This window comes from Homalodisca vitripennis, chromosome 6, assembly GCF_021130785.1.
Source record: "Homalodisca vitripennis isolate AUS2020 chromosome 6, UT_GWSS_2.1, whole genome shotgun sequence".
Taxonomy (NCBI): domain Eukaryota; kingdom Metazoa; phylum Arthropoda; class Insecta; order Hemiptera; family Cicadellidae; genus Homalodisca; species Homalodisca vitripennis.
This window is the reverse complement of record NC_060212.1, coordinates 28,264,294-28,336,382: the sequence shown is the minus strand read 5'-3', so window position 1 is coordinate 28,336,382 and position 72,089 is coordinate 28,264,294.

The following is a 72,089-nucleotide window of genomic DNA, read 5'->3' as shown; positions in this document are numbered from 1 at the left end:
CAATAGTAAGTGGTGGCTTAACTAACCTCATATTTTAGAGTTTGTTAAAATTATTTGATGTATTTCCAGACTAAATCATGTAGCAATCTCTCGGGTATCATTTATTTATTTTAATCTTAATTTCAATTATATTTTAGGTTAGTTATCCACCTCAGGAAGAGATCCGTTTTTAGACTTCGAAAACGTTGTATTATTGATTTCTTGCGACACTAAACTATGGCAAATGTCATCTTCAAAACAAACTTAAACAAAGACCAAGGAATATTATTTAATTATTAAAACTTTAATGAGAGTGATAATGTTCGTTTTATTGATTGATACTTTTCGGTTGAACATATGTTTGAATCTAGGTATTATTCAGGTAAATGATTTTTAAAATAAATTCCAATAAATAAGATAGTCACCTTTATAGTATTTAATGGTGTGTGTGCTTTTTACGAATACCATTTCTTTAATATACATACGCGTATGACCGAGCGAAAGCGTGTTTTCACTGGCATGTAAGTAATAGCTAGAACAGCATTACATATTCTATTCTGCGTAACCTAAAATAAAATATACATTACTAAATATTCTTGGGCCAAACTGCCTAAGAATATTATAGAGATAATGTATTATATATGTACCTTAACCATCCATACGCATATCAATAATGGCTCATTCTTACTGATGTATTTTTAGAGCTCAATACTTAAATAAATAAAATCTAACAGGGATAGCTTTTAGAACTATATTCCGTTACCTTAGAAATATGCAGTAATAAATTATATTCAAATCATAAATTTAGGGAATAAGCGTTTATCAATGGCATAATGTCAACCATGTACGATTTATCCACTGTTAATCACTCACATTGCAGTTAATCATAGTTAATGTTCTTATAGAACTGTGAACCTTAAAAAGAATAAAAAAGGGGAACATCAGGAGGTTTTTTTTGAAATTCTGTAGACGGACCTTATATTGGTTAATGTTAACTTACATTACTCGTAAACATAAAACCAATATTTAAGACTTTTATTGTTTTGTAAGGCCTTTTGATAGCGAGGCTATCTTCTTCAGACACATCACAAAAGTAAATACAAAAAGTAAATTTGATTTTTAATAATAGCTAAACATATGTGATTTAATATTAAATTGCCCTGTGTGGCGTAGTGTGTAAATACAATTAAATTATTACTGGTATTATACTATAGACATTTTGAATGTTACTTTTGTAATCTTCGTTTAAGTAATAATGAATTTTGTATTGTTCCATCTTCTTGATTTAATAAATCTTCTGTGTTTGTTTGATTAATGTAATATGACTCCCATGCTTTTAAATATCTTGGAGTGTTTACATGTTTTAATAGATGTAGAATTTTCTGTGATATAGTGTGTCCAGTATTGATACAGTGGTGAGCGACGGCCGATATTTCTTTTCTGTTGAATTTAATGTAGGAGCAATGTTCTTTATATCGTGTATGAATTTTTTTCTTGTTTTGTACAATGTATTTTTTGTTGCAGTCATCATATTTAATTTGGTATATACCTTATTTATTAATTTATTTAATTTTCTTCGTCATCTTTTGGATTTTTCAATTTATTCTTCGAGTGACTTTTTGTTTTATATGTGACGTTTTTATTTTTTACATATTTTGATATATTTGTCCATAATATAAGTTATCAGGAGGTTTCTTTGAAGTCTTCTCTGAGAAATTGTGTTACCCTTAATACAACTAGCCATGAAAATACAAATTTAGTCTATATTTACTTATGGCATAATCTATCTATCTAGAGTATGTGATATCTGCCTTTGGGAGTGTTCGATTCTAGGATGAATTACTGTTAGTCAGTTCTCAATCTACGGAATCTCATGACGAATATTCTTGGTTTTAAATCTGAAACTAGTATCTTTTGCTATGGAAAATAACATTATAGTCTCTAGGAATCCTGATATACTGGGATCACGGCTATTATGTGTTCCATTACTCTGTGAATTATACTCATTGAATTTATTGGCCACTGGCAGGTAGCATATCCTGGTTAAAACTCCGAACATCCAGAGGCCCTGGCGTTTGATAAATCCAGCTTATAAAATATCCCGGACTTCCATTTTCTGGGAGGATTCAGGTACCGGAAAACTCAAGTTATTGAAAGATTTGAACCTCTAGAAGTATTTACTCAGTTTCGATCTGTGGAATATTTGAATAAGATAAGAATTTCCTTCAAATAGAAAACTGCAAACTGTAGAAACAATCGGCTTGACGAAACTCCTCGCTCAATGCAGTTTCATTTCTCTGAATGCTTCGGTTTTTTAGTTTTTTTGGCTATATGCAGTTATTAGATTATAAAGGAATTAAGCGATGGCAAATCCAAGCTTCTGGAATACCGATGTTTATAAAGTGGTTGTTTGAATGATTTTACTTATAAATGACCTTTTAGCCTTTTCAGCAGTTATAGAAAATGTATTATACCACACTAAATCAGACACCATCACTTCGCCCTATGACAACCTTGTACTTTATCGTTGATTGATAATGTACAAATACTGTGCAATACTTCTGAATAGTCATGTTCTGTGAAATCCATACACCTTTTTTTGTTTTGTTTGTGATATAAATCAAGTAGTTCCATTTAACTTAGAGATAACACGTGTATCAAAGTCAACCAGAAAGCTACGTTAAATGTTTAAATTTAATATTAGCACAACATTAGAGTATAACAGCTATTATCATAACTTTACAGATATCTGAGATATTACATAATATAATACAAAATACAATTATAAACTAAATTGTGAATAACAGTATCTACTAAGCAAAACAATTATAAACTAAATTGTGAATAACAGTATCTACTAAGCATCAAATTAAAATCAAAGCAACTTATAAAGTACAATGTAAGATTTTAAAATTAATTTTGGTATCATACTTCATATTCAATATCTAATTTACAAAAGGCTATATTAGTGAAAATAATGAATCTCCCAATTTTTGCAATATATTACAGTTTGCTCGAGTCACTTATCTGAAATAACTTTGAAAAATGTAAACTAGTCGAATAATAAAAGACCCGCATATAACTGTGCGGACTGGTGACTATTTATAACTCCGCTTGTCACACCAGACTGCGCTGCGCACCGGAAACAACTCATAGCCATGTCCACCAATCACCGCCACTTGATAAATTACCCTGCAGTCATATAGATTTTTTGAAGGTGTGTGACAGTTTAATTAATTATATTTGCAAAATATACCTATTGTAGAATACTATGAGAATATAGATTAAATAATTTAAACAATGATTCCTTTCCTGTTACTTCACGACTGTTTTCATATATTGCCTCTATTAGGGATGTCATACCGAATCCAATTAGCTTAGTCTGGCTTCTGCTTATACCATATAAGTAATGAATAAGACCGAAAACCGTTAATTACATTTGACAACGATTAATCTTACGTCAGTCATGCTGAAATTAAAAAAAAATTCTTGAGGGCTCTCTTTCTTCTTAATAAATGTAGAACATGAATCACCTTAACGAAAGAAAACAAATTAACTATAATAACTATAAATTATTGTTTAAAAGACACAAGTCTAAATTTTGTACCACGATCAGGTTGACCCAATCATAAAAAGGTAAGTACTAGCCTTATAGTTAGGTTTAATTAAGGAATATACATTATACATGATTATGAATAATGACATTTTTAAATGAACTACTGTGGCATTTAAATAGATGACACAGTATGATATAAAGTTATAATTTTTATAATACTATATGCATGAAAGAGCTTTTAATTTTTCTTTACAAGGTTTGTGTATCCAAGACGAAACACTTACTAATAAATAAAAAATTATTTTAAAATAATAAATTCAAAAGTTTTAACTTAAGTTTAAACATTAAGAATATTTACAATTTATTTTATTTATACAATTCATAATGTTTGTTATGGATCATGCCGGGTGAAATCGTATTGCATGAAAATAACAAGGTAATGTCCGGCAATAGATAAAAAATTGGCCCCTTTCCGATCTCTACTTCCGACTATCCATTGGATTTGACACGGTTCTCCGATTATTCTAATCGTAAAACAAACGATTCAACCACAGGACCTATTTATTTTTCCACATATTATTCCGGATGTTTTGAAGAATCTTCTTTATACGATTATATAGCGAACCATACTCAACACATAAACCAAAATTCGATGGAATAATGAACATCATTCAGATACTAATAAAAAAACAATTATTCATCAGATAGTAAAAAACGTGTTTTTATATCTGCACTTTATAGATTGGCGATTCCCCTGCTCTCAAATACGTGTTTCATTTTTAAGTAAAAATTAGTAAGGTAACTTAACTGTGTAAAGAATGTTTTTTAATAATTACCTCAAGTTCAAGGTGAAGAGGCCCTAGAGAATTTGGAGGAGTAGATGGTGTTAGCACTTAGGGAGAAAGGTAAACTCAGTCAGAACGTCCAACACGTGAGCAGAGTACAAACTGCAACAAGACTAGACTCTGCTCTGACCTTCGTCTTTGGTTTTAAAAACATAGATGTTCATACTTATAACGACTTAAATTGTAGATATTAATATTCCAGAATATTATGAATAAAATTATCAATCAGACATCCAAGACGATATAAAATTTTTTTGATTGGTAAGCTCCGGGTGAATATTCAGTAAAATTTATTACTAACACTCTAATAAATAACAGGACTTCAGCCATTTACATCTTTATATGTTAAAATATGTTTGACACTACGTTTTTAAGTTTCAAACCTACTCTCTTTTTGAGGTGATAGAAATGTAATGCACAAAAAAGTTCTTAAAAGCCACAATATACTACCTATATAGAGTTACGAAACCAGCATAAACGTCAACAATTTGACGTCTAGACAGAACAAACTAAACTGCAGCGTTGTCAGTGCACAATAGTTAGGAGTACACGTACCGTAACACATAAACTAGCAAGTTTTAAAATCTGGAGCTACAGTATATAACTAATTTACATTCTTGAAGCTCTTCTCTTATTGGAAATTATCTATTAATTCAAACAAACTCTCCAATAATGTAGTTTTTATTTTTGTGAGGCCTTTCATACTCAATGAGTACATCTTCAGACTCACACAACTGAATAAAAGTAATAATAACAATAGGAACATAAACAATTTTGTACTAAATAAAAACATATGTCATTAAAAATACAAAGAGGTAATATTCTATGACAGCACAGTATGTTATATGTATATATAAAAATAAAGTTTATATTTAGTTAAATCAAATAAAGTAACGGTGAATTTTGAAAAGGTCCAGGTTCGTTGTTTACCAGATTATTTTGGTTCTTTTTTATAAAAATTGTTTCATATGCATCAAGGAATTTTTTATTTTGTACTTCTTTTAATAATTTTGCGTTTGAAAAAGAGTGTCCAGTTTGAAGTGCGTGTTTTGCCATGGCTGATCTTTCTTCCTGTTGGTATTTTAAACATGCCCTATGTTCCTTAACTCTTTGTTTTAACTTTCTTTTCGTTTGGCCAATGTATTTTAAATCACAATTGTCACAATTAATTTGATAAATTCCAGATTTTTCTTCTTCATTAATTTTATTCTTGGGATTTCCTAATATACTCTTTAATTTAATTTTAGAATTTGGAGATACATTAATATTGGCATGTTTCTTAAAACTTTTAGTAATATCTTTAGATAGATTGTTGTAGGAAACAGATATCCATTTTTCAGGTTCTTTACTTTTGATTTGGTATAAAGTTGTTCTAGAATTTCTTTCAATAATTTTCTTTTTCTTGTTTATCATATTGTCAATCATGTTAGTTTTGTAGCCATTAAATAAAGCAGTTTCCTTTATTTTCTTAACTTCTTTTTTATAATTTTCTGTTGATAATGGAGTATGTAAAAGCCGATGGATTAAATTGTGGAAAGCTGCTCTTTTTTGTGAAGGGGGATGAAATGAATCAACTGGGATGAATCTGTCATTTTGTGTTGGTTTTCTGTATATATCGAATTCAAAATGGCCAGTCGTATTTTTCATAATTATTAAATCGAGAAATGGAAGTTGATTGTCATTTTCTATTTCACAAGTGAATTTGATAGAAGGATAAAAGGAGTTGAGAGAATCAATAAAATTTTGAAGATTTTGTTTCTTGTCGAAAACAGCAAAAATATCGTCAACATATCGTTGACAATATGATAAACAAGAAAAAGAAAATTATTGAAAGAAATTCTAGAACAACTTTATACCAAATCAAAAGTAAAGAACCTGAAAAATGGATATCTGTTTCCTACAACAATCTATCTAAAGATATTACTAAAAGTTTTAAGAAACATGCCAATATTAATGTATCTCCAAATTCTAAAATTAAATGAAAGAGTATATTAGGAAATCCCAAGAATAAAATTAATGAAGAAGAAAAATCTGGAATTTATCAAATTAATTGTGACAATTGTGATTTAAAATACATTGGCCAAACGAAAAGAAAGTTAAAACAAAGAGTTAAGGAACATAGGGCATGTTTAAAATACCAACAGGAAGAAAGATCAGCCATGGCAAAACACGCACTTCAAACTGGACACTCTTTTTCAAACGCAAAATTATTAAAAGAAGTACAAAATAAAAAAATTCCTTGATGCATATGAAACAATTTTTATAAAAAAGAACCAAAATAATCTGGTAAACAACGAACCTGGACCTTTTCAAAATTCACCGTTACTTTATTTGATTTAACTAAATATAAACTTTATTTTTATATATACATATAACATACTGTGCTGTCATAGAATATTACCTCTTTGTATTTTTAATGACATATGTTTTTATTTAGTACAAAATTGTTTATGTTCCTATTGTTATTATTACTTTTATTCAGTTGTGTGAGTCTGAAGATGTACTCATTGAGTATGAAAGGCCTCACAAAAATAAAAACTACATTATTGGAGAGTTTGTTTGAATTAATATACTAATTTACATGTTACATTTCTTGTATTATGATTCTACTCAGCTGGTTTACAACTGTGAAATCAATGTAAGAGTATTAAATAACGCTCTGCTAAATCTTATTTGGTGAAATGATTGTCTGATGTCAAAACAATCTTCATTATGAGCTTCTCCATCACCGCATTTTTTATATCTTCAGACGCACATGACTCTAGATTCCAGGATTCAGTAACAGCGTCAGATCCCAGACACTGAAAATAAGTAGAAGGTGAACTGGAACTAAAAACTTTTGTATATGTAATAAAATAAAACATAATAAGTGGTGTGAATAAAAACTAGATGTAGCTAAATCTTCCTTTTTTAGAGATGTATCTCAGTTTTCTGTGAATAAAGAAACTAGATTCTAGTACGGTTAGATACATCCCAACTTTCCCGGACGACCTAGATTTAACTGTTGAATAAAGAGTTAAGTCTAACTTTTTTATGGAGATGTATCTAGGAATTTTTAAGACTTATTAGGGGCATGCTAGCTTTTTCGTAGTGTTTTAGTTGTCATCATGGCGATGTCTGTACCTGTTCGTCGCGAGAAAAATTATCGAGTTCGTAAAGATGTGTCACAATTAAGGACTTAATGCGTTTTCAAAGTGAAAATGTAGACTTTCTAGCAGCAGATTTGTTGCCGGTTACAGAGGAGACACGTGGGGGAGCTCTTTATTCCCGGAAACGAATGGAAATTCTACTGCGGTCTATGGGCGATCCTGGTTTCCAGAGTGGAGTGGCAGAGGATTTTGCAGTTGAACGAAGTGCGGTATGTAAAACCGTTAACTATGTAATGGTATTTACAAGGAAAGAGCTCTAGTCAGTACGTTTCATTAAGCGCAACGTACTGGTGTAGTACTAGGTTTCTAGCGTTAATATAATTGCAGTCGTCAAATTTAATTTGACTAAAATCATTTTTACTATCATAAGTTTCTGTCACATAATCCCCTCCAATTTCTTATTCCTCGTAATTGGCTTGTTTCCCGTATTGTCCCCAAATTGTTGTTTCATAAAATCATCCAGTTAAAAAAAAGAAATAATTACATTTATTTTCTTTACAACTGTAGGTAAAAAAACTATTAAGTGATTACAATTTTGTCAACAAGCCTCTAAAGTTAGACCTATTATTGAATATAATTTTTGTAATATTTTTCACAAATTTTTCATTATTAGAGTCTCTTCGGTTCGTGTTTAAGTAAAAATTTGTCGAGAATGGAAAATAGGTTCCTGGATTGTGATAAATTTTTAAAAAAGCTTCAAATTCTTTTAGTTTACAGACTATTTCTTAAGCTACTCGAAATGGTTTTCAATATGGCAACTGAATATTATACATGGCTAAGATAACGGATACGACTATACGCTTTCAATCTATACAATAAAGTAATTTAGTCTGATCTACCTCTTACCAACACCTTAACACGGAACTTTAGAAATCTAAGTCCATACACTACGTAGTAAAAGCACTTATAATGTAATGTGATTTAGTTCCATGGCATTTGTAACGCTATTAGACATACATAAAGTAGATATCATTTCAGGTTTCATGGTTAAGAGTGTTCGTAAAACTGTTTCGCATGTTTGTAAAATTACAAGATCGCTTTCGATGTTTGTGTATTTATGGTTGGTGTTATTTAAATGGTCAGCATATATATTTTGAATTTGACGATATCTTCAGTGATTTGAATGTGCATTAAATCTAATTTTGACGGGTCGGACAAATATACGAATTAAAATGCAATGGTTTTCAAAACCTCTATTATGGACAAACCAGCCGATATGTCCAAAGATGCAGGCAAAAAGCATAAATGACGGAAATGGCTATGGAAACTAAACAGTTAGCTTGATCTGCTAACTCAAGGGATACTATAGAAAGAGTTAAAAACCTTTGAGACTTGTAAGAGCAGAAGACTTTTACACAGAGCTTAACTTATTATCTTATGGTAGCGAGTACCTTGAATTCATCTGGTCGGGATCGTTCGTGTTGGTGCAAGAAACTAGCAATATTAAATGGTATGAAGTAAAGATAATCTACCATTTATAATTCAGATTTTGTATGTTGGGTTAACCTACAAGTGAAGGCCAGAAAGCACCTAAGGACAAAAGGATTCAAATCTTAAAGAGTTAGAATTCGAAGATACTCAATATATAGACTCAGTATTTTAGTATCTGTTGAGCTCCTAAAGATTACTTCTTAAATTCAAGGAAGCATAATTTGAAGGAAATATCTATAGCATCTAAGGACTTGGATAAAAACAGCGAGACATTCAGATATGCTATATGAGTTACCAAACTGGGAGCCTCTTAAGAGAAAAAGACTTTAATGCAGAGATTAGCTTATTACCTTGTGGTAGCAAATATCTTGAGTTAATTTGGTTGTAACTCTGTTGGTTTCCAAAGACCTCTTACCATTATGAATATAATATTTTGACAGCGGAGGTTACAGGTGAATGTGAGTTATAATTGGTGTGCCAACTAATGAGAAGGGGGAATAACTCAGAAACTGAACTGATTACGAAGAATGATGGCGCATGAGCATGAGGCCAATTATACCCAAGATGGTATGAATTCTAAAACTGAGATTTTCAATGATTGGTTTAGTCGAGAGCTTGCGTTTGTAAGGACTTTCAGGACAACAGGAATTAAAGACCTGCAAATCATGAACGGTTAGATATTTAGCAATGCCAATAATATGGAGAGTGTGTGGTTTAGTTGGTTCTAGAAACCAATAACAGGTCCTAAAGATACCTCTTATAACCAAGGGTCCTTAGAAGATTAAAATGTTTAGGAAGTCTGGCTCATTGGGAAGTCCTAATGTAACTATAGGAGTAATCAAACTGGTAGTATCAAAGATAAAAAGGTTTTAAACGGAGGTGGGATGATTATATTATGGTAGCTCGTAGGTACAATCAATCGGAACCGGACAGTGAGAGTAGGCAGTCATAAGTACTAGAAGAAGTTATAGGAGGAAGAATAAAAAGTTCTCAGTCATGTATAATTTTTATTTATAAATTTACGTATCTATATATTAAATTCGAATGAGCTCAATTAATATTCACATATGTTTGTAAAAGTGCTGATTTCCCATAGAAAAACTTTTCTCGATACAGAAGTTAGGATTATTATTTACCAACAATTGTATGCTGTGGTGAAAGAATGGCAGATTTGATAACAAAATGTGCACTTTATACGCCATACCGAATTTCTGATCCCTCATCGGGTAGTCCACTTGACTCGTACTCTGCAACATTGATGTTAACCCACCAAAAAGCATACACTCTGTTGTCTCTCAACTCATACATTTATTCACATTACCCGGTAAAACTTGCTGTCCTCATGTACAATTTTGTTAATCCACATTAGCCTTTAGAATTATAAGCTTATAATACGTTTAATTTGATGATATTAAAGATTTTAAGAATAAAAGATGATTTTAAAACCGAAATCACTAATTTTGTTTCATAATTTACTGCTTTAAAACCATTTTTTAGATTAAAACATGCCAGTAAAATTACACACAAAAACCCACAAAACACAAGGCTTGTGACAAGGTTAAATTATTTTATTAAATTTAACGGCTTTATTTCCGTTCCCGTAGTAATTTTCACTCTTTTTCGGAATAAAATTAAGCATCTTGAAACCAATATCAATGTTACAGCACGCTTGATCTCGGAAAATTTACAACTGTTTTCATACTTGACAAGATGTTTGCTAGTGTTAATGATTTTCAAATATGTGCGTTTTTGAACTGGTTAACGAATGAATTAGTGAACATACAAGTCGTATTCCTGTAGAAAAACTACGTTTAGATCTAAAAAGTACGTTTGTTGCTTCCTTTTTTGAAAGGCACGGTCAGCTTCTTTTGTTCAATTAAAATTAATTGATTTGCTTATAAATATCAAAACAGTGAAAAAGAAATCACATAAATTGATTTCACTTGCTTTTAACATTAACTATATAATAATGATTTTTCAATCTTAAGAATAAAGTATTATTCGCATATCCTTTTGCTATTTTCCAAAAAAATCTAAACATCAATAATGCCATATGAATAACTAAGCGCTACCGGTCTTTTAGTTAACCACAGTATTGAGGTCTGTATTCATATTAAGAGCACAGAACGCCATTTATACAAGCCAGTGGCTAATTTGGCATGGCACAGTCGTGGTTTCGGAGAAAAATTTACGGTTTTAATCTTGCAAGTTTACAATGGCCAGAACGTTCACCAAGATTACTCTTTAGTCGCCTTTCTTGAAACTTGCAAACTTAACACCTAACTCGGTATTTTACGCTTAGGTATGGATTTGTGTATTTTTCAGTACTTATCTTATTGTGACAATTATGTGGAAGTACTATTGTAATTAAACCATATGTATTTAAATTAAAATGAACTCCTACCACATTTTTTTCTTAAATATTCAAGTGACTTGTTTCACAGCTTATATTTTCACGTGACTAAGTATGCAAAACGATTGCTGTTGATAAATGATTACCTTACGTTATTATGAAATTGAACATTTCTTTTGATGTCTGCTTGAACTACTCAACATTATAAGAATCTTGATTCGAAATTTAAGTTACTGGATTATAAAATTATACTCTAATACTATTAGACGATCTTTAAAGTCTACAGTGACATCTAGTCTATAGAATAGTTTTGTTTGTTATCATCCTTTGTCGAAAATTATTTATTTTTAAGTTTTTAATTTTTACCCCATTTAGCCCATATTTTAAAAAGTTTTACAATTTATAAACTATTAAATTAAATTTGTAAACTGAAGACCAGTACTTATGCGTAGTCAGTTATTACCATTATTCAATCATGTCTCTTGCCATATTACTTACAGCCTATTTTGTACTCTCTAAAGGATTTTAACATGAGCAAAACTTTACAAAAAGTGACAAATAAAAGGAAGAGTTCAAGTTCATATGCACATGTAGATTGGTACCCAAGATGTGAAGGTTGATTTACAACCAATTCTGAAAAAACAGTGCCAAAATTCCATCTAATAATTGCTCATCTTGTCAAGCTAAATGACTAATTACTATTCACACTCTTTCAATTTCATACCAGGATATAACATTAGCATTCGTGCAATCTGCTTTGTTCTGACTGTTGCGTAACTAGTTAAAGTTTCCTAATTGTTGTATGGAAAACGCTTTCAATATGTAACTTCCGCTTAAAGTTGGATCTAGTAAAGATTATTGTGCAATTTGTTTTATATTTTACGATTAATTGTAATGTAACTACATCAACATTTATATAATGTAGTTATTTAACATTTTGATGCAACAGACATCTAAAGTTAGAATGAAATTTATTAATACATATGTTACTTCATTATAGTTATTTTTAAGGTAAAAAGTCAAATTGATTATTTATATTTTTTTATAAAAGTGTCTTTTTTAATCCTTGGATATTGGAATGTGGATCCACTACTGCTTACTCAGCTAATAAAAATAGCTTCATTTTATGTACACTATCCTTAAGGTTTAATTCTTAGAATGTTCAACACTATTAAATAATGAATCAGGGCGACTGGTTTATGCCATTACAGTAACTCATGGTGCATGCACTAGCATAAAAATTTAACTCGTTTTTATGTGCAATTAAATTTAAAACGTAACCACAGAATTGCCATAAAATTAAGTAATATAATTATTATTACAGCATATATATATATATATATATATATATATATATATATATATATATATATATATATATATATATGTGAGAGCTCTGTGGTGTAATGGTAGCACATTCAACCGGCAAGTGAGAGATCCGGGTTCGAATCCCGGTGGAGCAAGTACTTTTTGTGATTGAATATTTATTGAAATTAAATTCGGCTATTGCCATTTATAAAAATTTAATGTAAATAAAAAAAGTCGTTTGACACGTGTTTGGTCTTCCGATCATATGTTATTTTGGTTATTTAAACGCATATGTAACAGATATGGCCAATTACAAAATAATTCAATCGTAAAAAGTGAGGGCTCTGTGGTGTAATGGTAGCACATTCACCCGGCAAGTGAGAGATCCGGGTTCGAATCCCGGTGGAGCAAGTACTTTTTTTGATTGAATATTTATTGAAATTATATATAATATATACGTCTCTTAACTTATTGTTTGAAAGCAGAAAAAAGCTCCACGGAACGTTATCTTCTTTTAACAAATGAAACAGAAATAAATAGCATGACAGGCATGAAAACGACTAATCCTGTAGATATATTGAAATTTTACGAAATTTAAAAATTTTATCGAGAAACTATGCTTCTTTTTGAGGTTTTTTTGTATAGCAACAATAGTGATAAAGTCACGTATGCTACATAATACAGTGCCTTTAATCATACTAATCTCAAGTACACTCAATATATTCAAAAGTAAATTAAACCGAACTGAAATTTGCGTATGTAAACGTTATTTTGGGTAGTAATGGAAGTAGTTGTTCTTAAGTACGTATTCTAAAATACTTACTTACTAAGCGTTCCCTGTCTAGTATAGAAAAAAAAACTTCAATAAGCCAACTGTTAAACGCAATAAACTTCAGATAATTTAATAAAAAATGCAATATGTTATTTCTTGGATAAAACACTTCAGGATACGTGGTTTAAGATTTAGTGCTTTAAGGTCAATTTAAATATTATTATAATTAATATGAACGCAAATTACACGTTTATAGGCCAACATAACACTGTAGTCTATAGTACATAATGTGGCTAAGTATTCTAATATACGTGAGAGAAGAGCAGTTCGCCATAAAATATTTTCATTCCGAGCTTAACCGCATTATAAAATATTTAAGCAACGGCCCAAATTCACCTACTACTTACCACTTAACAACCGAAGCATAAAAATTTTTAAGTAGGAAAAACTTGGTTGTAAATGAAAAACTAAAGTTAAATTTCCGGCCACCATTTAAATTGTACGGTCGAAATACTTTTACAGGTATAGTTTAAGATGTACTTATCTCGATCTTTCTTTACCTATGTATAATCGTAGTAAATTCAAATGTTTCAAAAACAGGGCAAAATCGTAAAAGATCTCTATATGATTTGAAGTGACAGCCTAATTGTTGCAAAAGCACTATTGGGTTCAAATATATCGTAAAAGATCTCTATGTGATTTTGAAGTGACAGCCTAATTGTTGCAAAAGCACTGTTGGGTTCAAATATATCGTAAAAGATCTCTATATGATTTGAAGTGACAGCCTAATTGTTGCAAAAGCACTATTGGGTTCAAATATATCGTAAAAGATCTCTATGTGATTTTGAAGTGACAGCCTAATTGTTGCAAAAGCACTGTTGGGTTCAAATATATCGTAAAAGATCTCTATATGATTTGAAGTGACAGCCTAATTGTTGCAAAAGCACTGTTGGGTTCAAATATATCGTAAAAGATCTCTATATGATTTGAAGTGACAGCCTAATTGTTCCAAAAGCACTGTTGGGTTCAAATATATCGTAAAAGATCTCTATATGATTTGAAGTGATAGCCTAATTGTTCCAAAAGCACTGTTGGGTTGAAATATATCGTAAAAGATCTCTATATGATTTGAAGTGACACCCTAATTGTTGAAAAAGCACTATTGGGTTCAAATATATCGTAAAAGATCTCTATATGATTTGAAGTGACAGCCTAATTGTTGGAAAAGCACTATTGGGTTCAAATATATCGTTAAAGATCTCTATATGATTTGACGTGACAGCCTAATTGTTTGCAAAAGCACCATTGGATTCAAATATATCGTAAAAGATCTCTATATGATTTGAAGTGATAGCCTAATTGTTCCAAAAGCACTGTTGGGTTCAAATATATCGTAAAAGATCTCTATATGATTTTGAAGTGACAGCCTAATTGTTGCAAAAGGACTATTGGGTTCAAATATATCGTAAAAGATCTCTATATGATTTGAAGTGACAGCCTAATTGTTGCAAAAGCACTATTGGGTTCAAATATATCGTAAAAGATCTCTATATGATTTGAAGTGACAGCCTAATTGTTGCAAAAGCACTATTGGGTTCAAATATATCGTAAAAGATCTCTATATGATTTGAAGTGACAGCCTAATTGTTGCAATAGCACTATTGGGTTCAAATATATCGTAAAAGATCTCTATATGATTTGAATTGACAGCCTAATTGTTGCAAAAGCACTATTGGGTTCAAATATATCGTAAAAGATCTCTATATGATTTGAAGTGACAGCCTAATTGTTGGAAAAGCACTATTGGGTTCAAATATATCGTAAAAGATCTCTATATGATTTGAAGTGACAGCCTAATTGTTGCAAAAGCACTATTGGGTTAAAATATATCGTAAAAGATCTCTATATGATTTGAAGTGACAGCCTAATTGTTGCAAAAGCACTATTGGGTTCAAATATATCGTAAAAGATCTCTATATGATTTTGAAGTGACAGCCTAATTGTTGCAAAAGCACTATTGGGTTCAAATATATCGTAAAAGATCTCTATATGATTTGAAGTGATAGCCTAATTGTTGCAAAAGCACTATTGGGTTCAAATATAACTCTAAGTTTACAATTGTAGCAGTAAGAATCCGTTAAGCATATTATTACAAGAAATTCGTTCATCATTTCCGTGGAGGAAATGCCGTTTAGCATGTTGTCAGAATAAATGCCGTTTGGCATGTACGTAGGAAAAATACCGTTCATCGTACACATATAAAAAGCATACATAGATTATCTCTTAGAGAGTTGTGATTGGGAAAAAAATTATAAGGAATTTTCAAAAAACTCGTTTGATAATTGAAGTATCAAAACTGTCTGTTTTAATAAAGCATCGGTTTCAATCGCAAAAAAGACGTGCATAACGAAGAAACCCCAAGATATCTTATTTATGCATTCTGGATAATCTACTGACTTTTTCATTTGTAACTTGTGTGAACAAATTCATATTCTGATTCAATTTTAAAATTCACATTTCCGGAACATTGCCACTAGATACCTTGATATGTACGGCACCATCCTTTTCCTTTCGACAATTTAAATTAAATCTATTTTAAATATACCAATGTATGAAGGATTTTAAAAACGTCTGACATGTGTAAGAAAATATAAAATTTTTATCGACATATTTGTGTTTAAAGTTTGTGTTAGTAAGCACTTCAAAGGAAAAATCATTACGTGAAAGTAGAAATAATGTTCAACTTGGAAAAATATGCCACAGTTAAAAAAAAATACCAAATGGTGTTATCAAACTAAATATTAAATATTAATATATAAATTGAAGTAATTTAATATTGTAATCAACCTGTACAAATTGATTCTTATTAGTTAATAACAACAGCAAAAAATAGATTACTTAAGATTTATTTGTGTATTTTTGAAAGAGTATCATCCAATGATCAATAAATAATTTGATAAGTACATCGGCCTAAAATGTGTAGAATCATCTCATCTGTCAGTGAGTCTATAATTAATGGATATTCGTTATTGATGATGTCATGTTGTTATAAAGCTGAATATTTTAAAAGCGACTCAACAAGGAAAGGCTTTCATGCACCCAGTCAGTCTACTTGACGGATTGCGTAATAATGAGAAGATTATTACTGAACATATTGTACAGTGTAACTTGCCTAGGATCATATTGACGATAATGATCCATAATAAGCAAGTCTTTTTTGGTGGCTATGAGCAATCCCAGGGGGTTACTCAACAATAATCTTTCTTAGTTCAAATGCGTGTTTATTTTGTCCTTGAAATAAAAGTATGATTACTTGGTAGCTTAGAACAGATCATTGTATACAGATTCCTGTGCATAACCAATAGATATATAAGTGAGCTGTAATAGCTGGTGATTGTTAGTGAGCGGAGTTAAAAAAAGAGAAAATTAATTAAAGAAAGGCATTCTTTAGTCCGTCGTAATACCTGGGCGATCGGTAATAGTATATATTCTAAGTCATATGTGTATTGTGTTTAGTATCATGTTGCAGTAATATGTGACTTATGGAGAGTAATTATTGACAAAGATATAGATTTGAATATTTTCCGCTGAAAATTTTTATTGTTTGACGAAATATTCAAATTCAATTAAGATTTTCGTCCAGAGCAATGAATCTAAACTTTTGAGGAAAGCCAATGGTCTAGTGGTCTAAAGTGCTGGATTTTGTACCCGATTTAAATATTTTGCAGATTAAAATCCTGGTTATAATGTTGCACTTTTTATCAGTACAATCAACTTTGCACCGATTCTCCTTCGTATTGTGTTTCGTGGGATCAACTCATAGGCCAGTGGCGGACGGAATAAATTGAAAAGAGGACTGGTATCACCTTTATATAAATAGCTACGTTTCAAGGATTGATCACAGATTGTAATGCACAAAACCTCTAAGGCACCAGGGGAACCCTCTAAGGGCACCTCTAAGGGGGGGGGAGAGTGGTTCGGGGGAAAAACTTTCGCATTTCTTAGTTCGCAGGAGTTTCTTATCTGAATCGAAGAGAACAGGGGGGCGGTGTTAATGAAGGGAAGTGATGAAGGGCAACCCTCTCTGGCCTTATACTTTGGTCCTAGATATGAATATGGTGACGCAGATATTACTAAAATCACCAAATTTGTTCTATATTTCTAGTTTTAATTTTACCGGAAGGTGCAAATCAGTCAGCAGCGAACTCTCATTAGATAACTTACTAATTGGGTAGTTATGAGACAAAACTGTATAGGTGGAAAAATTACGATTTTAAAAATATTCTTGCAAACAGATTGAATGTTACGTTGACCTACAACCTTGACATACATTGAGTTGGTTCGAATTTACATAATAAGTTATAAAAATTCAAAGTTGTCGAATAATAAAAGACCCATACATAACTGTGCGGACTGGTGAATATTTATAACTCCGCTTGTCACACCAGACTGCGCTACGCACCGGAAACTACTCATAGCCATGTCCACCAATCACCGCCACTTGACAAATTACCCTGCAGTCATATTGCGTATAAATTCTTTGAAGGTGTGACAATTCAAGCAATGACGATAATAAAAGAAACTGGTGGTCATATAGCCTTATTATAATATATAAAGAAACGGTATATATTAAACATACTTATTTTTTAATTGTTTTGGTTATAATTTACTAGTTAGCAGTTTACTTAGTGGGAACCATAGCCGGACAAAACGCTAGTAACTCAAATTTCGTTTATAATGCAGTTATGCAAGCGTTGAGTTTTAATATAGTAAGATTTTAAGTCATTAATTAAAATATGAAAATGTTAAAATGTAGATGTATGTTAATGTTAAATGTTAATGTATGCAGCTCTTCTACGTGATGATAGCTATTATTGTGAGACAGCAAGCTCTCTAGGTCGTCTGTCACAGTCAACATGTTACAGAGAATTACAACTAACCTCTGCCATTATATAATACACCAGTTCATTCCATATATTTTAATTTTAACGCCAGGCTTTATATCTGACTGAAGTATGTGAATTTCTTTGTGTGGCATGTGGTCCGTCAATATTTAAAATTAACAAACACAGTATATCTAAACCCGCAAAGACACGATTTCCTTGATGATTTAGTCATCTTAATGAAACATTTCTTGAATGCTTCTATCTTAACTTATTTATAAGTTCACTAATTAAACATCCTGCTGTGTAATATAAAAAAAACTAAAATAATTACATATTTTACCATAATACCTACCATTTTTACAAATACAATAGGCAATAATTTACTATACTTAAATGAATTGAAAAGTTTAAAATTATTCAGAGCGAGAAGAATGCCAGTAACGGAAAATGTTAGAGTAGTAATAAATGTGGTTAGGGGATAATGACATTGAAATACTGTTACCTAAATCCAGATCTGCTCATTTATTTAGGTTTCTTAAAAGTGCTACATTACAGCCTTAGCTTTAAATGGATGGCAACAGCCTCTGACACAAGCTTCAACAGTTATTCCCCGCAATAGACTAGATCTATCGATCTACCCTTGCACACCAGGATCTCAACATTTGCGGTTGGTCATGTGCCGCTCCTGGAAATCCTTAAGGTTGCCACCTCCTGGCCGAGTGATCATGACGGTTGACTCTTTTAAAATAAACACTAAAATAGCTTTGATCCCACAATGTGAACTTGTTTTAACTTCTACATCTATAGCTGGAAAACAAGCTTTATAATCGACAATTGTCAAGATGTCTTGAGATCTTCTTTATGCAACTCATTATGCAAATAATAAAATGGGTTATGAATTTCATGAAATATTTTAGTTTCATATAAAACTCAATAATTTCTAGAATGTTTCTATCTAAGAAAATTTATGAGATCATCAATTAAACAACCTAGTATTTAATTGTTAAACACAAAAACTATAATAATTACATATTTTACCACAATACTTATTTTTTCACAAATATAGTACGCGATAATGTATTATACTTTAACGTAATAATAAGTTGTAAATTATTCAGCGTGACAAGAATGCAAGAACTGAAATTGTTACTTGCATTCTAATAATAAAATATGGTAACATTGAAATATTGTTACCTAAATCCAGATTTGCTTATTTATCACGTTTTTTATATGGCGTTATATTATCGCCTTAACTTTAAAAGAATAATCTAGACATATCATGTTTTGACGTAATGGCACCTAATTTCATTGATGTATAGCATGTGGTGAGGAAAAATATAGTTTTCTGCATGTATATATTGATGCTGTAAGAGCTCATTCATCACTCAATACGATCCTCTCTATATTTTTTATTTCGTTATCTGTGTCGTTGTCCTTAGTGTAATAGTTAGAGTTGTAATTTCAGATATTTTTATGTATTATAGCCTTATAGGCCTATATTAGCAACAAATTGCTTATAAGTTTATAGCAATATACTAGCAACATATAAAACGTTACAAATATTTCAAATTAAAGTATTCATAATATATCTGTTGGTTATTTTTAATTAATATTGATTATATAAAGCTATTTTGCTACTATGCAATCTTACAAATGTAAATACTTTTTAGTTTTACGTGTATTTTCTCCTATTTAGTTATATTTATGTGTATACATTTATAAGACTACTATAATATCAAAGCTCTTTTAATTTTTATAACTTACTACATGGTAACATATTTGGGGTACGAAATTGTATATTTATTATACCAGATTTCTATTATTTGTACAAACTTAAAAAATGCAGTAAAAACAACTGTTTTAGCTTATGTCAATATGTAAACCATACAGATCGGGCTTATTTTTAATCGGCCATAGAAATCTTAATTAGTTTGATCGATGCATATACGAAAATTTCCCTTGACAATACAGTAGTCAAATCCGTATTCCAAGTTTTGTATCTATGCATTTATTAGGAAATATATGAGATTGGGTGCGAGATAGGCTGTCAGAATACTCTTTATACATGTTCATTGTGTATTTCCACATTTTTCACTTTCACAAATAGAAGCTTGCAACAAAATGCTGCTGGGGAAATCAGCGAGAGTGGTACCAGAGTAATATGAGGTCTATAGAATTGCGTGTTGAGAGGCCCACAACCCTTTTATATAAATGTTGCCATTCTTGTTTACATTTTATATTTTCTTCGTATCATAATATTAAATTAATGTAACATAAATTAGGCCTACATAAACCAATTTATATATTGTATCTTCCAGAAATTTTTCTATTAAAAAAAAGAAAATATACATTGGAAGAAAATCGCTAGAAGAGGTGATTTTTTTTGGGCAAAACTAACGTGTATTATGCACGATTTAATTCGCTGAGATGGCATGCATGAAACTGTGGAAAGAAAAGTAGAATGAGTTATGAACAAAATATAAAATTGAAAAACAAAATGTAGACCCTAATATACTTTTATAAAAAGCCTTGTATATTGAACTACGGCATAGTTATAAAGCTACACCACGTGTCACGGAACAGGTGAGGTTGAATGGTAACATTTCAAGTATACAAATTTATATATACTTATAAGCATATATAAATATACTTATATTTATACACATGTTAAGTATAACTATATACGAGTAAATTTATTACTATGTGACATGTTAAACATATGATTTTACTTAATTAAAAAAAAACTGTTTTTATTCCGAGATTGCTACTAATTCTGCCGAAAACCATTTGAATAACATATGTGTTAATTTTCAGTAGCACTTGCATCTGAGCAACTCTTCACTGTAATTTACTGTTTCATTTTTATCACGATCAACAGCAACGTCAGTAAAATTGTATTACTTGTTGACAGTTTTTAGTCTAAATACCATAACTAATGTTCCATTAATAAGATAGTTTCAATTATTCCTTGATCAGAAACGGATGGGTTAGCCTGCTAAAAGAGTTTAATGACAATAGTTGTAAGCTATACCCAAGTTTCTAAAGAACCTTTCTTTTGTTATTTATGATATAAGTGAATCATGTTATTGAATCATCAGTAACGTTGGAGTCAGTGACCAAAAAGGCTGCGCCCAGGATAATAAAAATGCAAATACCAGGGTAATGAATGTGGTTCGTGTACGACGAACGATAGAGCTTTATTAGGATCTTCTAGCTTTGAAATCTATGGCATTCGGCAAACATTGTATTAACATCATTTCAATCATCGCCTGCCACCTGTTCTTCTTTAGCTGAGTGTCTGAAACCAAGCTTCTATAACTGATCCTGTGGTTCTTGTCTCATAACTCATATCCCCTTTTTAGACCAAAATCTACAAAACGAAATGTCAATCTCAAGCTTTCTACTTCCAAAACTCTCAAGCTACGCTTAAAACATAATGGAATATTTATATTTACTATAGAATGAGAGTTAGCGAAGCCTATCACTTCTAGTGCTGAAAAGTTTTACTTATTCCTTTCTTTAAGCTCGATATCTCGATAGAAAATTGACTTAAAACATGTAATTTTACACGACGATTCATTTATTATATACGATACCGAGGTTATCATAATCAAGGTAAACTACTCATTGGCTTTTTCATGAGCATTATTGAAAGTTATTCATTAGTATTATGGGTATCCCCGATGGCAATAAAAAAATTTCAGAAATAGTACATAAGTAAACAAACTGTCTCATATGGCATTTTAAAAAGGGACGTAGCTATAGATGTAACCTAATAAAATAAGCTATAGACTTGTCAAGCTGCAAAGACAATATAGCAGATCCTATTGAATTTTATTGAAGTTAATCTTTATTTATGCAGTTGAATATCAAATTGTTGTGTACGACAATACAAATCGGTTATTTATTGAATAATTACTAGTAATAAAAAAATTAAAACATTTTCATTTATTATTACTTATATATTAATAAGTAAGGTCCTACCGAACTCTTTAAAATTTCTCAAAACAAAGATATTCACTATTTAAAAATTTAATAAAGTAAAAATAATTCTTTTATCTAATAAATTACTTAGAGTACTTATTAACAATGAAATGAAATTAATTACCAAGAAAAGCGTTTCAAGTAAATAATGTACAGTTAGCTAAGAGTGTTTCAATACATCCATGAATTCAACCATCATTGTCTGGAAGGATTTTTTAAGTTAAAAATCAATATTTATTTAACTGTCACAATATAATTCAGAGTGTGCTCAATATTAATCTATAATCAAAGCGGGATAGTTATAATTCCATTGTATCTGTACAATCTAAAAAAATTAATGAAGCATTTATATATATATATATATATATATATATATATATATATATATATTGTAAGACATATGTATTATTAGTAAAATAAAATTCATAGAATAGATGTACAGATAGTTGCTGGAAAGGAAGTCTCGTATTGCAATTCGAGACAAACATCCTCCGGATGTAAGTAGATACGCACATCCGCCCAGACGCCGATATAAAATGTAAGTAATTTTAAGAACTTAGTATATTTTAGGGTTCATTAATCATTTTCAATTCCATATCTATTTAAATGTTCACAATTTCGAAAATATAAATTCATGTAAATGTTTAGCTATTTAAAGAAAGTTTCTCATGTTAGTCCATGAACTCATTATTATTGCAACACTACAAAATTACTAGTAAATGTTATAATGAATTAAATTCAAAATAAATTGTAATGAATAATTTAATATTAAATATGTCTTCAAAGTATTAAGACATTAAGTTTTGTGCTTAATATGTCGATTGACGCAATCAATTAATCAATTTAATGAAATGTTGTCACAAATAAATGTGTTGGTTCATTTGAGGGTATTTGTACTGCCAATCTAACCTATTATTAAATCCTCTCACAGCAACCCTTGCTCAAAATATGTCACAAACCTTAATCTTAAACTAAACCAACCCTACAAAAACCTTACAATATATATATATATATATATATATATATATATATATATATATATATATATATATATATATATATATATATATATATATATGTAAGGTTTTATAGGGTTGGTTTATAGCGTCATATTGTATTTATATGACGCTATATAAGTTTCACTAGTATGACGTAGATTTATTACTCCTTTACAGCCATCACTGAAGCTTCGTAGTAAATATATTACGTTCGTTTCCGGAATAACCGAACCAAGAGCTTATCACTTTACATGGAATAACCCAAATATTGTTGGGTTGAAACTTTTATTCACATTGAAAAAAAAAGTTCTAATAATTCAAATTTCTTCAGGAAAAGAACCAGAATCGAGAACAAGTTTATGAATAATGACTGATTTGGATCTTTAAAGTACATTGTAATGTTTGTAGATATATAAATATTACCTTTTTTTATTTTAAATAGTTTTTATTCATTATAGCATTATTACATTTTAAATTGAATTTATGTAACTACCGGGTTATAATCATGTATCTGTAACAAATACATTGAAGTATCGTAAAAGTACGATTTACCCATAGTTTTCTGCAAAGTTGGGCTTTTTTCAATACCGCATGACAGGATGAAATGTAATTGATAATCAAGAATAGCGATTAAATCAAATAATGTCCAATAAAAGAGTGTTTAAAAATATTTTTCAACACATCCATGAATAGAATCTTAATTACCTGAATGATATTATTAACTTACCAATTAACATTTATTGAAATATTAAAACGGAGTACTAATTCAATTCAGAGTACATAATATCAATCTTCTGTATAACAAATCGGCCTTGACATAAATGCATGTATCTGTACATTACATAAATCTCTGAAGCCTTTTTATGAAACTAAAATGTTTAATAAGCTAAAAAGTACAATCCTAGAGAATTTATTTAGTTTAGTTTGCATTATTTATTTTTTGGCTCAGTCAAGTGATGGCTGCCCAAGTTCGGTTAGAGCAGAGAATGTACAATCCATCACATTTCCAATCCATTGACTTCAAATCTGTAATGTTTGGAATTTTATGTATTTCTCTGATCTGAGAAGCAATTTAAATTGAAATAAATTTTCACCATCACAGTATTTCATGTCACATACTTATTTTAAAGAAACGTTGTTTATCGCACGTTGTTCTAGCTAGCTCCTTGCTCACCCCTACGTTATTTATTTTCACTCAACAATTCTCAACATTTCATGTTGCTTATTGTAATCTTAGTACTACATATTATATAAGTAAGTGATATTAATCTTGTAATGTGGTAAAAACAAAGTAGTCTTAAAATAAATTTTAAAGATTATATAATAATAGTGGGAATCCTGATATTCTACTAAGTAACTCATTTACCAACAGGAGCCTTTCTAGTATAAAACACCATTTTCTCAAAAAATTGTGTGCGTAAAATATTTAAAAAATAGTTTTTTATAATTTATATAAAAGTATGTTAATTTTTCTATACAAAACAAACCATTTACATCTTGAATTTTGTCCTAGTACCACACAGCCACCCCGTAATGGAAACTACGTATTTATGTATGCAGTATCTTACCTATATTAGTTAATACAATGAAACTTAGGGGCTAATGTTTATCCAATATCGGTACAACAGTAGGCTTGACGATGTTATTGAGCTACTCAACGTACCATATGGTAATCTAAGATCCGAATGCCAGGTTTTTATATAAATTAACTACCAACGCCATGTTCGAGTTTTCGTGTAAAGTAAAATGAAATCTTTATATTCTCATGAAACACGCTAGATTAATTATATTGCTTCCGTAGATGTAATTCTCCAATACTACTCTAACACAGGAGCTTACATAATTTCATATTTATAAGAAGTCAGTGTTTTATATGAAGACTAGACTACATATACACTAGACTTCATGTCCAATAAAACTATCTTAAAAAGATAATAAATAATAATAATATAAATTATATATATAAAACTTATAATATATGTAATATATATATATATATATATATATATATATATATATATATATATATATATATATATGTATATACCAGATGTCATATTTATTATATATACATATATATTATTTTTAATAAATTAATGTACAAATAAAATGTTTTTTTTTAATTGGCACTATATTTTGGGGAAACCGTCTTCAGGTGCATAAATTGTGTATAAGATAAAAATATAAAAGAAAGCAGTACAAACAAAAGTCTATAAACAGTGAATATATTATATATTTATATATTTTTCTATAATATTATATTTTTTGTTTTTTATTATATATATATATATATATATATATATATATATATATATATATATATATATAATAAATAGGACATCTAGTATGTACCGAAAGACGCAACACACAGTTGGACAGAAAGGCAATATATTGTGTGTTTACTGTTTTGCCATTTACTGTAAAATCAATAGGGTTTTTACTTTAGGGGCCAAATATCTAGTAGTTAACCCTACATCGGGCGCTAAACAGAGTTTTCCTCCGTGTATTTTTTATTATTAAAAATAGTAATACTTTTTCTGATGTTGGCAGTCGTTTCCCGCAGTGTACTTCACGAGCACCTTTCGGGGAAGCGAAACAATAGCCTCCCGCTTATCTTTGTCAAAATCTGTCAGTACGAGGGTCTACTTCCGTGCGAGGCTGGACGATTCCTCTGTGAGCGCCCGATGTTATGTTTTGTAGTGCTTGGACGAAATCTCCGTGAGCGCCTTATAGTGTTTAGTTTTTATGGAGTAATAATCCGTATGCGCCCTAAATGTGTGACCTGTGATATAAGTTTTACAATATATTTTATTTGAATTTTGTGAAATGGAGAATGAAGACGAGAGACTTGTCAGTACAGTACCCGTGTGCTAGGGAACATTTCAGTACTGTTTATGGAGTGAACGTTGTCGTTGTAAGAACCAGAAGGAAAATGTTTTGAAACTTCGTGTAGTGTTTAAAAAAATTTTTTAGTAAAGAATAAATTTTGATTTTAGAGTAATAATTTACATTACAATTGTATAATATGTCAAGAATTGAAGTAAGTTGTTTTTTGTAAAAAGTTAAAAAACTAAATTAATTTCCATATATTATTATAGTAGGTTAAACATTTTTACAATTAATTGTATTATTCCTTAAAATAAATCATGTTGTTATTATACAGTAACATTTTTTAAGATTTTGAATTTCGTATTTGGAAAATTCATTACATAAGAGAGTAATTTTTATTTAATTTCTAAAAATGAATATATTATATTGTAATATATTCATTTTTAGAATATGTTTCATGTTTAAATCAGTATGCATATTTAAACAAATAAAAAACAGTTTAAACGACTATGATATCCATTATTCGCTAACCTGGAGGAAACCTCCGTGAGCGCCTGATGGTGTTTATAATTTTAAGCGCCTGATGGAAGGTTAAGAGTTACCGCTATTACACAAAAAGCTAATATTAAAATTACGACATAGTCAGTCAATGAGCTGTAAAGCTATGATATTTGCCAACACTTGTACTTATGTGAGACCTACTGGAGAAACAGAAATTGACACGTCAGAACATTGTTTTCAACAAATCTCGTTACGAAGTTGATCTTGAGTAGAGAGAAAATAAGCGTGACTTCTCACTTTGAAATCTGTATTGTCCGTCATTTTGTAAAGCTTGATGTTGATACTTCTGAACATGTGTAGAAACGATTGTGTGCTAATACAATATTTATTCTTTTTAAATTTGTATTAAAAAATAAAGCACACAGAAATATTTTTTATTATTTTATTCTCTTCGATATTTGCCTAGCAAAATATGTTATATTTTGTAATAAAACTTTAAAACCATACAGTAATTGTAGGTTTATTAAAGGTTTCAATTCAAAACCAATTAACATCATAAGTCTAAGCCAAAGAAATAATATTCAGTCAACCTAAATTCCTCCATAAAAGGCATTAATATATGAGACGGAACCACTATGATTCCAACTTTTATATTTAGAAAATTCCTATTGAATTGATTTACTGAAACATACCAGTATGGGAGTGTTATATACGTGTTTTATAATTTATAAACGATATACAAAATTATTCTATTGTAAAACAACTTTTAGGAAGCAGCAACACGTTAGTTAGCTATAAAAATATAATATACAGTACTGAATTAGAACATCAGACCTAATTCACCTTGTTGTAGTTAAGGAGAATAGTTTGAAGAATTAATTTTTTTTTTCATTTATGTGTAATTCAATTGTATTAAAGTTCCCGCTGTTATAAAGTGAATTTAAATTCCCGCAAACCTTCCTGTTTATACAAATTATTCGTTCATAAAAATGCATCTTTGGGTAGATATAACCTAAGACTAATAGGTGTTCTAGATTCAATCACAAAAATGAAATTTCAATAAAAATAAACCCTTAATTACCATAAACAGTTTTTTGTAAAAAAAATAAGTTGTACGTATAGAACAATTACTTAATTAACAAGACGTATAGGAAATTATATTTACATTATAATATAAAACTGTCTAAAATGTTCTTTTGAATTCGTAAGTCCAATAAAACTAATTTCCTATAGTCAATTTTAATTCCACGCTTTAAATATCAATAATTTTAATATATTGAAAGTATTAAATGATAATAAAATTAATATATTCTGAATATAAAACAAAGCTAAAAGATCTTTTAAAAATAAGCCTAATTAAAAATATTAGTCCGTAACATATTAAAATAATGTACGTGTATTTCAGACTTAATAGTAATTGTCAATTGAATTAAATCTTAAGTACATTCTTCTTTCACTCATTGGAGCATAAAACTACTGAACATGCAATTTTGAACACATAAAATTAGCTTATTTTAAGTACTAAAATCTTAATATCAAAGGTTTTTAATTAATACTAAGTGCCAACATCCATATTTTATTAAGGAAGTAAAACATTTTGTGGTTTTAATCAATTTGTAATTAAAGCAACTTAATTCCAAAGCAGCTAGAACATTATTCTATTATGGAGTTAGTGAAGAAAACAGATTTTCCACTAACACTATCGCAACTCATAAGTAATAATTGTATCAACGAAGCACGATAAAAGAAATGGTATCGTGATTTTGTAGTTGGAAATAACCTGTATATAATAATACTGCTCATAATACTTAATCTTTGAAGCAAAGATCGTTACAGCAACTACTTGTAAAAGAAAAGTGCTAATTTTACATAGCAGCGGTACTCGGGAACTCCATAAATAACTTACTGTTTTAACTCCCTAGCATCTTTCAGAGTTTACCAATACCACAACGGTGTATATATTTATCACTTTCGAGGATATTGTTGTATTGATTTTAACTCTTTTCTTTGATAAAATTTCCTCTTGGTCCTTTTACCTTTTCTGATCAGTGAGCAATTGGGAAATACTTAAAGGTAATTCGAGTGTCTGAACTATAACTAATATAACACTCTAAAATTGATTACTATAACACAATTAACATCACTTTTGACAAAAAAAAATGCGTTTGTTTTGTAGGATAGAAGCCATAGTATGAGTTTTACCTACTGCTACGTTATATTCGTCTTTTATTTTTCTATAATTCTCACCATATATTTTGTGAACCCTTATACATTGATGGTTCTTTCAAATCTTTTAGTAAATGCATACTTTTGTATACACTTTATCTTACTTGTTTTGCTAGTGTCTAGTATTTTTTTGATTTTTATAGATACAGTTACGAATAACGTAACTGAAAAAAAAATCTATTAATATTCTTTTCTGATAGTTTTTATTGCAATTAATCCATTCAGGAATTTTGCGAGGCTTTCGCAATGTAGGTTCAGCCTAGATTCCATGTGACATCGATCATGAGGAGGTATAGCGGGCACTTCATCTGCCATGTGACCTTAGAAGGGGGAGGCTATCTCTATTCCAGCATTTCTTAGTTAAAACAGGCAGAGTACAGTACTCAATTACAGCATGTTTGGACTTGCCAAATCTTTAATTTATGGGAGCGCTACCTACGCCGGTAGTTGTACTGAATGAAAATAACACATGGGGGTGGTGACTTCTGAGGTCGTAGTAATAAATACTTGAATTGCAAAGTTTACTTATAAGTTCAGTTTAATTATGAAAACTTACAAGCACCACTTTTAGATGGTAAAGGAAAAGTATGTAATGCCACGTTGCTGTAATTTAGAATATAAGAACTAAAAATGTAAATCTGATAGGTGGGCCTAAACCATCCAATGTTCTATGAAATTATGCCTACGATATTTACTTTATAAAACTTTAAGATTTTACTTACCTTCGCAATATGTAGACTCACAACCCGTGCGTCGGCGTCTTGGCACGAGACATTGAAGCTGTTGTCTAAGAAGGGTTATTTCTAGTCGGTAATTACTAGAAGAGGAGTAAAAAGTGGTAGCCATCTACTCACATAATACGTGAGCTCGCCTAAAACCAATTCGCGACGGTATTAGCCATTTAATGAGATAAAAAACTTATCACAACGTGCTCGTCAGAAGGACGACGCCCCAACTTGTATCCATTTCAATCAAGCAAATAAAAGATCATCAAGGGTAAGTTACTTTACTATTTACAACTTGACTTTACGTTACATTCATTTTTATATGTTTGGCATCAAAGGGCTAATTTAATAATACGAAAATATCAATTTTACTTACGGACATAGCGCGCGAGGTGAAATCGGTCACGTAGTTGGGCTGCTACCAAGGGTTACAATAAAATATTCATACGCGTGCCAGTTAGGTAGTTAGTCTGCCGATAATTTAGTTCCGGAACATTGGATAAAAAATAATATTAAGTTGTACTGGCTAACTAGGTTGTGAAATGTTGCATTATATAAAATGGTAATAACTAACGGTAAATAGTCATCCTCCTCAGTAAACTAGATTTAGTCATGAAAAGTTTTACCCCAGTATCTCGAAATTTGGTTATAGTTATGTCCACTCTTGGATAAGTACTGATTGTTCCACATGTGACACACCGGTTTGTGTACTCAATGCACGTGTAACTGGAACGTATAAACCAGCAGAAATAAACTCTTCTGTGATTGTTTTTTCTATTAGCTTGACTCATATCTTGCTTACTATTAGTACGTATAACTTGCCTACAATAATAAAGCAACCACATTTGTAACAACGTGAAGGGGATGAATGTACACATAAATAAAGAAAAATTGTTTCCAGTATTCTCACATACACAGAGTTTATTGGGTAGGCTTTAGAAAAACCTATCTTTCGTTTGGCTATAACAAACTTCATTGAGTTTCCTTGTTTCTTCTTTACTTTGTGAAGATTTATTACATTACTACTTAAATAAAAATTAAACTAATCAATCTAAATATTATTAAACAACATTTGTGAGTGAGGTGATGGCTGCCCATGTTCGGTTACAGCCGAGAATGTACAATCCATCACATTTCCAATCCATTGACTACAACTCTGTAATGTTTGGAATGCCAGGCGTTTCTCTGATCTAGGCAGGAATGTAAATTGTACCAATTTTTATATGGTGGCATTAGCAACACTATATTTGATAAATATTCGAAAGACACAAATTCAGTTTTTTTATTTACTATCAGATTACTTCTATGTCTCGTATATTTTCATCATACCAGTTTTTTACTACAAAATATTTCACTTCTTAAAGTAAGAATGGTAGATACATTTTTAAGCATGTCCTCAGTTTCGTAATAAGCGGATACAGCAAGTCTATATAAGGGTTGCAATACAAAAATGTCTGCCTTAAAGGTATGGACAAAGAATGAAACAGTAGATAAAAACAATAAAAACCACAGGCTTATAGCTGAAAACACAATATCATCAGTGGTAATATTCAATATATATATATATATATATATATATATATATATATATATATATATATATATTAATTTTTCAGTTTTTCATTTTCTTATGATCCAGACGAAGAAAGAAAATATTCTACATGTAGCACCAATATATCCCATTTAGTATGCAATAGTTGTATTAATACAACGTGACGCGTAACTTTGATGAATTTCAATACGGAATTTAAAATGTACAGCTCATTTCATTATTGACAGATGGAAAAACAGGGAGTCATATGGAAAATTAATTTTTACATCCTCCCAAATACGAAAATATATTTTGTCAGCTCACTAAGCGACATGCTTTAACGACTCATCCAAATGCCATGGATATACTTGCACCATCGTAGAATTTACTCTTTTCTGTGTAAAAGTGAGATATAAAATAAATTTCAAGTCTGTGGGTAAAATCTCTCTCAAAATTCATTCCCACATGGCAAATTCACATTTTTGTTCATAAAACTGGGTTTCAAACGAGTGTTTCAATAATAAAATGCTACACATCAAGTCACTCCATAATAAATCTCAGAAACAGAAGAACAACAAGAAAGACCACCAGGTTATGACAAACAGATATCAGAACCTACATTAGAAGAAGTAAAGGATGTGCTAAAAAGCTTAAAACAGGGAAAAGCACCAGGAGATGATGCAATACCAATAGAGTATTGCGGGGTTGGTAGGCCTGGTCCTACACTACAAACAGTGGGTTATATCGTTCCGTGATAAAATTTAATTTTAAACGATTTTTATCCAATTCGTGATCAATGTTTTGGACGTGACAGATTTAGTTGACCTGGCCGTACGTTTAGTAAATAGAAACAGCCAATTTTATACTGTAAGTAGACACGAACTACAAAGATAACCAAACAATTAACTAACAAGGACTGACGTGTCTATTGCAATACCCTTTTTGACGTTATCACGGAGCGCCGCACTTTATCAGACACGAGTGATAAGCTTACTTATGAGCTCTGCTGGGGGTATCGGTAGCGTACAATATTCTGGAGTCGAAGATCCTAGGTTCAAATCTCGCTTCCATCAGTTATATTTTTGTTACTAATAGATCTTTTGTAAATAATTTTATTTTATATTTTAGTTAAATTATAGCTTTATTATTGAATAAGGATTGACATTAGTATTAATTTATTAAGAAATTGTTTTAGTATTTTAAACTTTTAATTGTAAAAATGGACTTTACAGTTGTAAAAACAAACGCGGGCAAACCATGCATTTTATTTAACGATTTCAAATATAGACAGCAAAGAACTTTAAAATCAGGAGATATAAACTGGCGCTGTCTGACTGGCAAGAACTGTGGTGCGTCTATAAAAACGGATGCAAATTTGACTCGACTGTCAATTGTTAATGAGAAACACACAGGAGCGCATGCCGTCACGATGCGACAGATGAAATCTCCGGGCCACGCGCAGTCAACTTCCTCGTCCACTTTATCTCCAGCGACCTGCTCCACACCTAGCAGTGTTTCCTCTTCACAGTGTTTCACTGTCGTCTGCGACTGCGAACTTCTCGCCTCACACTTCCGCGGCGTCCACACCTTCGTCTGCTGCTGCTCCTAGTAACGCTGTTGTCACGCCGACACAGCCCGCGACTCCGACTACAAGTAATGTGGAATCCTCATTACCAGACGGCCCCTCACCCTAATACGCCTAAATCAACTTGTTTGACTGAGATACAAGCGGAGAACTCCTCTCTGAGGACTCAGGTAGCCGAACTCCGCTAGCAGTTGCATGACGTATTGGACCATACGATTGAGTCGGATAGGCGCCTGCTACAGTTTACTGATGAACTGTTCGTTGTGAATCCCTCGCGGAATGAGACACCCTCAACTTCATCTTCCGAAGCTGAAACTGTACCGATTGAACCCGGCGAGCAGCGGTCATCCGAATGCAAAAACAAACAGTGCACTGAGGTTCGCGACCTTGTAAATAGCCTCAAAACCACCATCGAAGTGTTGGAAGCGGAGATCGAAGTACTGAAATCGGGAAAAAGCAGTTGCACATGTAAAGAGGCGAAAGAGGAAAATTCCACTCAATGGACTGTTTGCAGGAATAAAAAGAATCGAACAATAAAAATACAAAACAAATATGACATATTGAGTAAAACCGCGGAAGTAATTGAAACCATCACTCCTAAAATAACTACTTTAAAAAAATCTAACATGAAAAAGCATGAACAAAATAAAAATAAACAAAAACGACAAAAAAAAGCAACCCAAGCAGAAAACACGCAACACCGAGACATCTGTTACGCCAGTGGTCTTCTCAACAGTGACTGTTGAGGGGGATAGCCATGTTCGCTCTTTGGCTGGACTTGTCCAGTCCCTCGTCACCGCGAAGACGAGTGTGTTCGGGGTGTGCAAGCCTGGGGACGGCCTGTTAGGTGTGGTTGAGGGCGGGCAGTCCCCTCTTCCGGGAAGCTGCTGTGTCCTCATTGCCGGAGCGAATGACGTCGGAGCCGGCGAATCATCTCCAATCTTTCAGCACCTGGAGCAGCAGATCATCGTGCGCACCTCCACAGCGAAGGTCGTGGTGTCGACGGTGCCATATCGCCACGACCTCTCCACCGACCACCCCATAAACAAGCAGACTAACCTGGTCAACCACTACATCAGGGAGTTGTGTGCCAGATGTGAAGGATCCGTATTGCTGGACTTCAACACCATCGGGAGGCGGCACTTCACTCGCCATGGGCAGCATCTGACAATGGGAGGGAAAATTGCTACTGGCTACTGGCTCGACTTGTGGTGGATGGGTTGAGGAGGGCAAGCTCCGTCTCTGTGGGCCGGACACAGCCGCCACCGTCTTTGCCTCTGCCGTCATCTGCTGCCCCGGCTGGGTCTCCGAGCATCGCCACCACGGAGCCGCAGTCTCCGCCGACACTGTCGCCGGGGTTGACTACTGACACTGCGGTTCCCTGTGTGCCACCCAGTCCGACTACACCTTGGACACTACCCCACGACAGCTACGCAGATGCAGTAAGATCTTCATCTCCAAATGTACGTCATGCATCTGATGAAAGGATTCAATCAAACGCTGTTTTTTTAGGGACCCCACTTGGAAACAGTGGACAAAATTGACTAACAAAACTCAATTAAAACAAACAAACACTCAAAAACAAACTGAATTCAGACTGCTTCATCAAAATTCTCAATTTTCAACCAACAAACTGGACCAAATTCAACTTATGTGCGAGGATCTGAAAACTGATCTGCTTGTAGTAACCGAAAGTGGTTTCAACATGGAGAACATCGCACTGTGCAAAATCCCAAATTACAAATTGGCTTCCGAGTTTTGTCGAAACCACTCCAAAGGAGGAGTTGCTATTTTTCTTAAACAAAATTTGTTATCTACACCTTTTCCGATCCAACAATCAACCGAAAAAGATTTTGAAGCAGTCGGGATCAAACTTTTAACGACAGAATCAAAATTACTCGTGATCGGAATTTATAGGTCTCCCAGTGGTAATGAAGACATCTTTTTTTCTAAATTCGAAAAATTATTGACATGCCTGACTAAACAACGTCAAGAATTTGTCGTGATGGGGGATCTCAACATAGACGCCTTGGATAACACTCACCATTCCACAATTCGATTAGTCGATTTACTTAGGTCATTTGACCTGGAGTTGCTAGTCAAAACTCCGACGAGAGTGACGGCTACAACAAAATCGGCTATCGACAACATCATAACCAACCACCCAAGTGTCGCAGTGTCTGTGGTGGATACAGCTATTTCAGACCACTATGGCCAAGAAGCCATCATTAGTGGGGTACAATTCAAAAGGGAGCCCAAAATTAAACAAACAGTAAGAGACATAAGGCCAGAAAACATTGCTCACCCCAACATTTCCCTTTCTAACGAAAGATGGGATTTTCTAAATTCATTTAAACCTGTAGAGCAGCAATTTAAATTGTTTAACGACACTCTAAATTTCCACATTAACATCTGCTGCCCTACAAAAACGATCAATGTTTGCACACAAATTAAAAAAAACAACTGGATCACAACGGGTATTTTAGTTTCTAGAGATAAACTAAAATTCTTCTCCGAAGTTTATAAAAATAATTCAAGCGAACAATTCAAAATTTTTTTCAAAAATTATAAAAAAATATACAGGAAAGTGATCCAAGCCGCAAAAGCATATGATGTCTCAAAATCCATTCTCTCTTCCAAAAACGTTTCAAAAACAATTTGGGGCATCATTAACAATAAAACAAAAGCTCACAAAGAAATTAAAATTAAAATTGGGGATAGGCTTGTGGAGGACGAAACAGAGATTGCCAATCAGTTCAATGGATTTTTCGCATCCGTTGCTGGTGGGCAGGGTCCTCGGCCATCTGAACCCCAATTACGCCCCTCGCGAAGACAGAGCCCCACATCGTCAATGGCGTTGGCTCCTGTCGTTGAGGATGAGCTTCACCGAATTATTCAGCAGCTCCCAGCCAAAAAATCAAATGACCTCAATCTAATGTCCCCGTGGCTCATAAAAAAATGCTGCAAGCATTTAGTGAGACCTTTAACTCAATTGGTAAACTATTCATTCCAAACAGGAGTGTTCCCCTCTCTCCTGAAAATTGCTAAAGTTGTTCCAATTTTCAAGAAGGAAGACCCAACTTCAATCACTAACTACCGGCCTGTCTCAATTTTGCCAGTGCTGAGCAAAATTTTTGAAAAGCTTTTTCTTATAAGAATGCTTCGGTTTTTGGACAAATGCAATCAGCTCTCAAGTGAACAATTTGGATTCAGGAAGGGCAAATCGACAACAGACGCAGTCGTGAGTCTTGTCGATATGATTGTAGAGGGGATTGAATGTCGTAACCACTCAATGAGTGTGTTCTTAGACCTGTCCAAAGCATTCAACTGCGTTGACCACGGTACACTGCTTGACAAACTTGAGTCCCACGGTATTCGAGGCGTGCCTCTTAAATGGCTTTGTTCGTTTTTAACTCACAGATCCCAAGTTGTTCAGATATCTAGCAAGTCGTCCAAACAAATAGAACTGAGTTACGGAGTCCCACATGGATCCATCCTCAGTCCTGTGCTTTTCCTGCTTTACGTCAATGATCTTAAATCATCGCTTCTGCATGGAAAATTAGTGCAGTTTGCCGATGATACGACTCTCTTTTTCAATGCAACATCAAGTGAAGTGTTGGAACAACAGGCTTATGTTGATATCAACAACTGTATCCAATACTTTCACAGCCTCAATCTTACAACAAACTCTTCAAAAACCAACGTTTTGAATTTTGCCTTGCGCACCGCAGACAACCAGTGTGGGCCTGCCATTTTGTTAGATGACTCCACACTGGAAGAAGTCAGCTCTTCAAAATTCCTAGGAATGCACCTTGATCGAGGGCTGACTTGGAATGAGCATATTGACTATGTTTGCGCCAAAGTCTGCTCTGGAATTTTTGTTCTGAGATCTTTAGCCAAATACTGCCCGAGTCAGGTACTGATTACGGCGCATTATGGACTGATTTACCCCCATCTGGCTTACGGTGTGGTCCTTTGGGGAGCTTGCGCAAACACACAGTTTCAAAGAGTATTCAGACTTCAAAAAAAAGCAATTCGAATAATCGCCAAAATCAAATTTAGAGAGTCGTGCAGAGAAGCTTTCAAGAAATTGCAGCTGTTGACTCTGCCGTGCCTCTACATTTTGGAAACAACTTTTTTTGTATGAGTAAATGTGCCTTAACCAGAGGCCGAGACATACACATGTATGAGACACGTGGGAGTGCTAACTACCGAACTGGGAGACACAGAACGGTGGTTTATGAACGCCTGCCCTCGCAGGCGGGTGTTCATTTCCTCAACAGACTGCCCAATTCAATTAAAGATGCCCCAACGCCTAAGGCGTTAAAGACTCGCCTTAAACGCCTATTGGTGTCACAAGCATTCTATAATGCAGGTGAGTTTTTGGCATTCGACTGGGAGACCGCCCAATTAGAAGACTGACTCCGCTGTACTAAGTGGGTAGCATTGGCGATGGATGAAAGAGGCGTAACTGCAAAATTGTATGTGTGAGTGTGTATTGTTGTATGAATGTTAGAAATTTAAAAAAAACCCCATGACGTTTGCCATACAATGTAAATATTGTCTTCGCAATAAAAAAGATTTGATTTGATTTGAAGTAAACGAAGACAAGACGCACTACATGAAAATAAGCAGAAGAATGGAACAGGAAGGAGAAAAGCTAGAAGTACTCAACCATGATTTCAAGGCTACAAAGGAATTTAAGTATTTAGGAGTGACAATAACACATGACAATAGAGAAGAAGTTGAAGTCCAATGTAGATTAGCAGCAGCAGATAGAACATACTGGAGCCTTGCAAAACTTCTCAAAAGCAATCTATTAATGAGGAAAGTTAAATTAAGAATTTACAAAACCATGATCTTGCCAGTTTTGAGGTACGGGTCGGAAGTATGGGCACTCACAAAGAAATCCCCAAAAAAATTAATAACCTTTGAAAACAAAATACTAAGAAGAATTTTTGGACCAGTCCAAGAAGGAGACATATGGCGGATCAGGAAGAACAGAGAATTAAGAGAAATATATGTGATTGCACTGATCAGGAGTAAAAGAATGAGATGGATGGGCCATGTTGCCCGTAGGGGAGAAGATAAAATGATAAAGAAGGTGTGGCGAGGGGAACCAGAGGGAGTGAGGCCATTGGGCAGACCTAGGATGCGATGGAGATATCAGGTGGAGAAGGATTTAAGAACGATTGGCGCTACACTGGAAGTGGCTCAAGATAGAGGAAGTTGGAGAGACATTGTTGGCGAGGTCAAAAATCATCTGGGTTTCGAGTGGCCACAGGAGTAAGAGTAAGATAATAAATCTCTTAATGATATTCTTCTACTCTGTGAAACAAACCTTTCTCCAGATATACCGGACTCTGAAATTATTGGTGGTACTGATTTTATGGTTCATCGCTGTGATAGATTCTTGCCTGCTAGTCGTAAGCAGTCTGGCGGCGGCGCTTTGATAGCAGTTCGTAATGGTATTGTCAATAGACGTTTATATATTGGGTCTAACATCGAATGTGTATTTGTCCTTGTAACTGTCGGCCCTGATTACAGCATACTAGTAGCTTGTGTTTATATTCCCCCATCAAGTCCTCTCTATGTCTATAATGATTTTTGTGACTCTATTGGAGAAGCTGTCGAGCTTGCAAACCAGCCGAAGAAATTATTAATTGTTGGTGATTTTAACCTGCCTCATTTTGACCTTAGTTCTAAAACTACAGGCCTCTTGCGACGAGCAAGTGAACACATTAAGGACATGTCAGCTCTTCACTCCCTTTACCAGATTAACCACGTTCGTAACCACAGGGGTGTATCTCTCGACTTAGTCTTTTGCTCCGAACGGGAAATTGAGGTAACGATTTTCTGACTACACCAGATATTCATCACCCACCTCTAGCTTCAGCTATACAATTTCGGACGTCTGCTCTTTCTGCTGATTGCTACATGGGGCACAATTTGTGGAAGTGTAATCTGGATTCTGCTTTTGAAGACCTGCGAAGTACTGATATGACATTCATATATGATAAATCCTCAGTTGATGACAAGTTTAATCGGCTTATGAAGTCATTGGAGGACATCAGTCTAAAGGCAAGCCCAACAAAGAAATTTGGCATATCGCACTTCCCGAGTTGGTTTTCTGGAGAGCTAAAAAGCCTCATAGTTAAGAAAAAAGTAGCTCACAAACGCTACAAAGGAAGCCTCAATCTTGCCCATTACTATGATTTCTCTAAGCTTAGAGACACTTGTAGGACTGTGTCCCGTGAATGCTATAGACATTACTTGTCTAATGTTGAATCGAATATCTCAACTAATCCTCGGGCGTTTTGGGGTCTGGTCAAGGCTCAAAGGAAGTCACCTGACATACCGTCCATGCTACATCTTGATGGATAGGAGGCCACGGATTCCTCAAGCATATGCCAATTGTTTTCCACTTACTTTAGTTCTGTCTATTCGCCACAATCGCATTGCTCCCTCAACCATTGTTACGCCAATTCGGACTGCTTATGCTGCCTAAAACTAACCAGGGAGGAGGTCTTGCTCAAGCTTGAGCATCTGGATATCACTAAGGGCGCGGGGCTTGACAACGTTCCTCCTTCTGTCATTCATCGCTGCCGCAGCCTCCTCGTTGATCCTCTTACATCTCTCTTCAACGAGTCACTGGAAATGGGCATATTCCCCAGCGCTTTGAAGAATGGCTTTATCATCCCCTTGCACAAGTCCAAGGTCATTAACAATGTACGGAACTACCGGCCAATTACCATCCTTCCAGTGATTGGCAAGCTATTCGAAGGCCTTGTGGTTGATAGGCTTAGTCGCTTCATATCGAGATCAATCCACCCCGCACAGCATGGTTTTATGCGTGGTAAATCCGCAGTAACCAATCTTCTACTCTTCCAAGAGCATCTGCTTGGTTCCTTTCGCAAGAATAAGCAAATGGATACCGTGTACATTGACATAGCAAAGGCGTTTGATAGGGTTGACCACTCTATTCTTGCATCAAAGTTGAGGGGCTACGGAGTTGCCAACCCCTTATTGTCTTGGATCTCCAGCTATCTCCGGGATCGTTATCTTTGTGTTAAAATTGGTTCCTCTACATCTACCAGATTCTCGCCATCTTCAGGAGTGCCTCAGGGCTCGTTGTTGGGCCCCTGCCTCTTCAATGTCTTCGTTAACGATCTCATGGAGGTGGTCGACGTCAACGCCCGGCTATTTGCGGATGATATTAAGCTCTTCATGGACATTTCCTCCCCACAAGACTCTTTAAAACTACAAAGTAGCTTGATTGCAGTGGAGGAATGGTGCAAAAGCAATAATATGTCTGTGAACCCCGGCAAATGCTCTGTTGTTACCTTTCACAGAATCAAATAACCGATTCTGTACTCTTACTTTATATCCAATTCCGAAATTCCAAGACTTTTGAACGTAACAGATTTGGGCGTGTGTTTTTCTAGTGACATGGGATTTACTGAGCATTTGAATATTATTTGTAGTAAGGCTAACAAGATGTTGGGCTTTATATCTCGATTCTCTAGAGGCATCAATAATCCTTCTGCCCTACGTTCTCTCTATTGTTCGTTGGTAAGACAACTCTAGGAGTATGCCAGTCCTGTGTGGTCTCCTTATACAGCTGGTGCCAGGACTAGACTTGAGGCCCTCCAGCGACGCTTCATTCGTCTGGTCGGTGTGAGGATTGGCTACAACTATCCTGATGTTCCCGTGGAAGCATTAACTGCAGAACTTAATATTCCAACTCTGTCTTTGCGCCGTGATGTAGCAGATGTACTCATGTTGTGGAAGTTAGTTGGCGCCCATGTGCAGTGCCCAGATCTTCTCGCTGAAATTGGTATCAGGATCCCTGTAAACACCAGATTTAGTGGGCTTTTCAGCCGCAAGTACCACTCCACGAACTACGACTTCAACAGTCCACTGGCAAGATTTGTTCGCCTGGGGAATCGTGTTGCATCAGAGTGCGATTTTTTCGCTGATGGCCTACATCAAATCAGAAAGCGGACCACTTATGTTTTGTCCCAACACACTTAAAATCCCCTGTAACTTTAAGACTGTTTCATTTTTAGCTTTTGCTATTTTGTATTTTTTATTATGTTTCTGCTCTACTGCAAGGTACATTTCATTTAATTTCGACTTTTTGCATCATTGGTGTATTTATATTATTTTGGTTGTTGTTATTTACGTGTACTTGTTGTTGTTATACTATTCTATTTTATACATTGTTGTTAATTCTATTGTACATTGGTCTATTTCATAATATATTGTTGATTTTTATATGTTATTAGTGTATAGCTAAACTTTCTTGTTGTGATGGACAGTTATTGGGACTTGGAATCGATCATTGTCATATTGTGTTGTGTTCTGCCATTGCTAGCTCTGTATTATTTTATACTAGTTGTACTTTTTACTGCACTATATACACTGTACTGTAAGCTGTACTGCCATCTTATTGCATATTGTATGTAAATTGGCTGCTTGCCGTTAATAATAAATAAATAAATCTCCTATGAGTGCAATGTGTGTTTGAATATTGATTTATTTTGGAATATTCTAGCTTTCATCATGATTACCCATAAACCTATGTAAAATAACTGCTACAACAGCCATATCGCTTGTAGTGACATGAATCATTGTCCAAACCAGTGTTCCTTATACAGAAGTGAGACATCATGCACAAATAAGTCTGTAGGTAAGTTCGTGTAAATAGACACACAAATAGACTTTTATAAAAACAGAAATTTAAACTTTCTAGCTTAAGTATTAGTCTTCACTATCGCTCAGCCAACAAACTTTTGATTGGTATGTTTTTAAAATTAACACACTTAAATTTAAAAGTGCCCCAAGTATCATAAAATTCGTGTTAATTCGATATGTGTGTGTGTGTGTGTTCTCCAGTATTTAATACAAATATCCAAGAATTACTCAGAGGTTTTTATTGACCCCGCTTCAAAACATTATTAACACATTAAATTTAATTCTTGCAATATTTCAAACTAACTGTGAAAATCCTTCTTCATTTATCAGATTTCAATTGGAAATTGCAAAAAATGCAAGTTTTGTTAGAATATATATTTATTCTGCTATTAATTTCTAGTATTTATTTACTTGAATTTACGTTTAGTATGCATAAATGCAAACAGTACAACAGTTTACGAGTTCTTAAATGTAGTTTTTCATGAAATTATATATATATATATATATATATATATATATATATATATATATATATATATATATATATATATATATATATATAATTGTCGAAACTAAACTAATTATGACATCATCTCAACTTTTAATTTGCTATTATTTTTAGACAATAAAATTATAATAAAATGTTTTTGTTTATTTAATAGTATAATGTAAAACAATAATGTACGCCTTGCATTTAATTGTAAAATAGAAATATAATAAATAAATTTTAAAGTTGTATATGTATATGGGTTAACTCAAGACGTCTATAAACATATTAATCGCTTGGGATGATTGACTTTGTTCAGATTTAGCGTGGAATAATAGGGATTTATTATTTTAGTGTTTAGCTATTTTCAATGTATTTACAAATAGCCATATTAGTCGAGGTTTTAGCTTTTATTCAAAGAAAGCATTGAAATATGTAAAAAAACTCTATTAAAGTCTATTGTATGATATTACATATTCTGAGACATGATCTTGAGCGCACTCGCTAGAGGTCATAGATAATAAATGAAATACAGTGATGTAGATTTTAAAAATATCGAACAGAAGAATTTTCTAAATTCTGACAGAGTAATTAAACTAATTATTAATGTTATGTATGTGGCAATATTACCAACAACAAAGTTTAAAGTAAAGAGTTCCATTCATGAAGAAACCTTTGATTCCTTATACTACTAATTTATTTAAAATTGTTATGGTCAACTCTGTCTCTTTATAGAGATTGAGTATGGAAGGAGTCCAAAGAATGACTAGGTTCTCCCAATGGTTAGTTGAGTTACAGCATATTTTCAAAATATTTAGTATATTAAATTTATGTAAGTCACTACGAATGGACGATTTAGTGATTTTCAAATACATCTGATAATCTGTGCAAGAGCTCAGCTAGTAAATGCTTTTAGGGCTTTATACAATTTTTTACAGAATTCAGCCTAGGGGAATCCCAAATTTTTAATTATGTATGCTAGATAGTTGGATGTATTTTTATCTTAGTAACAGGTGATAAACATACACGCACCTACTTACTAATAGATATGGTGATTGTCATCGTAATTTCTAAGACGTGTAGACCTGAAATAACTTATATGCCACGGTCTGTAAACCTTCGTTTTCAGTGCTCACGGAAGAATGTCCCAAATCTCAATTTTGTGTGATACACTCTCAATATGTGGCAGGATTCAGTTTTACGAGCTCGTTTGTCATCGTAACATCTGCTATAAGTCCACTCTTCTTATACAACCCGAGTCCTTTGTTTTAGGGTAGTGTCGTATTCGTTCAGTTACCTTGTTAAACATTTTAATTATTTATATTTGCTTACCTCTGAAAAAAAAAAAAAATATCCCTAGATGTCTATGTCTTTGACGAAAAACCGTCACTGTAGATTTTTTAAATTTACTAACGCACTTAAATATTTTAAACTATATGAGAAAAAGTAACTAGTTATAAAAGTTGAATAATTAAGGTAGGTTTATATTAAAATAGTGTAATATATACGCATGTTAAAAAATGCATCAAAAGAATATTTTGCAAAAGGTACTCTTTTTTAAATTTTACCGGTCAGATAGACTTTCATTGAAAATTGTTCCAGGTATCTGGTAGGAAATGAAAAGCGGTTCCCGTAATTTAGTAAGTTATAAATATCGAGTTCAATTTCCGTTATACCTGCGATTCTGACGATATTTTCACTACTTTGCAGTGATCGCAACACAAAAAAATATTTTACGGAGTGCTATTCCATTTTATAAGTTTAAAATAAATATTTGATTTCACATTATAACTTATATTTCTACGTTAAAAATGAAAACACAGAGGCAACACAGTGTCTACGTATGAAGTGTTTAAAACTGAGTCCCTATGCAGAAAAACCGGGTGGGAACGACTATTCAAAAAAGTAACTAAACCTTACCTGCCACCATAAGAACTCTTTATCAGAGCCTGTTGACTGTATATATTTTTATATACACCTCACCAAATATGACTTATTATAAGTTCGCTTTCATGCAAACTCGAAGAACACTAAAGATAGCTTTCATATCTTTATATGGCAAATTTTTAAGAACCAAAACTGTTAAAATATGTTTAGGTAAAGATAAAATATAAGGAATTCCTTATTTCACCAGCTGAATTTAGGGTTAAGGATCCTCTCTGACACTACCTGGGGACTACTGACTTACCAGTAAGATAACCTCTGAACTACCACCGGTGACTGGGAAGGTGGACTCCTCGCAAGGACAGGATCACTATTTTACACTTTCAAGCAGGATGGTAGTTAGGCTGAGAGTGTCAGATGATGTTGCATTTAATATGGATCAGTTACTAAAGCAAATGTTCTTAAATGGATTGACGTTATGCCTGGTAAGTATGCTAAAAGGATAAAAAAACTAACAAAGAGGAGACATAAGATAACAAGAAGAAAAGGGTAAGGAGAAGACTGTGAAGATATGAATTACTGCCCATGTGAGTTCTAATAAAAACTAAGGTTAGTTTTTGAGTGAGTTATGATTGTTCAATATTTAAATTTTAGTGTTTCATATGATAGAGTTTATATTATTCGGTTTGACTTACTGATAAATGGTGCAGAGCTGAGACTCTAAGGAACACTGTATTATTAGAAAATATCTCATGTTTATCATTCTTAAGTGAAAACACAAGCGTGGATACATTTCTGTAGAATTTATGGAAGATGTGGGTAAATTTATTTTATTAAAACCCAGAGTTTATTAGGAACAATCTATAGTTGTAAAAAGATATAACGTTTGATTCACAATTTACTAATTTCAAAGCAAAACTTTCGATCTAATATGTTACAAAATATGGTAAACGTAGGAACTATAGCGATATAAGTACTTTACTTTTTACAATTATATACTGTTCTAATAATGTGAGTTTATTAGTATTACTTACGTAAGATTTACGAAATATTTTTACGCATATTTTATCTTCTACGACAGATAAATTTGGGTCCTACTAAACAATATCACAATTTATTGCATTAATTAAAAGTAATGATACATAATGCACATAATACACAATAGCTGAATTTATACACTTACTTGTTGCTAACAAGAAGTCCACTATAACACCGTGAACTACTCTGTGGGGGAACGGAGAAGGACATGCGTAAGTTCCAAGAAACTCTCGAGAGAAGCAACTACCGTAACTTGAGTTTGCATAACTTGAGTTTGTCTTTGGACACCTACGTATTACCAGCAAGTGCGGGTGTGATTTTCCTGTCTTATGTTTATTTTTGAATCTTATCGTGTTTACAGGACCTAAAGTTTCTATAGATAGAGATAAGAACGTCAATGAAATAAGAAAGTACGAGTTTTTTGTTCTCAGGTCTCAGACGGCCAAACTTTTACACGCGCTAGGAGTACATCGTAGCAAGTATAAGGTAATCATTAATAAATGCAAAAAAAATTAAAATGCCTTAACTTGTACCTTTTACTTAAAATCATAACCTTATACTTATAATTTATTCTTTGAAGGTTATCATGCGTTTTTATGAATACGACCTATTACGTATTTTTTTGAAACTTGCAAATTCGACGCTCCATCATTAAAGTACTTTTTAACTATTGGTTTGTGTATAAAGTTACAGTTAATATGTTCTGGAAAGAGCTATATATCTCATATAGTCTAAGGATTTTTATAGTGATAATTATTTATATGTTTTCTGAATATGAATATTCCTTTTCAGTAATTTTGGCTCCTATCAATAATTCAGAGTATTTTAATTTACCATAATTTCTTCCACATCTAACTGAAAAGTTAACGAGGTTATTTTTACATATGTATTTAAAAAAGCCAACTGTAGTTTAAGAAAATTACATTTTACACTTTTTTCTCGATGAATCTAAAAGATTTATATATAACCAACCCGGTATTGAGTTATGGACAGACGCCTATGGATTAATATCACTTTTGAAAAATGTAAGAGGCTGCTATGATGAAAATCTTGTTTATTAAGATTGGCCAAAACATTATTATTACGGAAATTGTTTTAATATTGATTTCAGCTTTAAAATTACTTAATTATACAAATGTCTACTGCCGGTATGATTAAACATTATTTAATTTAAAAATAAAAGAAAGAAATTTGTATAAATTATAAAAGACTTTTAAGGAAATATCTTTATATATAAGGGTATGATTGCAATATTTATACATGATAAAACCAACCCAAAACGAAATGATTCTTTCAAATGATAGTGTATGTTGTAATAGTCATTGTAGTGTACATATTGTAAATATGAATTTATTACTGAATAATCTGTGAGTGTTTCAATAATGACAGATCATGATGGATTATTATTTTGATGTTTTTGTAAATGTGAATGTGTAAAGAATAACCGAACATGGAAATACTCTCAGGATCTGTCACGTCACTTTAGAGTGTATGATTAATATCCTTACACAATTTCCATAAAGTGAACTAAGCATTGTATATAGGATCATGTCATTCACCTGTTGATATAAGAGCAAAGAACATTAATTATGAATATCGTTATGGTACTGATTTCATACAAATTGACAAGGTATAGCTTTTAGCAAGCTGTCACTTCCTACGTACATTCATGATAAATATGTTTAGAAAATGTGAATATACTATTTTGTGTAGAGTCTTACTAACAATCGGTAAGTTTATAACTAAAAACATTATTCGAACTCATTTACAATACTTTTAAATCAACTTAACTATGATACCTAAAGTATCAAACGTATTAGAAATTTAGAATACACCAAAGAGGAAACATTAAAGATTTTAAAAGTCATCTAGAAAAAAATAACAATAAAAGGCCCATATCTCAGCTTCCTGACGTTATATTTCTGCTTCGACGATCGCTTTTAGCAATTGGCCTGTGGTAAGTTTTCAGTGGTGGGTTGGTCAGTTTAGATCTATTGTGAACTTTATTCTTCAGTTCATTTCCAGTATTAATTGTTGGTTTAACTAACCTCATATTTTATAAATTAGTGGCATGGAGTTTGTTAAACTTATTTGACGTTTTTCCTGACTAATTCATATAGCAATCACTCGATTATTATTTATTTATTTTAATCTTAGTTTTAGTTATATTTTAGGTTAGTTATCCACCTTAGGAAGAGATAAATTTACAGATTTCGAAGAGTTGTATTTTTGATTTCTTGCGACACTAAACTATAGCAAATGTTATCTTCAAAACAAACTTAAACAAAGACCAAGGAATATAATTTATTTATCAAAACTTTCATCTGAGAGATAATAATCGTTTAATTGATTGATACGTTTACACAGTTTACATAACGTGGATAAACTTATATATGTAAAATCTTGCTAAATACAGGACAGAGTATATTTAAATCTAGAAATTATTCAGGTAAATAGTTTTTAAATAAATTCCAATAAATAAGATGGTCAGTCCTAAAGTATTTAATGGTGTGTGTGCTTCTTATGAATACCATTTCTTTAATATACGTATGACCGCGCGAACGCGTGTTTTTACTGGCATGTAAGTAATAACTAGAACAGCAGTACATTTTATATTCTGCGTAACCTAAAATAAAATATACAATACTAAATATTCTTGGGCTAAACTGCCTAAGAATATTATAGAGATAATGTATTATAGATGTACCATAACCATCCATATGCATATCAATAGTGGCACATTCTTATTGATGTATTTTTAGAGCTCAATACATAAATAAATACAATCTAACAGGGATAGCTTTAAGAACTTTAGAAATATGCAGAAATAAATATATTCAAATCAGATATTTAAGGAATAAGCGTTTATCTATGTCACAATGTCTACCATATGCAGATGTTTATCCACTGTTAATCACTCACATTGTAGTTAATCATGGTTAATGTTCTTATAGAACTGAGAATCTTCCAAAGAATAAAAAAAGGGAACATCAGGAGGTTTGATTGAAATCTTCTCTGAGAAATTGTGTTACCTTTAATACAACTAGCCATGAAAATACAAATATACTCGTACATCAAGAAGTATTTAGTCTATATTTACCTATGGCACAATCTATTTACCTATGCCAAATTATTCCGAGTATGGGATCTCTACCTCTGGGAGTTTCCGATTCTAGGATTTATTACTGTTAGTCAGTTCTCAATCTCGTTCACAACTGGTTTTAAATCTGAAACTAGTACCTTTTGCTATGGAAAATAATATTATAGTCTCTAGAAATCCTGAGATGCTGGAATCACGGCTATTATGACTTCCATCACTCTGTGAATTCTACTCATTGAATTTATTGTCCACTGGCAGGTAGCATATCCTGTAGGCTTCCTGGTTAAAACTCCGAACATTTATAGGTCCTGGCGTTTGATAGATCCAGCTTATAAAATATCCCGGACTTCCATTTTCTGGGAGGATTCAGGTACCGGAAAACTCAAGTTATTGAAAGATTTGAACCTATAGAAGTATTTACTGTTTCGATCTGTGGAATATTTGAATAAGATAAGATAAGAATTTTCTTCAAATAGAAAACTGCAATCTGTAGAAACAATCGGCTTGACGAAACTCCTCGCTCAATGCAGCTTAATTTCTCTGAAAGCTTTGGTTTTTAGGTTTTCTGGCCACAGGCAATTATTGGATTATAAAGGATTTAAGCGATGCCAAATTCTAGCTTCTGGTATACCGATGTTTATAAAGTGGTTGTTGAATGATTTTGCTTATAAATGACTTTTAGCCTTTTCAGAAATTATAGAACATGTATTATACCACACTAAATCAGACACCAGCACTTCGCCCTATGTCATCCTTGCAGTTAATCGTTGAATGATAATTTACAAATACTGTGCAATACTTCTGAATAGTCATGTTCTGTGGAATCAATACTCCTTTTTTTGTTTTATTTGTGATATAAATCAAGTCCCTCCATTTTACTTAGAGAGAACACGTGTATCCAAGTTAACCATAAAGCTACGTTAATTGTTTTAATGTAATATTAGCACTAAATTAGATTATAAAACCTATTATCATAACTTTACAGATATCTGAGGTATTACATTTAATACCTAATACAATTATAAACTAATTTGTGAATAACATTATCTACCAAGCATCAAATTAAAAACAAGTTTAAAATGACTTTTGATACGATATTTCATATTCAATATCTAATTTACAAAAGCCTATATTAGTGAAAATAAAGATAAATAATGAATCTCCCAATTTTTGCAATATATTACAGTTTGATCAAGTCACTTATTTTAAATACGTTTGAAAAATGTAAACTAGTCGAATGATAATACACCCCCACATAACTGTGCGGACTGGTGACTATTTATAACTCCGCTTGTCACACCAGACTGCGCTGCGCACCGGAAACAACTCATAGCTATGTCCACCAATCACCGCCACTTGATAAATTACCTTGCAGTAATGTGCCATATAGATTTTTTGAAGGTGTGACAGTTACATTAATGCTACTCGCAAAATATACCTGTTGTAGAATACTGTGAGAATATGGATTTAATCCTTTAAACAAGTAATCCCTTCCTGTTACTTCACGACTGTTTTCATATATTGCCTCTACTAGGGATGTCATACCGCATCCAATTAGCTTAGTCTGGCTTCTGCTTATTCCATATACAATGAATAAGACCAAAAACTGTTAAGTACATTTGACAACGATAAGTCTTACGTCAATTATGCTGAAATTTTAAAAATTCTTGAGGACTCTCCTTCTTCTTAATACATGTAGAACACGAATCACCGTAACGAAAGAAAACATACTAAGAACTAAATACTCAAATGAGCTTTGACATGCTATTGTTCACTTATATTTCAAAACTGTTCTGACCTCTCTTTGATGAATATTTTAATTAAAGTATAATAGAAACAACTAGATTAAGAGAACAATCATACCTAGCAGTGAACCGTGTCATAAAGCAAAGAATGAAGTTCAAGATCATTCTGTAAAATACCGTGCAAGTCTATCTTAATACCGAGAGAGTGTAAAAAAATTCCTGTTGTACCAAATACCGTATAATTGTAACAAAACAAATCTAAGTATGTAATATAATACTCAATCCAGTAACAATATGATATAAGGTGGCCGAATACTGTAACAATTTTTTATTTTAAAATCAATGATTTCTCCGTATATTTTTGAAATGTTCATGCTTTATTTCCTTGGGTTGTCTGTTACGTAAATTTAATATACCAAATTGTAATATGTAAAATTATGTGTTATTAAATGTAAAATATTTATTGATATAGCCCATATATAATTTTTGTTGTTTTTGTTTAGCAAGATATTGTATACAGTGTATTTGGAATTTAAACTGTGGATACGAATTTTCATGTACACGTTTGTATTTGTAATTAATAGTTGTAGTAAGTGTTTGTTTTTTTTATTTTTCTTAGATTTTCCTCTCAAATAGCTTCGGCTAGAGGGGATAAAAAATGTTACTACATTGTAAACAAATATTTATTCTTAAATAAACAGTTTGAAGTTTGAACAAAAAAATATTTAATTTTACAAAATACCGTGGAAGTGTATCAGCATTAGTTGGAGCATTGTCATAGGAATCATAGCTAAAACATTGTAGTGCAACCAATTGTGTACCTGAATAGCAATACCTACATTGCACTTAATTTAGTATTATAGGTGTAGGTAATGTCGAAAAATGTAAACATTTAATTTTTAATCAAAGTTATTTTAATCTCTTCAGATGAACATGACTCCTGATGACCGATTATTTGCCTTTAAGTAACTGCTTCCTCAGACATGTCAGGTTTCTTTTGCATTTGCTCATTATTAAAATATTTATAGACGTTATGGTATTAATATCCAAAAGTATACCGTTTCTATTGATGAACAAAAGGGATACCAATCAAGAATTTTCCAAAAATATTTCGACTAACGTAATATTTTTATTACATGTAAAAATTCGTTCCTTAGCCTACAGGCTGACATCTTTAGAATTGTTGTATTTAAAGGAATCCAAATACAAAAATATGAATCAGAATTTCAGAATGAGGCAATTACAGATTTGCAACAAAAATAAAATGTTCACGATGTTCACGCAAGGTAGAAGTACAGAAGAAAACGAGTCATGTAATAGGCTTTGCTAAGATCGAATTCGAAATTTCAAGTCTGCAGCTTGTTAAATTAGGCTACATCCGTTAATATGTAGCAGATGATATTACTCAATTTGTTGTCATGCTCATTTTAAGATGTTTTTCTCGTTGCTATCAAATGGATATCCAATGGACCGAAGTATAAATGTTCCCCGACGTCCAAATAAAACTACAGAGTGATATATTTCATCATCTAACTCATCCTTGTTTTAAAAAAATTAAGCTTTATAAACAATTTGAAGTTAAGAAGACGGATTTCGTTCAGAGATCATGTGGACTGACGGAAATGAAAAAATAAAATATTTACATCTCTTCCAGTGCAGGGTTTAACTAAAGGTCAGCGAATAACCTGTTTATTTCAAATGATCAAAAAAGCAAGATTTAAATTAGTTGAAAAGTTAGTGCAGTAATAAAAAGGTTTCAGTGATTATAAGATTGAAATATTATTACATAAATCCAGATTCATCCATACATCGAGAGTGCTTTATATTGCAGTATGTTACAGTGATAGCTTTATACGGATAATCTAAGTATGTCATGGTTTGACTTATTGGTACCTAATACTATTTTACAGCATATGGTGAATCAGAATATTGTAGTAGAATATTGGAAATATATAAATATACCGTAAGAGCCAATTTATTACATACACGATTTCCTTTATTTCGCCTCGGTAACGTAGATGTGAACTGTCATGTAGTATTGGCGATCCTATATTTTTTAAAGTAAGCTGTGCTATATCTACTTTAAGCACAGCTTATTATTGCGTAATAAGGTGCACATTGATTAGTATAATGACACTTTAAGTAAGACTACCTTAAAGTCTGCAAAACATGTTTAGCATTACACAATTAAATTATGTGCAAAATAAATAACAACTATAAGTAATTTCAGCTTTTAAGTACAACAATCTGCTGATTATTAATAATGGGTTAAAGTATTATAATAAAATATAATTATAAATTGTTATAATCTTCATGCGGAAATAATCCGTATTTTTATATTGGTTCAAATTCTTCATAAAATTTCCTCTTTTCAACTTATTAAAATTGATTCATTTTTCATGGCAATTATTTTAAAACGCAATATAATATTTTCTAATTTCATATATAGGATAAATTAAAATATACCACTAAAATGCCTGCACAAGTTTAGAAATTCATACATTTATAAAATTAAATGATAAAATATATTCCTACAACACAATCGGACAGTAAAGAGTTAAGCTAATGAAGATTTGGCTATACCTTATATGATATGATATGATCTTACTTAATATGATTTAAAAAAATAATTGTGTCCTTTGGTAGAGTAGTTTCATGGACATCCTTTACAACTGATCATTTTAGTGATATTTTATTTACTCTATGTGTCTGCATGAAAAATAAAAAAGCAGAAATTTTAAATATAAAAGTTGTACGTATCAATATGCAATACAAAAATAGAAAAATAGGTATTTAAAAAGACATTGTATGTCTTACACAAAGAATTATTTTTACTGTCTTTTAAACATTTTAATTAGTTCCTTAACAATAAAACATCGACTAAGGGTACGAGTGAGACTTACCACCTAATAATAATTTTAATAATACTGCAATAAATACAGTAGTTTATAGCAGGTGTCATAAATTCCCACCATCCCCCCACTGTATTAATTTTCTTATAAATAAAGATGGAGTGATTTAGTTTTGGGGGTGTTTATATGACCAATTGAGGAGTTTATTTTTGTATTAAACTTTAGACCCTCCCCCCCTTAAGTACTCATTCCGTCCAGTAACCGTGTCAAAGTGGGCTGAATGTTTCTGACGTACTAAATGGAAACAGATAAAGGATAATATAGAAAAACAAGCTATTGGACTTCCTAAAGGGCTTCGGTTTAGACAAAATAAAGCTTAATAAAAATGCTATGGTTATCACGCTCGTTGTTTTGCTATTCTTGTAATACTTATTTTAAAATTTGGTGTATTAAGTTCTCAAAATAACTAGTGAGCGAATATATTATCTTCCTTACAATATTTATAAATATAACCAAAACTGAGGGGGTTTTATGAAATCATTAAAGATTTAATTGGTCTCTAAAATAATGTTTAAAATTTTTTTAAACATCAAAAATCTCCAGTTCCGAAATTTTTTCTTCTTTTTATAGTATCTTTAAAAATAGGTGTCACTTGCTAGGTGTTCCTATTTAAAAATTTTTATTTACCTCCAAAATCCCCCATTTTGGAGGATGTTTAGTACAAAAGTTTTTATTCATAAAAAACTTCTCATTAGTCATATAAACATTCCCAAAAGTAAATCACATTAACTCTATCCATAAGGAAGTTTATAGGGGGTGAGGCTTTTAAGAGACCCTATCTATATTATCTATATTCAGACACCACTATCTATATTCAGTATAGATAATGCTAGTTCATGTTTAATCAATTAAGAATTTTTGTGTTTGAGTTGAACTGAGGGAATCAAACGGAGAATGAGGTAAGTTAACAATACTCGTAGAACAGGCTGACCATATATATGTATTGTAGACTAAAATTCATAGGGCGTTTCTTATATCATTTAAGTAATAACCTCAGTTAGGCATATAAGCCTTTATTTGATTAAAAATAAGTTTGTGTTGTATGTGTAAATTATTATGCATATATGAGTTTCTTGTCACTACTCAGTGAAATGGGTATCTGTAAGTTTTCTTGCTAAGGGATGGTTCAACTGGTTTTCAATGTGCTTATTAGGTTGTGTTTTAATATGTAATAGCTAGTTTGTTTTGTGTATGAATAAATAAATAAACAAAAATGTCTGCTTCAAATGCATGAATTTAGAGAAATAATAACTATTGAAATTTTAAATGTTTTCGTCGTTACTACAAGAAGAGAAAAATAGTTAAAATTTTCATTCAATTCAATCTGCAAACAAACATATTTCTAAGTTAGCAGATAAATGTAAACTTGAAGTATGGTGTACTATGAATAAATTTGTTCAAGTATTTTTCTAGAGGCAGGGTCAGGAGTGATGTCGCCAAACAACGGCTTAGGGCTGAACAACTAATCCCCTGATCCGCATGTCACAAGCTTACTTATGTGTTGCCACTACCACTCTGTTACCCTGATAAATAACACGCTCAGGGCGTTACTGGGCTCTTGTTTAGCCTAGGCTCTAGTCTGCATATTATTACCTTCACAATAATTCTTTCTAGCATTGTCCTTTGATGGGATTTTATGCACACGTAGTTCTGATTAAAATTTGTACATACAAATTCATAAGTTATTGTTGTTGCACACTTCTCAGAAACCATGATGTTATATACGTACCAGCCAAATCGATTAGAATGTGGTTGGCAGAATGCTTATCACCTGTGATAAGGTGACGGAAACCTAACTATCTAGATTTTCCTAATTATAGGTAGTGAATTCCTTCTTACATCAACTCTATTGCAAAGTATCTAATATCTGTATTTAGAACCTGAGCCCTTATATAAATTTTGAAGATCTTACAGTTTCCTAGCTACTAGTGATTTTCGTATTTATGAACATAAATATTGGATATTGTAAGTTTTTGTAACGTAAGGCAACAGATGGATACGCAGCATTAACTTTAGGCTTCACCAACACTCAATAACATTTTTATCAGACAAAGTCGGTACCATCAGTATCAAAATTTTGAGTAGTTTCAACTATATACAGCATAAAAGATTTCGTCATCGCATTAGGTAATAGTATTCATTTTATTACATTGGTTCGAGTAGGTATTAACTATTATGAACTATTAAATATAAACAATGATGTGACGGAGAATTATAGAATGAATTGTATTAAATTCCAGAAAGTGCTGTATATTAGATTGTGTATGTTAAAATAATTATATAGTGTTTGAAGAAATTTAGTTTGTGAATATAGAATACCTTATCACGTAAGGTAATTTTTAATATAAATTTGACATAATTTTAAGGAAATTTAAGTAATTTTTTACAATAGGTGGTACAAAACCAACAAAAACAGTCTGTTTTTCCGTTATTGGAAGATGGTGCGATTGGAAACAGAGTTACTAGTGAAATATCAATAATGTTGAATACATAATTTAGATACCCATAATTAAGACTTTAAAAATTGCTATTCTCTATACGATCGCAGCTAATAGGCTATCATAACTGTTTGGATAATTTTTCATGATGAGCAAGCTTATAGAATAGAGTAATGATTTAAATACTTTAATTAATAGATTCTAAATTGTATTAAGATATTTAGTAAAATTTTGCATCTTCATATCTATTCACTTTGCATAAAGACTACAGAAGAAAAGCTTTAAATTTCTTAAATGAAATTAGAAAATAAGGCTTTTAAAATCGAAGGATTTGCATGGAAATAGTAAGATTTCAGAATTTATTGACAGGTTGTTTCAAAGTCTTGATGATAAAGAAACGTACAATAGCGTATCAATATTACTTTCACAATTGTGAAAAATATGTAAAAATCACAAAAAAAGCATCTGTGTGTTCAGTATTTATTTATTATGTGAAGGAGCCACAATATTCGAAAATTTTCTATTTTCGTACAAATATGTGAAAGTGTACGTAAAAGATAAAATGTCGTTATTAGTGTTAGGGGAAAGGTATGAAGTTCTATGTATAATGAGAACCAAAATCACTGACAGCGGATTCAAGTCATTTTGCATTTTGTACACTGCTCACGTGTTGGACGTTCTGGCCGAGTTTACTTTTCTCCCTAAGTACACTTCCTAAAACCTTTGCACAGAAAAATAGATTACGTAATATTTGTTCACATATGTGGATTAGGTTTTTACGCGAAACAGAACATCAAAGCTATAAAGTGTAGTGATAATTCAACATTGTTTTACTTAAGAATTGCTTTGGTTGTTTTATCTTTAAGTTATGTTCACTATAAACTGTAACAAAAGCTTCTACTTTGAGCAATATTTTTAAAAGCATTGTATGGAAGGATTAAATTTGTTTGCGATTTACGTGATCAAAGAATTGTGTCACTACCTGGAAATAAACGGAAAAAGGCCAGTTACTGATATTCTACCTCCTCCTTCAAATGACAGCCCGATGAAAAATCATGTTTATTTTTTTCATACAGCGTTATTTTACATGATACATTTTTAAATTTGAGATCTGCTTGAGATCATTCCAGTGTTCGTGAAAACTAACCTTCATTCAGCGCCAGGATAGCAAAGCTATCTTCGTCGGTAACACTACAAAAGTAAATATTATAGCCATATTATAGCTTCAGTTTTTGTATATTAGGTATTAAAATAGTTTCAATTATTTACAATCGATGTTACCTTAGACATGATACAGTACTGTTCAGAAAATAATTATATGTTCTTAATTTACTACGCGATACTTTACTAAAGATAATATAATTGTTTTTTCCACAAAAACATTATAGTAGACTCTAAAGGAATAGCTACAATGCAATGAAATTGATGTAATAAAACGTATTATATTACCTTGACTAGAAGACTAAAGGATAAAAACAAATAGCAGTTTAAGACCAGTAAGTAAATGAAAGAGTAGTGTATCCCCATTTTAAAAACCTACGACTAGTTATGGCACAGTGTACACGGCAGAATAGTACATGGAATATTGAAATGATTTTCTAAAAAACATATAAGTACACACAATTCAGGTGTACGGTGTACGTACCATATCGGAACACAATTTCAATCAAACATGAGAACTCGATGAAAAGAACCTTCTTCCAAACCTCAGTATTGCAAAGATAATATACCTGTTTTACACATAATAATTTGGGAATAAATTTAACAAAGAAGGCAGAGATTATTGAATTAATGGAGCTGATATAAAAATGTTGTATAGATCGCAGATTGGTAGAACTTATAGGCTACCAATTACGATTTATCTCCTCCTCTCACCTGAAACTATATGCGGTTGTTCTTCAGTTTCCGTGTAATATCTGTTCACTTCAAGCACCGTAGGTAAGTTTAAACTTCTCAAGATTTGAAATGTTATATAAGTTTTTGAAACTATGTTAATGCGGTAACCTTTTTTCCTATTTTCTCTGAGGTTCGGTGAAGTTTCGTAGCCTTTCCAACTTCCAAACCGACTGCAACATGTTTAGGAAGGGTTCATTTATTCATTATTTTTCTTCGTGACATTAAATAGTAAATTTAACATATATAGCACAATTCTGTTAATAATAATAAAATACAGTTTTGGATTTTAGTATACAAAACTAAAAGTTACTGATACCAACATATTAAACAGGATTTAAAATTAATTTTACGCTTACGAAGATGCAACGGTTATTGGATAAAACTCTTTGCCAAAAACATCCGATGTGTGCGGAGGAAGAAATAAAAGAGAAGGAAGCAGGAAAGCTACCACAAGAGGCACTGACTCATGAGATTGTTGAAAAGCGAACAGTAGCAACTCAAACCAGACAGAGCTATAACCAAGGCAGAGACAATACGCAGTGGAATCAAAGAGGGTATGGATAACACCCAAATCAAGCAACTCATTGAGGCTGATTGGCCAAAGAGTGTTTTTGACAATACTAAGATATGCAGAGGAGGCATACTAGGCAAAAGTACGGATGACACAAGAGTACTATATATCAATGGTGAGAAGGTTAGCGGAAGCCAGCTTGAGAACAACCTGATTGTGCAGGTCCCAGGGCTCAAAGGGAAGAGGGGCTCTTCAGGTGGACTACTAGTAGTGGAAAATCGGGATTCAGTGCAGTTTGTGGGAGAAGCAAAAGCTGCAGAGGAGTCAAGACTTACAGGAGTTGTTAGCCAAACAGGCTGCCAGGGCACAGAGATTATATGATGAGGGCGAATTTATGGATAATTCGAGAAGAATCCTACAACTGGTTCAAGAAAGATCAATCCATAGTATTAGCGTGGCAATTCCAAGACGCTGATTCAGTCAAAATACGCAAGATGTTAGAATGCTGCTTTACTGGTAGCCAGGTGGATATAAAGTTGCACCTGGGAAAAAGGAATAAGCCCTCTGGTGCTGAAGGACATAAAGAGACAAGTAAATCTACATGGAAAGACAACAAAAGCAAGAAAGAAAGGCAAGCAGTTGAAGTTGATACCAACCTATGAAATGTCGTCAGGAACAAGAAGAAAATGATACTTTCGAAAAGGCAAGAAAATGTAATTGTGGTCAAACGAGAAGGCAAGACATACTCTGAAATATTAAAGGGTTTGAAAGAAGGAGTTGGCCCAGCACACATACCGGCAAGTACGAAGACCACTTCTATCCAGCGATCAAGAAATGAAGATCTACTTATCCGTGTAAAGGGTGACGGTAAATCAGCGGATACTATCTGCAAGGCCGTTTCAGAAAGAAATCCAAGAATAAACGCAAAAGTTATAAGTCAAAAGAAGGTAGTATTTCATGTGAGTTACCTGGACGAAGAAACAAACAGGCAGGATATAATACATGGGATTAAATCGGAGCTTGGATTGAGTGACTTAAATGTGCATGACATAGAGGTGACATCTCTTCGACCAGCTTTTGCTGGTACGCAGAACGCAACTGTGAAACTCCCTCAAAGAATAGCTCATAAACTGGTCAAGAAAAGGAAGGTTATTATCGGATGCAATGCAAGTAGAGTGAAAATTCGAGATGAGCAGCCACGATGCTTCCAATGCTGGGAACCAGGTCATGCAGCTCAAAAATGTAAAGGACCAGACAAAACAGGTCTCTGTTTTAAGTGTGGGAAAGCAGGTCTCCGGAAAGCTGCCTGTAAAGACTTGGAGTTAAAAGAAGCAAGTCCAGTAGAGGACAGTTTTGGTGAAAATTCTACAACTTAATGTTAACAGCAGTTAGGCGGCACAGAGTCTCCTGTGCGCTAATGCAACAAAAGCTCATGTTGATATATTGCTAGTCAGTGAACCAGACAGAGCAATGACAAAAGGAGAAAGCTGGAAAACTGATGCAGAGGGGGACTGCGCAATCTTTGTACACAACAAAAGAAAAGCCATACTTCAGAGTGGAGGGGAACAAGGCTTTGCGTGGTTGGAATTTTCAGATGTGAGAGTTTTCAGCTGCTATTATTCACCAAACAAACCCTTAGTAGAAATTATGGGCGCCCTGGATGAATTAGCAGATGTAATCAGGAGTAGTAGAAAGGAGGCAATCATAGCAGGAGACTTCAATGCCAAGTCCCCGGAATAGAAGGAATCAAGAGAGGATGCTAGAGGTCGTAACCTTGTTGAGTGGGCAGCAATGCTGAACATAATCTGTCTAAATGAAGGTAACGAACGAACGTTTATGAGAGGGGAAGCCACTTCAAAGTTGGATATTACTTTTTGTACAGAGAGAGTCCAAAGAAAAGTGGAGTCCTGGAAAGTCCTAGAAACAGAAATATTAAGTGATCATCAATGCATAGAGGTAAAATTTGCGAGCAGGCAAGAAGGAGTATCACAGAATGCAGAAGGCTGGCGAGTTGATAATGCAGGTTGTGTGCGACTTAAGGAGGCAATTCATCAGAAGCTCAGCAAATTGTCAGTCTGAGATCCGACCTCGCTGACTAGGATAGTTTTAGGGAAAGTCTCAAGCCAAAGGACGTTCGTGGCAGGAGAAAACCAGATTACTGGTGGACGATGGAAATTGCAGACCTGAGAAGAACATGCCTCAGGGCACGCCGAATTCTGACAAGGGAAAATAAGTGGACCAGAGGAAGGGCTCCTGAACACTTTTTAAGGAAGCAATTCATCAGAAGCTCAGCAGATTGTCAGTCTGTGATCCGCCCTCGCTCACTAGGATAGCTTTAGGGAAAGTCTCAAGCCAAAGGACGTTCGTGGCAGGAGAAAACCAGCTTACTGGTGGACGATGGAAATTGCAGACCTGAGAAGAACATGCCTGAGGGCATGCCGAATTCTGACAAGGGAAAATAAGCGAACCAGAGGAAGGGCTCCTGAGCACTTTAAAATAGCAGTAGCAGAGGCAAAAAGAGAACTTCGCAAAGGAATTTAAAATTCAATGAAGTTGCGCTGGAAAGAAGTGTGCGAAAGTGTAATTGAAGATCCGTGGGGGAACGGGTACAGGATAGTCATGAAAAGGTTTGGACAGTCGCTCCCTATGTTATCCTCTGAAATGATTATACAAGTGGCGGATAGTTTGTTTTCAGAAGCATCCTCAAGTAATGTATGAGGAGATTGCTGCAAGACACATTCAAACTTTCACGGAGGCAGAACTTGAAGATGCTCTCAAGAGGATGAAGACCAAGAGGAGCCCAGGGCCGGACGGCATCCACTCAGAGGCTGTTATAATTGCAGCTAAGAGCCAGCCTCAGAAAGTCCTTCAGGCTATGAATCATGCCCTTTTCAATGAAGATTTCCATCAGAGTGGAAGAAAGTAAGGTTCTCTTGAAAAAAGAGGGAAAGCCAAACTATATATCCATGTCGTACAGACCGCTGTGCCTTTTGGATACGTTTGGGAAGCTGCTGGAGCATTTACTTCTGGGCAGACTGAAAGCAGATTTGGAAAGAACTGGTGGTCTTTCTGAGAACCAGTTTGGGTTCAGGAAGGGCTATTCTACGGTGAGCGCTGTCTAGAAAGTTTTAAACTTGGTGGATCGTGCGGCAAGTGGCACCACGCGGACCAGACAAATCACGGCAGTAATTACCCTGGATATCCGGAATGCTTTCAACAGTGCATCATGGCAGAAGATATTAGACATAATGAAGTCTAGGGGAATCGAAGCGTACCTAAGAGGAGTGGTTCTACAGTACTTAAAGGGCAGGAGTATACTTGTGAAGACTGAGCAAGATTTCTTAGAGATGGAAACATCCAGTGGCGTACCTCAAGGCTCAATACTGGGACCCACTTTATGGAACTTGCTTTATGACGGGGTGCTCAGGCTTCAGAAGGTGTATCCCTGGTGGGATATGCTGATGACCTAGCTTTAGTTGTGATTGCCTCATCAGAGTGACTCCTTATGAATAAGGCGAACAGAGCCATCATTTAGATCCGTACCTGGTTACAACATAATGGGTTAGCAATCGCACCTGAGAAGACAGAAGCTATAGTTATGGCAGGCAGAAGAGTACTCTTGGACATTAGATTTGAGGTCAATGGAATTGAGGTCAAACCTACTAGAAGGCTCAAATACCTGGGAGTTTGGTTATACCGTAGAAGATCATTCAAAGTCTACATCCAAGAAGTATCTAAGAAATGCACTAAAGTTGCTGGCTGTCTTAGCAGATATATGGGAAATATACAGGGGCATAGTCCAAGTAGACGAAGATTGCTGGCAACAGTTGTTGAATCGATCGCTCTTTATGCAGCCCCAGTCTGGTCAAGGGCTTTAAACCGGCAAGAGCAAGAAGTACATTGGATCAAGTACAAAGAAAAATGGCTCTAAGAATTTTCAGTGGTTACCGCACCATTGCAGCCGATGCAGCATTTGTCATATCAAGTGTCCCGACACTAAGCATAAAAGCCGAGGAAAGAGTACATCGGCATAATGGCATGGAAACTACTGAAGCACAGAGTAGACTACTAGATCAGTGGCAAGAAAGATGGTCAAGCAGTCAGAAAGGAGCATGGACAAGGACTCTCATCCCTGATGTTGCTCAGTGGGTGAAAAGAAGATATGGCGAACCAAATTTCTTCCTTACACAGTTTCTCTCTGTGCATGGGGATTCCAAAAATACCTATTTCGTATGCAGAAAACAGAGTCCGAGAACTGCAGATACTGTCAGGATGTAGACACGGCAGAGCATACCATACTGGATTGTGAGAGGTGGGACCAACTGAGAAGACCGTACTTGGTGGAGCTTGGCATCCTGACGAGCGGCAACATCATAACTAAGATGATTGAAAGCCAATATCAGTGGGACATGGTGACAGAAATGGTTGAGAGGATCATGCGGCAAAAGAAGATGGAGGAAGGACATCAATAGACTAGAAGAGTATAGTAGTATATGTCATACTGCTGAGACCCTGCTGGACTGAAGTAATGCCTTTTGGTGATCCCAGTTCCAGTAGATGAAGCGCAGGAGGTTTTAGTGGGTAAACCTAGGGATCGTAGAGAAAGAGAAGGAAAGGGAGTCCCACACACGGGGAGCTCTAAAGCGGAGACCCTAGGTGCGTAACGCATTTCCTCATGAGGAAAAAAACAATTATAAATTATTATGAATAAGTCACTGTCAAATTAAATACCATAGCTTTGATATAAGGTTTCTGTATCTAAAACGATACATTTACTAATAAATAAAAATAAATTTAAAAATAATACATTAAAAAGTTTGACTGAAATTAAAAAATGAGGTATATTTAAATTTATTTTATGTACCAAAAAATCATAGTGTTTAATTTGGATCATGCAGGGTGAAATCATATTGCACGAAAACAACTAAACATGATATTTCACTGGACTGTCATAAAGAGAAAGTACGATAATATCGGTAAGGTCCGGCAATAGATAAAACTTGGCCCGTTTCCGATCTCTACTTCCGGCTATCTATCGGCTTTGACACAGTTCTCCGATTACTCTAATCGTAAAATAAATGATTCACCCACAGCACCTATTTCCAAACATTTTTCGGATATTTAGCTGAATTTCATTTATTAAAATTTATAGCGAACCACACTCAACACATAAACCAAACATTCAACTGAATCATGAACATCATTCACTTAAAAATAAATAAAAAAGCAGTTATTCATAAGAAATGAAGAAAGCGTAGTTTTATCTCTGCACTTTATAGATTGGCTATTCCTCTGGCCTCAATACGTGTTTTATTTTTAGGTAGATAAAAGTATGGTATCTTAACTGTGAAAATATTATTTTAAATATTTGCCTCAAGGTGAAGAGGCCCTAGAGAGCACACTGCGAGAGTAGATGATGTTAACACTTAGGAAGAAAAGTAAACTCAGTCAAAACGTCCAACACGTGATCAGAGTACAAACTGCAACAGACTGAACTCTGCTCTGACCTTCGTCTTTGGTTTTAAAAACATAGACCGTTCATACTTATAACTACTTGGATTGTAGATATTATGTAGATATTAATATTCCTGAATATTATGAATAAAATTATCAATCAGACATCCAAGACGATATAAAATATTTTTTTATTAGTAAGCTCCGGATGAATATTCAATAACATTTATTACATTTTTTTACTATTAAATATTATCTGGTTTCTCTCAAATAAAATCACAGTTTTAAATAAAATAATTGATTTATTTTAAAATTGCAAATTAAATATTTCAATGATTTAGAATTTAATCACTCTCTATTTTCCACAAAAAATTTACAAACCGTTTAGTAAGTAATATTAAAAAGGTCCTTTGGCAAGAAATGAACATTTTTCAGTCAAATATATAAAACTAAAATTCAGAGGTCTCATCTGAAATAAAATTATAAAGTTTTCAAATAAAAACCAAATACCACTTGGGAATAAATAAAATAAAAATGTTCACTTCTAAGTAAGTTCACTAAAAATTCGAGAATAAAAAATAAAACTTCACTTTCCACTAGTTTTACCTTAACTTTCAAGTCTTTGCAATTCCGATGCAACTCTCTCAACAATTATAAAAGTTAAATTAATTTTTAATAAAAAGTTTACAATAAAACAGTTCAAATTAAATATTAATAAATTACTAAATTTCCAAAATGCAATCAAAGATATTAACAAAGTACAATTTTAATTCATTTTTCTTGCAAGTTTGAACAAAATGTAACTTGTTTGATTCCATTGTGCTTTATTGCTCATCAAGAATCAGTTATGCAGATTGCTCTGAAGTTCCTATAAATTTAATTGTCCTATAAAAAAACAACAAAATTAATTTAATATCAGATCTGGAAGTCTATTTCAATATAACGTACAATAAATTTGGTGCTTAACTCAAAACCTCTCGCGGAAAAAATTTAGAAACACGGCGCACATCAACTAAATTAACGATAATATTACCAAAAAGGGCAGGAAATTTTGACCTGGCAGTTTATGTAGTTCCCCTTCCACCCCCTTCTGATGGACATCTGCGGCGTTTCTCTCATTGGCCCAGCCGTATCAAACTTGATAAACAAAGCCCTCTCAGATCTGACGTAACTGCAGCACACAAGATAAGTTCTCATCAATTCAAGGCAGTGAACCGCCTTCCTAATAAATTTAAGTTACCAGCACTAACTTGAAAAAATTTGATGTTTTTGTAACGTTCTTATTATATTATAAATCTTTCTAAGCCGTGACAGCATTTTCTGGAAAGTATCGTTGAAGTAGTTCATATCCTAGAGAGTAGAGTACGTGACAGAAGATTCAAGTTTATTACGAAGTTTGTAGAAGTTCGTAGCTCACAAACAGGCAGAGTTATAAAGAAGAGGAATGACACTATTAATTGGCCCTCGCGATATCTTTATACACATGGCGACTTCTAAATGGTGGTATAAAGAAATTTAATTTTATATAGTTGAATAGTAAGCATAAACGATAGTGGATTTGAATAAGGAAGGTTTTAAATTCTCGTGTTTTATTTTGCTAAATATTAAACATTGTTTTTTATCCTTCTTTCCTTTGTTACTGAAGATCAAAGGTTTGAAAAACAATGGTATTTCGGCGGCCATTTTTCCATCGTTATTTTGAGAAATACTTAACTCTACGTTTCGAGGTTTGAAATCTACTTTTTTGTTTCAGGTATAAGAAATGTAATTCCTTAAAAATTTCTTAAAAGCCTAAATGGATATTGGTGTAGAATGTAAAAAAGTATCATATACACGTCAACAATTTGAAGTCCAGACAGAAGAAAATATGCAACGTTGTCATGGCACAATAGTTAGGAGTACAAGCACTGTAACACCAGAACTAGCAAGTTTTAAAACCTATAGCTATGTATTTAACTAACTCACATGTTAAAATATCTTATAGTCTGATTATACTGAGCTGGTTTGCAACTGTAAGATCAATGTAAGAATATTGAATAACTCTCTGCTAAATCTTATTGGGTGCCTAATGTCGAAACGATCTTCATTATGAACTTCTTCATCACCGCCTTTTTTATCTCTTCAGACGCACATGACTGCAGATTCCGGAAGTAAAGTTTGTGACAGCGTCAGATCCCAGACACTGAAATAATTGGAAGGTGAACTAGAACTAAAAACTATCGTATATACAGTAAAATAAAACATAATATATAGTTGTTACAGGTAACAAGCTCTAGTCAGTACGTTCATTTAAGCGCAACGTACTGGGGTAGTACTAGGATTCTAGAGGTAATATGATTGCAGTCGTCAAATTTTATTGAAATAAAAAAATTTGTATCATCATAAATTTCTGGCCCATACTCCCCTCCAATTTCTTATTCTTCGTATTTGGCTTGTTTCCCATATTTTCCTCAGATTTTTGTTTCATAAAAACATCCAATATAAAAAAAGTATTAAATAATTAGATTTTCTTTACAAATGTAGGTATAAAAACTATTAAATGATTGCAATTTTGTCAACAAATCGCTAAAGTTAGAACTATTTTTGAATATACTTTTTGTGATATTTTTTACTAATTTTGCATTATTAGAGTTTTCTACGGTTTGTGTTTAAGTAAAAATTTGTCCGAGAGTGGAAAACAGATTCCTCGATTTTGATAAGTTTTAAAATAAAGCTTCAAGTTTTTTTAGTTTTACAGACTATTTTTTAAGCTACTCGAATTGGTTTTCAATATGCAACTGAATATTGTACATGGCAAAGATAACCGATAGAACTATACTCTTTTAATCTATACAATAAAGTAATTTAGCGTAGTCCTGATCTACCTCTTACCCACACCTTATCACGGAACTTTCGAAATCTAAGTCCATACACTACTTAGTAAAAGCACTTATAATGTAATATGGTTTTAGTTCCATGGCATTTGTAACGCTATTACATAAAGTAGATATCATTTAAGGTTTCATGGTTAAGAGTGTTCGTAAAACTGTTTCGCATGTTTGTAAAATTACAAGATCGCTTTCGATTTTTGTGTACGTATAGTCGGTGTCATTTATTTTGTCAGCATATGTTGAATTTGAGAATGTATTCAGTGATTTGAATGTCCATTAAATCTAATTTTGACGGGTCGGATAAATATACGAATTAAATTGCAACGATTGTCAAAACCTCTATTATGAACAAACCAGCCGTTATGTCCAAAGTTGCAGGCAAGAAAGCGTAGATGACGGAAAATGGCTATGGAAATATAGGATGCTTCCTATATTATTTAATTATTTATAGGAATATTTATATTTAGATTAAGAGAATTGTGAATTTATATAATAAGTGAATTGTAAGATTGTGATCCTTCCAGCAGTGCTGAATTTCTTGTTGATTCGGGTTCGAGGAATGCCTAGAAGCTTCATTTTGTCTCTAGGTATTGAGCATAGGATACAGGTCTGGGTTGGATAGGTACCATACAGTTCAGATATTGTGTTTGCTCAATTTTTATTAGCCAATTTTAGGTTGATTAGATGGTGGGAGGGACTTCTAGATCCTTCCGGTAGATTCAAGTAGGTTTTCAGGTAAGTCTTTGCTGTGTGTTCTCAGAGAGAGAAGTTCGTGTAGAAGTGATAGCCTACTATTGCCGTATAGATTTTTCGGTAGGAAGGTTGAATTTAAGATTAAAATTCTTTTCAAAATTTAAAGTTTGAAGTTTAAATTAATTGATCTATAACAGTTATTTTTTTTTTTAGTTGGTGAAGTCTTCAGGAGAGGTTGTGTGAGGTACTGTGAAAGTTAGAATTTAACATTTAAATAGAAAATTGCTTGATGATATTTTCCTGTTCAAGTTGGTTAAATCCGGAATAGCCTACTGATAAAGAAAATTTATTTTATGTTCTGAGATTCTATATATTTTTTTACAAGTTCCTAAATTTAACATTCAAAGCCAAGCAGATTCTTCTGGATAATTCAATAATCTTGTAAATTGGAAATTTACAGGAAATAAGTACTTTGTATTTGATACAAATTGAGTTTAACAGGTTGGACATTGTCTTTGTGCCTATATTAATTATTAATATTACCTTAATTTGTTTTGATTTTTATTTTGAGAAGAAGTATTATTTTATTATTTGTTTCATTTTATATTTGAAGAAAATTATTTTATTTTGAAATTTAATGAAGATTTTTATTTTGAGTTTGTGTTGAAAATATTAGCCCTGAGAACTTGAAGGACACAATTATTGATGCTTTGATTGATTGTTAATCTTAAGGCTGGACATGTGAACTTTTGATGGGTTATAAATACGAAATAATTGAGAATATATTAAAAGTAAAAAAAAGATAGCTTGGCGTTGTCTATTATTGGTGTTTATTTATATTAAAATTTCTATTAAGTTATACTGAGTTTAATTAATGAATTCCATTGGAACTTGTGCATTTTTCAAATAAGGGGTTATTAGTTTAGAACACAATTGATCGCTCTTATACTAAAACAAAAATAGTTGTAATTGGTTTATAGAAATTAACCTTACTATAGACACGTTACAGGAAACTAAATAGCTTGTTCTGCTAACTCCAGGGATACTATAGAAGGAGTTAAAAACCTGTGAGACTTGTAAGAGAAGAAGACTTTTACACAGAGCTTAACTTATTATCTTATGGTAGCGAGTACCTTGAATTCATCTGGTCGGGATCGTTCGTGTTGGTGCAAGAAACTAGCAATATGAAATGGTATGAAGTAAAGATAAATCTACGATTTATAATTCAGATTTTTTATGTTGGTTAACCTACAAGTGAAGGCCAGAAATGACCTAAGGACAAAAGGATTCAAATCTTAAAGAGTTAGAATTCGAAGATACTCAATACATTGACTCAGTATTTTAGTATCTGTTGAGCTCCTAAAGATTACTTCTTAAATTTCAGGAAGCATAATTGATGGAATTATCTATGTCATCTAAGGACTTGGATAAATCTGCGAGACATGCAGATATGCTATATTGAGTTACCAAACTGGGAGCCTCTTAAGAGAAAAAGACTTTAATGCAGAGATTAGCTGATTATCTAACCATCTAACCATTATGAATATAATATGTTGACAGCAGAGGTTAAAGGTGAAGGTGAGTTTTAATTGGTGTGACAACTATTCAGAAGGATGAATAACTCAGAAACTGAACTGATTACGAAGAACGATGGCGCGTGAGGTCAGTTATACCCAAGATGGTATGAATTCTAAAACTGAGATTTTCAATGATTGGTTTATTCGATAGCTTACGTTTGTAAGGGCCCTTAGGACCACAAGATTTAAAGACGTGCAAAATCCTGAACGGTTAGATATTTAGCAATGCCAATAATATGGAGGGTGTGTGGTTTAGTTGGTTCTAGAAACCAATAACAGGTCCTAAAGATACCTCTTATAACCAAGGGAGCATAGAGGATTAAAATGTTTAGGAAGTCTGGTTCATTGGGAAGTCCTAATGTAACAAAAGGAATAATCAAAACTGGAAGAATCAAAGATAAGAAGGTTTTAAACGGAGGTGGGATGTCTATCTTATGGTAGCTCATAGGTAAAATCCATCGGAACCGGACAGCGAGCGTAGGCAGTCATAAGTACTGGACGAAGTTATAGGAAGAAGAATAAAAAAGTTCTCATTCATGTATAATTTCTATTTATAAATTTACGAATTTATATATTGAATTCGAATGAGCTTAATTAATATTCACATATGTTTGTAAAAATGCAGGATTCACATAGAAAACTTTTCTTGATACAGAAGTTAGGATTATTATTTATCAACAATTGTATGCTGTGGTGAAAGAATGGCCACTTTGGTAAATGTGCTCTTTATACGCCATACCGAATTTCTGATCCCTCATCGGGTAGTCCACTTGAATCGTACTGTGCAACATTGTTGTTAACCCACCACAAAAATACTCTCTGTTGTCTCTCAGCTCACACATTTATTCACAATGCCTAGTAAAACTTGCAGTCCTCATTTAAAATGTTGTTAATCCATATTGACCGTTAGAATTATAAGCTTAAATTTGTTCAATTTGATGATTTTTAAGACTTTATGAACAAAAGTTGATTTTAAAACAAAATCACTACTATGTTTATTCCTTCAAAACTATTTTATAGGTTAAAATTTCCCGGAAAATGTACACACAAAAACCCACAAAACCAGAGTTTTGTGACAAGGTTTAGTTATTATGCACAATTTAACGGCGTTATTTACGTGCTCAAAGTAAACTCCCATTTTCAGAATAAAATTTAGCAACTTTAAATCATTAACTATGTTACAGCACACTAATTGATCCCGAGAAGTCCAAAACTGTTTTCATTCTTGAGAAGTTGCTTGCTAATGATAATGATTTTCCAAGATGTTTTCTTTGTACTCGTTAATGAATCAATTAGTGAGCATTACATGTCTTACTTTCTATAAAAAAGAACTTTTAGTTCCTAAAATTAGGCTATTTATACCCTTTTTTGACAGAACGGTAAGTTTATTTTCTTAAGGTAAAATTAATAATTTTTCTCATGCAATTTTAAAACAAAGAGTGAAAAATAAATCACATAAATTGATTTGACTTGTATATTCAAATTAAATATATAATTATGATATTTTATTGTTAACAATAACATATATTTGCATCTCCTTTTAAATTGCCAAATACATCCTTAAAAAACAATAACGCCAATTGAATAACCAAGCGCCACCAGTCGTCTTGTTAACCACAGTACTGAGGTCTGTATTCATAATAAGAGCACAGAAAGCCAGTTATACAAGCCAGTGACTAATTTGGCAAGGCACAGACGTGGTTTCGGAGCAAAATTTACGGTTTTAATCTTGCAAGTTTACAATGGCCTAAACGTTCACCAAGATTACTCTTTAGTCGCCTTTCTTGAAACTTGCAAACTTAACACCTAACTCTATATTTTACGCTTAGGTATAGAGATGCGTATTCCAGTGATCTTTTTGTGATAATTATTCGGAGACATTTTTTTAAATTAAACCATATGCATTTTTGGTACTAATCAAAATTATAAGAGCCTTGTTTTTGAGATTTAATTTACTGGATACAATTAGATAATCGTGAATGTAGTCCATAGAATGGCTTATTTTTTGTCATTCATTGTCAAAAAATATTTATTTTTACGTTTTTAATTTTTACTGTCATGGACCGTCTTCCAAAAAGTTTTACAATTTATAAAGTAATACACTCAATTTATAAACTAAAGGGCTATAAGTATTGTAGTTTAGTTATATTACCATTATTCGATCATATATGTTTCATCCTTAACACAAGTGAAACCTTATACAAAGTTTGAAATCAAAAGGCGATTTCACATGCACATTCATCTGTTATCTTAAAGGTGAAGGTTGATATACAGCCAATTCTGGAAAAATAGTTCCAACATTTTACGCATTAATTATTAATCCAGGCCATGCTGAATGACTACATTTATTCACACTCTTTAAATTTCATACGGGGATGTAACATTAGCATTCCTAGAATCTACTTAGTTCTGACTGCTGCGCAATTAAACATGTTCCCCATTTTTGTATAGAACACTTTTTAAACACGTTATTTACACTTAAGGATGGATCCAGTAAAGATTATTGTGCAGATTGCACATTGTAACTTACCTAGGATCCTATCGAAGATAATTAACCATAATAATCAGGTCTTTGTTGGTGGTGAAGAGTAAAGCTACGGGGCTACTCAACAAAGAATCTTTATTACTTCAAATGCGTCTTAACTCGTCCTTGAAATAAAAGTGTGATGACATGGTTGCTTTCCATTGTTTGAACGGATCATAGTATACAGATTCATGCCCATCACCAATACATATATAAGTGAGCTGTGATAGCTGGTGATTGTTAGAGAGCTAAGTTAAAAAAGAGAATTCAATTAAAGAAAAGTATTCTTTAACTCTTCGCATTACCTGAGCGATCGGTAAAGATATATATTCTTAATCCATGTGTATACTGTATATAGTATCATGTTAGTAGTAATATGTAGCTTATGGAGGATAATTATTGACAAAGTTATAGATTTGAACACTTTGAACTCATCAATGATTTATTGTTCTGAATAGAAGAGAACAAAAGGGCGGTGGCCGTGAAGGGGAGTGATAAAGGGCAATCGTATCTGGCATTATTTTTTGATCTTAGATATTAATTTGGTGACCCAGATAGTATCAGGATCACCAGAGTGTAATCAAATCAAATCAAGTATCTTTATTGTTATCAAACAAAACAAATTGCATCAACAATCGTCATTACAAACATTTTCTTAAAGCAAAATATATTTATTATCTAAATAATCCTTAATATTATAAAAAGTATTTTTAAGGAGGAATATTTTACATTTATTTTGAAAGCAATTGCATTACATTCTTGTTTCAGAGCGATCGGAAGGCTATTGAAGATTTTTATACAATTATAAATAGTGTGGTCTTTTAAAAACTTTGATATGTGTGGTGGTATGATATAACTGTGCTTGTTCCTGGTTTTACTATTCGAAGACGGTCAAAATTCAGAGAAAATGTGCTGGTTCTTTTTCATGCAAACAAGTGATTCCAAAATGTAAATACATCGAAAGTTGAGCAAATTAAAAGATCCAAAGTAAGCAGCACATGATTCTGTTCTGCCAATTCCTCAGTAAAATTTTATAAATAATAGTAAGATTTTAAGTCCTAAATTAAGATATCATTAATGTTAAAATGTAGCAAATATTTTGCAGCTCTTCTACGTAATGATAACTATTGTTGTGAGACAGCAATCTCTCTAGGGCGTCTGTCACAGTCAACATGTTATAGAGAATTACAACTAACCTCTGCCATCATATCATACACCAGTTCAAACCATGATTTTTTAATGTTAACGCCAGGCTTTATATCTGACTGAAGTGTGTGAATTTGTTTGTGTGGCATGTGGTCCGTCAATATTTTAAATTAACAAACACAGTATATCTAAACCCGCAAATACACGATTTCCTTGATGATTCAGCCATCTCAATGAAAACTTTCTTGAATGCTTCTATCTTAAATTATTTAGAAGTTCACTAATTAAACATCCTGCTGTGTAGTATAAAAAAACAAAAATAATTACATATTTTACCATAATACCTACCATTGTTACAAATATAATAGGCAATAATTTACTATACTTAAATGAATTGATAAGTTTAAAATTATTCATAGCGACAAGAATGCCAGTAACGGAAGATGTTAGAGTAGTAAT